Raw genomic sequence first — 72089 nt, forward strand, 5'->3', positions numbered from 1 at the left:
CGTCAAGAAGAAAGACGGATCTTTCCGAATGTGTATAGATTATCGTGAATTAAATAAGTTAACTATCAAGAATCGGTATCCACTACCGAGAATTGACGACTTATTTGATCAACTCCAAGGATCATGTGTGTACTCGAAAATTGACCTAAGATCGGGCTATCATCAATTACGTGTCAAAGAAGAAGATATACCGAAAACTGCTTTTCGGACACGCTACGGTCATTACGAATTTTTGGTTATGCCGTTTGGATTGACGAATGCGCCAGCTGTATTCATGGACCTCATGAATCGAGTTTGTAGTCCATATTTAGATAAGTTTGTTATCGTTTTCATTGATGATATTCTTATCTATTCCAAGAGTGAGCAAGAGCATGAGCAGCATGTAAGGTTGATATTAGAGTTGTTAAGAAAAGAACAGCTATATGCTAAATTTTCTAAATGTGCTTTCTGGTTGAAAGAAGTGCAATTTCTTGGCCACGTTGTTAGTAGCAAAGGAATTCAGGTTGATCCAGCAAAAATTGAAGCCATTGAAAAATGGGAGACTCCTAAGACACCAACGCAGATACGCCAATTTTTGGGTTTAGCCGGTTATTATAGAAGGTTTATTCAAGATTTTTCCCGAATAGCTAAGCCGTTGACAGCATTAACGCAAAAAGGGAAGAAATACGAATGGACCTCGGAGCAGGAGAACGCATTTCAATTACTGAAGAAGAAGTTAACTACGGCGCCTATTTTATCGTTACCTGAAGGGAACGATGATTTTGAAATATATTGTGACGCTTCGCGACAAGGTTTTGGTTGTGTTCTTATGCAACGAAAGAAAGTTATTGCATACGCATCTCGACAATTGAAGATTCACGAGCGGAATTATACGACGCATGATCTAGAACTGGGAGCAGTCGTGTTTGCGTTAAAGATATGGAGACACTACTTATATGGGGTTAGATGCACTGTGTTTACTGATCATAAAAGTCTTCAACATATTTTCGATCAGAAACAGCTGAACATGAGGCAACGTAGGTGGGTCGAGCTGATAAACGACTACGATTGTGAGATTCGCTATCATCCCGGGAAAGCGAATGTAGTGGCTGACACATTAAGTAGAAAGGAACGAGAACCAATTCGAGTACGAGCGATGAACATAAAAATTCGCATGAATCTCAACTCACAAATCAAAGAAGTTCAACGAGAAGCACTTACTAAAGAAAATATAGGAAATGAAATAATGAAGAAGTATGAGAAGCAACTCGTTATGCGGGAAGATGGAATTCGATATTTTGCAAATCGTATTTGGGTACCGAAGTTGGGTGGATTAAGGAAGTTGATATTGAACGAGGCACATAAGACAAGATATTCGATACATCCTGGAGTTGGAAAGATGTACCAAGATCTTAAGACGCATTATTGGTGGCCTAATTTGAAGACAGACGTTGCAACATATGTTGGGGAATGTTTAACTTGTTCCAAAGTTAAAGCAGAACACCAGAAGCCGTCAGGGTTACTTCAACAACCAGAAATTCCAGAATGGAAATGGGACGGTATTACCATGGATTTCATCACGAAGTTACCAAAGACTGCCTGGGGATACGACACCATTTGGGTAATTGTTGATCGTCTTACCAAATCTGCACATTTCTTGCCTATAAAGGAAACAGATAGAATGGAGAAATTATTACGATTATATATAAAGGAAATAGTTTCAAGGCATGGAATACCTATTTCCATTATATCTGATCGTGATAGTAGATTTACCTCAAAGTTCTGGCAATCACTACAGGAGGCACTAGGAACTCGTTTGGATATGAGTACCGCATATCATCCGCAAACGGACGGGCAGAGTGAAAGAACAATTCAGACTCTTGAAGACATGCTCAGGGCATGTGTGATCGATTTTGGAAACGGATGGGATAAGTATCTACCATTAGCAGAATTCTCGTATAATAATAGTTATCATGCGAGCATTAAAGCTGCACCATTCGAAGCATTGTACGGAAGGAAGTGTAGATCTCCTATCTGTTGGAATGAAGTAAGAGATCGACAATTAACTGGTCCCGAGATCATACATGAAACTACTGAAAAGATAGTACAAATCAAAGAGAGATTGAAAACAGCCCGTAGTCGCCAAAAGAGCTACGCCGATGTCCGAAGGAAACCATTAGAGTTTTAGATCGGTGACATGGTTATGCTAAAGGTGTCACCTTGGAAAGGTGTAATACGTTTCGGTAAAAGAGGTAAACTGAACCCAAGATATGTAGGCCCGTTCAAGATCATCGAACGCATTGGACCGGTAGCTTATCGACTCGAGTTACCGCAACAACTCGCCGGAGTACATAATACCTTTCACGTCTCGAACCTTAAGAAGTGTCTTGCAAAGGAAGACCTCACCATTCCTCTTGAAGAAATCCATGTCGACGAGAAACTACAATTCATCGAAGAACCAATCGAAATCATGGATCGTGAAGTTAAACGGCTCAAGCAGAGCAACATACCGATCGTTAAGGTTCGTTGGAATGCTCGAAGGGGTCCCGAGTTTACTTGGGAACGAGAGGATCAAATGAAACAAAAGTATCCACACTTGTTTCCCGATGACGCAAAATAGGTACAATTTTAAAATTTCGGGACGAAATTTATTTAACGGGTAGGTACTGTAATGACCCGCACTTTTTCGATCATTCTATATTTATAAGATTAATATTTACATAAATTAAACCTTACCAACATGACAAGCAATCCAAATTGTTGAGACTTATGTCTTCGAAAAGAGTTTTACACAACGTTTGACCGTTCAATTTGACCGATGATATCACGAACTATATAACATACGATAATTATACGTTTATGTATATATATGTATTTATATATATTTAACATGATCTAAGGATGTTTAACATCTCATTGGGTACTAATAACAATGAGTTATAAGTATATTTTGAAACTACTAACTTAAGTTTTCAAAACGATAACTATACGTAACGTTCTTCGACATAAATACTTATAACCTATAATACTTATACATGCATCGTATAGATATGTATTTTATCACTTTTAAAGGGCTTACATACATAAAACAATATAAGTATATTTACAAAAGATAGCTATATTTGAATCCTCGTTCCGTTTTCTCAAAGATTTCTACACGTATATCTAGGGTATATGTACCCGTATCATACGCAGCTTCTAGACGTATTTACTATTGGTATATACCAATAAAAATCTGCTCCTTAGCAGCCTTAAATGATTAAGAAACATGTGGAACCAACCATTTGTCAAGTAGCATGAATTATTTAGCAAGAAAACAAAGTTAGGTATCTTTTTTTTCCTTTATAACCTAAAAACGTTTTTATGCATGCACACCATTTCTTCACCCCATTTTCTCATACTTACACTCCCATTTCTCTCTCAAAATACTCTTAACTTCATACTTGATCATCTCCAAGAATTTTCCCCATCATTTAGCTTCAAAAACATCACTTAATAACCATAAGAAAACCCTTACAAAAACACTTCAAGAATCCTTCCAAGAACACAAACTTACTTCCAATCTTTCATCCAATTCCATCACCCTTTTAGTTCTAGGTTCTTACTCCTCTTTTACAGCAACCTTGTCCAAGGAACTTGAGGTAGTAACTATGTTCATAACCTTATTCGATTCATATATATATAGCTATCTTATTTTGTGGTATAAAATTTTAACAACAAGAACATAGTTTGAAAGTTTTCAAACTTGTTTGCAAACTAAATAGATCCTTCTAACTTAACTTTTAAAATACTTCAAGACCTGTAATATAACTTAATTACATGCTAATTTAACAAGGTATAAATTGGTTTTTCAAAGAACACCTTAAAAACTGTTTTTACGACGTCGGAGTGCAACCGGGGACTGTTTTGGGTTGGATAATTAAAAACCATCTTAAACTTTGAATTGGAAGTTTATCTTCTGGAAAAATGATTTTTAATATGAATATGATAACACATAAAAATTTCATGATTTAATTCAAAGTATAAGTATTTTTAGAAAAATAATCATTTAAGGTTGTTTACATAAAGGAAAATGTTTAACTTCATAAGTTTCACTAAAGTTTCACCTATGCCGTGTGATTTTGAATAGAAACCAAGGTATTTTCAGTTCATAGTCTTAAAGAGGAACTCGATCCAAGGAGATGGCAAGTTGAATCAACGAAAACGGATTTGTAACGAAGAAACTATGACCGAAACAAAATTGGTTATCCAAGACTTGTTTAACTTCGGGATTAATTGGGAAAAATTAAATAAAATCACATCTTTCTAAGATAACATGATATTTTATATATATGTACTTATAATTCAATTTTATATGGTTCAGGATCACCCATAAACAATACGAGAAGATTAATCATAAGATCCCATGTTTGTACGCAACACGTCATTTGACAACACCGGTACTTTATGTACGCAACACGTCATTTGACAACACCGGTACCGTGGGTCAAGATTAATCTCGACCAATACATATACGATGGGGTTTTATTTATTTCATTGGGGGTTTTATTTATTTCATTGCGGGTATATTAAACATCTACAAATGAACCATTAAAATTGAATTACTAACAACGAAATGCTAACTACGGACTAAGGAATTATTCAAAGTATTAAAAGTATAACAAGTATATATATGAGACGTTTGTTTAAAAAGAAAAGGTATTGATATATTATATATGGATAGGTTCGTGATATCAACCGGAAGACCAAGTCAAAAATATATATATCTTCAAGACGAACGTGAGTATATAGTCCCACTTTTAAACTCTAAATATTTCGGGATGAGAATACATGTATTTTATGTTTTACGTTATGGACACAAGTAACTGAAAAATATATTCTACGTTGAGTTGTACCACTGGCATACTTCCCTGTAGCTTGGTAACTAATATTTACAGCGGTATTGTAAACGCGAATCCTGTTGATAGATCTATCGGGCCTGACAACCCCAACCGGACTGGACGACCAGTATTCAACGGTTGCACAGTACTTCGTTTTGTGACTACACTTGGTACGGTGTAGTAAGATTTCATATTAAAGGGAATATGCGACGTGATTAAATGTTAAGTATGGTTACCAAGTGCTCAACCACTTAGAATATTTTTATTAAACTGTTTATATACGAAATCTTGTGGTCTATATATATATATTGCTGCCGGCACTAAACCTATATCTCACCAACTTTATGTTGACCTTTTAAAACATGTCTATTCTCAGGAGATAACTAAAGCTTCCGCTGCATAATGTTGAATTTGAGCAGGATCTTGCGTACGCATATTTGTGTCAAAAATAAAACTGCATACCCGAGGATCTGTGTTGTAAAATATGCTAGAAACCGTGTTGTTATCATTATATGTAAAGTTTGTAAGTCGAAGATTATCGCTAAACGATAATCATTTTTATGTTGTCCAAAGCTTGTAACAAAAATAAGAATCATGGTTTGTAATGTATAATATATGCAGTTTTTCTTTTAAAAATGTCGCATATAGAGGTCAATACCTCGCAATGAAATCATACGTTATTTAACACGTTCTTATGGTTAAGGACGGGTTATGACAATATGTGTTCAGGCTCGGGTTGTTTCGGCCATGTTGAGTTGTGATCTATCAGTTGTTTTATACGCCGATGGTGGGGTCGTAAGGACCATTTGGTTTGATCTATTGGTTGTTTTATGCACCAATGGTGGAATCGTAAGGACCATGTTGTGTGAACTATCGGTTGATTTATACACTGATGGTGGGGTCGTGAGAACCATGTTGTCGGATTAGTGATGCGATAGCCGTGCTTCGCTCACATGTTGTCACAGTTGTGACGAATTGTCGATTTTGGTACACCTTTAGATTAGCATTGCCATAGTCGTTTTGGGCGCTATCGGTTTTAACCGTTTGTTATGATGTTACGGTAGTTGCGTATGGGTCGTATTGCGCACTACAAGGGATGTTTAGTGATTGGTGTTATCCGTAAGGATTCGTCTGGTTCGATCTCCATCGTTTCGTGTTGTTGACCTTAGGTTGACTTGGTTACTTTTAGCATTGTACTCGGTAAGGATACGCTAGGGGATTGATATCTCGGTCCGAGATTGGTTGAGTTTTCCTAATGATAGGGAGTGAGCATGGTTTTAGTGCTCGGATAGTGGGTTTGATAAATCGCGGGAGATGATTTTAGTTGTTAAAGGTGATTCCTTGGGAAGAGTTGCCTAGGAAAGTCGGATTGGGACTTATGTTGAGGACCGTGGAGTGTGGTCCGTTTGGTTAAGTGACGAGGATCACGAGGACGTGATCGATTCTAAGTGGGGGAGAGTTGTAAGACCCTAATCCTGTTTCTGACTTTTTAGTTGTTCGGGAGTCCAGGATGGTGGGACGCCGTCCAGATGTTAAAGGCTGGACGCCGTCCAGAAATTGGGACGCCGTCCAGTTTGTCTGTCGGGCCAGCTGGGTTATTTTAAGATTTTTAGAGGGGCAAAATGGTATTTTCACATATGGAACGAGTTAAGGCCACAAGATCAGTTCTAGGAGCCTCATTTGCTCCACTAACACCCACACAAACACTCTCATCTTGTTCTAGTGAGAGAGTAAGAGTTTTAGAGAGAGAGAGGTGGATTTGGAGAAGAAGGAGTCGGATTCTCGCAAAAGCTCGGGTTCTAAAGTTGTTCATCTCGCTCCTAGCTACGTTGTGGTGGTATTGGTAAGCTCAAACTCCGAATTTCATTGTTTAGATTTGATATTCAATTTAGGGTTTTGAGCTAGTTTGTTGTACAACCCTTTTAGATGATGAAATGGGTTTATAGTGACTTGTTATTCTTGTCACTTGGCGGGTTTTGGGTCGGTTGACGTTTTGGCCTTGATTAGTCTTTGATTTGGAGTTTAATCACTTGGATTAGTGATTATGGAAGTGATGGAACCCTTTTTGGGTGAGTTTGGTTAACTAATTTTAAAATGGGTCAAAATTAGGGTTTTGGTGTCAAAATGAGTATGACACGTGTTTAACACTTGTGTTCGGGTTTAATTGGCGTGTTAGGACCATTTTCACTCGTGTTAGTGATTATTAGTTAGTTTGGGCGCGTTTCGTGCTTGGAAGTGCAAATGGGTCGAATTTGCACTAGGTGTCAATTGGGTTGGTTTGTAAGTCAACCCTAATTGTGTTGTTGTGTTTGTGATAATGGAATAGGTACTTTCCATTTGACGCGTGGCGGTTTATTTGGAAGCATTCATCAAGGCGACAAGGTGAGTGTTAATATCCTATATGCATATGTATGTGTAGGATGGGTGCGGGTCGGGTGAAGTGATTCTCGGCTATAGAGCTCACTTCACATATAGGTGGATTGATGGACTTGTGTATGAGTCCAATTGGCACGGTTGTGCGTTTTGGTTGACCACCTTTGACGTGGTACACATTTTGAGTGTACGTGATCACACGTGGTTGTGATGTGGATGTTATAACCCCAATGGCGAAGGGTTGATATTGTTGTGAGGTGGATAACCCCGATGTGGTGGATTTTATAATCCCGTGACTGTGGGTTGTGGTATTTGGGAAGTGAATCTCGGGTAGTGCGGATTCATGATGACTCGGGTTGTTCGGTCATCCTTTTTATGAGGTGATGGATTTCGGGTTGTGCGAATTCATTAAGGCTCGGGTAGTTCGGCCAACCTCGGTTGTTGAATTGGTAGGGAAGTGAATTTCGGGTTGTGCGAATTCACTAAGGCTCGGGTTGTTCGGCCAATGTTCGTATGATTGAGGTTAAGGGGTTAACCTTGTAGTTTGGTTACCCATTTATGTACGCGTATTTACTTATATTGTTGTAACTAATCTTGCGGTTTGACTTGGTGGTACGTTAGGTATAACATTGCTTAGTTATGCTTGGATTGCGGTATGTGGCTCGTATTTGTGTGTTAGCGATGCGCATTTCATTTTATGCATATATATGTATGTAGTATATTCTCATTCACTAAGCGTTAGCTTACCCTCTCGTTGTTTACATTTTTATAGATTGCACGGATGCGGTGGCTCGGGTAAGCGCGGGGACTAGTGGACTTGCGTAGTTGCTTTAGAAGACTTGCTTTTGGATTTGATTAGGATTGGGTAGCGTGTCCCCAATCCCATGCTCGGTCTATGTTTTTGTATAAACTAATGGGTCGAAATATTCACTTATGGTATTTTGGGTCGATGTGGGCCCGGTGTCGTAAAACTCGGTTTTTATTGTGAAAAACTCTTAGTTTAAACTATTTTAATATATTGTGAAAGTGTTTTGGTTTAAAAGTGTCGTGAAGCGGGTTTTCGCCCGCGTGAGTTCGAAAAACTGAGCAGAATGTTTTAGTACATCTGGACGCCGTCCCAGATGTCTGGACGCCGTCCCAGTCTTAAGAGCTGGACGCCGTCTAAGCTTTTGGACGCCGTCCAGATCAACTGTTTCAGAAATTTTTTTTTGTGGCACGTTTTAGGATGGTTAACGGGTTGGGTCGTTACAGAATGTTATTGAAGTAGTGTTGGGAACTGAAGCATGAGTTAGTATAATATAATGACACTTGATCAACGTGATTATATTACAGTAAGTCATGCTGAGTTTCTAATGAAAGATGATGATTCACAGACTATAACGTCATCATGTGCCATGATACACGACTCTTACATTCTATCTAATCTCCAAACATATCGAGAACATATCTTCCTGATAGTTCTATCTTTTCTTTTGGATTCTGGTAAATTAACCAATCAAGATCGTACTATTGCAATCTCTCTCTTAGAAGATTAGTTATGTTCATTCGAAACTTCATACCTACGAATTCTGGACCATTATTCGCTTGACTTAAAGTCGGGAAGAGAAAACAAATGTATGAGCTGTAAAAATAAGTAAACGAAGGGAGTGTATTTATAGTGAAATATCCGACAGAGCAATCGAAATGAATTATTGTATTTAACCAAAGAAGATCTTAATTTCCTTAATTACCGAGGAACCAAATCTTATTACGAAGATTTCCTCTAAATTCCTTGAATTCCGGAAATCAACTGTGACTACATCACCGGTTAAGACGAACCTGTATTTACTCATTTCCTTCTTTTGTGATAGCTCCACTCGTACTCTTTGAGTAATCGAATTATCTTATCCATATTACTCAACAGTAATAAAACTCTATTTATCAGCTCATATTCGTCAGGAAAACATTCTTATTGTTAACCATGGCGAACTCGATCAAATTTCGGGGACGAAATTTCTTTAACGGGTAGGTACTGTGACGACCCGGAAATTTCCGACCAAATTTAAACTTAATCTTTATTTAATTTTGACACGATAAGCAAAGTCTGTAAAGTTGAGTCTCAAAAAGTTTGAACTGTTTCATATATTCAGTTGACCTTCGACTGCTCTCGATGATTCACGAACAATTAATAGATATGTGTGTATGTATATATAAATAATAATTCGAAATAAAATTTGAAGTATTATATGTTGTTGTTATTAAAAATTAATAAAATAAAAATAGGATATTATAATAATTATTATTTAAAATATATCTCTATATATAAATAAAGTATATTAAAAATAAATATTAAATGATTTTAATACTCGTTTGATGTTTCGATTGATATTAAGTAAGTTAATTCAAAATTATGTAATTTTAAAATAAACGGTGATACGAAAATGAATTCTATAAATTTTAGGCTTATTAAAAATGTATTTAGGAACTATTTGTTAAGATTTAACACTTTTTATATTTTACCCAAAATTGAGAGGGACAATTGATTTAATTTTTATTTAATAAATTAAGGATCGAATTTTATACCATAATGACCAAAATAAATAAAGATAATTATTATAAAAATATGGAATTTTTCTAAAGATTTTTATTCGCCACTGAGTGAACAACGGGGCACGATATAATAGTCTGTTAAAACTGTCGATAGAAGATACAAATTCACATATTCGCATGTTTTGATTTTTATTATTATATCAATTATAAGATTACTTTAACGTACCATTTGATTCCTTTCCAAACCAAGACAACCCTCATTCCACTGTACCTAATTGATACTTTAAAATTTTTGTTTTCATGAGAATTAATATCTCTGATTATTACTATTAACAAGTTGGATTATTGTTTTCTTTTTCAAACTATCTCCTATATATAAACGTACATAGACATCTATATATTAGGAACCTTGATCACCATGGACACCACCTTCTTCACCACCTTCCACCGGCCACCATCTACGATCACCATCGGCTACCACCAAGAACCATCGAAACTACCTGCTATTACCATCATGTTTCTGGTCCGGATCAATAAACTAAAACCGTCACTTTTCACCATCTACACCATGTTTAATAAACCTACATCACCACTGTTAAATTTAATTCTTCTTCTCCTTCTTTTTGTTTCTCTGTCGACAAAACCAAACATCACCTTCACGACACCATTATTTTTGTCCATAACCCACACCCATCTTGACCTGTCCGTCACCACCATACACCACCCTACAATCATCATGACAACCACCATTAAAGGCTGTTGTTACGCAACTATTTTGTTATTGTACGAGACCACTACAAGCTAGCCAGGAGCTGCTGCTACTACTTGATGTCTCTTTTTCTTCTCTATCGAATGATAACTAACCACCCAGAACCATAAATAGTATTGCTATAAATAGTATTAATTATTTTGATTATCATTAATAATATTATTATTATCATGGTTATTATTACTATAATTATTTATATTAATAAGTATTATTACTATTATTATTATTATTATTATTATAAGATAATACAACTTTTATTTATTATTATTATTTTACCAAATAATAAGTAGTTACATAAAACTATAATTAATACATATAACATATAATTTAACAAGTATATCATTAATAATATATATATTCGTTCGATTACAATTATATGTGTTAATATATATATAAATGATATAGGTTCGTGAATCCGAGGCCAACCTTGCATTTGTTCAATGCCGTCATATGTATTTTTTACTACGAAATACAGTATAGTGAGTTCATTTGATTCCCTTTTACTCTTTACATATTTTGAACTGAGAATACATGAAATGCTTTTATAAATGTTTGACGCGATATGACACAAGCAAAACATTCCTCGAATGAATTATTATACAGATAGAAGTTCTGTTGATTATTATTGAATTAGGTGGACATGATGATTGCCACCAATTGATGTGAATATTTTCCCCTGATTATTATTGCTTGGTAACCTAAGAATTAGAAAACGGGTATGGCCCTAATTCACGCGAATCCTAAAGGTAGCTACCGGGTTTAACACCCCCACCCAGAATATTCACTAGACGAAAGAGCTAGTGGGCGTGGTGTTTAGTACTTCGAAGTTTATATATTATACAGACGAGATGTTCTGTTTTGGGGATATTATTGATGCGCATTATATGTTAAAGTCGGTTACCATGTTGAGCAATGAAATCAAATTGAAGGTTATGTATCGAGAGAATGATTTTTATACACAGGTTATGTGTATTATTTTTGTGCACGAGATATGTGTACGGTTATTTAAAAATCGCAAGGCAACCTACGGGGGAGAAAAGGATACGAACCTACTCTGCTAAGCATTATGAAAAATGGTTTTGTACACGAGATAGGTGTACTGTATTTAAATCTTGTGGTCTATCAAAATAATGAATTTTATTGCTTATGATAAACCTATGAACTCACCAACCTTTTGGTTGACACTTGAAAGCATGTTTATTCTCAGGTATGAAAGAAATCTTCCGCTGTGTATTTTCTCATTTATAGATATTACTTAGAGTCGTTCATGGCATATTTCAAAAGACATTGCATTCGAGTCGTTGAGTTCATCAAGATTATTGTTAAGTTAATTATAGTTGGATATATTATTGAATGGTATGCATTCCATCAACTTTCGATGTAAAGAAAGTTTGTCTTTTAAAAACGAATGCAATGTTTGTAAAATGTATCATATAGAGGTCAAATACCTCATAATGAAATCAACTATTGTGAATCGTTTATAATCGGTATGAATGGGTCCTTTCAGAATGCAGATCTGTAACAGATGTTATCAATTAACAAAGTGCCAAAATTACATCAAGGTTACAATGGTGAAGGTTCAGATAGTTTTGGTTATGTGTATGTGATCAAGGTGCGGGAGTTGGTTACAAATGTTGCAAGGGTTGAGTTCTAAGATAGGTTAATGCTATCTATATACTCTACATTACCTAACAAATCTCATCTATAAAATATGAGATAGCAATCTCCACCTAAGATGTGATTTGTTATTGATCATCTTTGTAATCTTGCACTTCGATGTCTTGCACTCCCCCCAGAATAAGCGTAGTTGTTGACTTGAATTGAAGAAACTTATTCTTTTGGAAGATTCTCTGTTGTCGGATATGAGCGATCACAATGTACAACATCTTTTGATCCAAACATTGCTTCTCCCCCTTGGTGTACGTTATATATTCAAATATATCTTTATTGAATTAAGATGGGTGTAGGAAGAGGGCCTTCTTGAAGATTTTCTTTAGCTCCTCCTTGAATGATGAATAATCTTGCTCCCTTTCAATCGTACATAGGGAGTTCGAAGTGTTGTTGGGAAGTGTTTGTGTTGGACATTTTGGGCGGGAGTTTAAGTAGCGGGTTTTTTGGTTTGATTTGTCATTGTTTTGGTGTAGGTTTTGTAGGTATGATTTTTTTGATTGATACACCGTGAATTCCACTGAGGTTTGATCACAGATCTTGGTTAAAGGGACTTTTTGAAAGAGTACTTGAATGGTTTTGAAGGTGTTTTAACAAACGGTGTTTTAGTTGCGTTGATGGATTGATTTTTTGAACTCGATTTCTGTGGTTTATGACGAAACCATCCGTATTGATCATGAAATCTGGTGAGTTCCCGATATTTTCCACAGGTAGGTTTTGATATCGGCTAAAAAGTCACGTTTTCACCCCGGTATTGAGGCCCAAAAACAATAAAGTTTCAAGCATTATCGCCAAAATACCCTCTTTGTCAAAATAAATTAAAAATTAAGTGATTACAAAGACGGTGCAAAGAGAATCAAGAGAATCGGAGCTAAAACGAAGATTCTAGAGCGAAAACGGTGAAAGACGAGAAACCAAGCTTCGACTAAGGAAATCAAGTTGCGATCCAGTGAAAACAGCAAACCAAGGCAGGCCATACGGCTTACCATATGGCCTGCCAGTAGGGAAAACGGCCTGCCATATGGCCCAGGCAAACGGCCAGGCAAAACGGACTGCTACTCCAAACGGCCTGCCATACGGCTTGCCAGCCGTATGCAGTCCAATTTCAAGTCTAGTTAAAGGGTCTTTGTCATCCATTTTTACACACACTTCAATTCACTTTTTCTCTCTCTTTCTACAATATTAGTCATACTTTCAAGGTCTTCTACTCCGTGAGGGAAACCTAGTACCCGGAGAAGAACGCCGAAGATTGTATTTGGAGCGATCTGGAGTTTGAAGTTGTCACTTTTGTATTCAGAACTCGTTTAATCTACTGGTACTTCTATCTTTGTCTTTATATAATGTCTTCCATTACTATGCTTTGTGATATTGTTGCCATGATTAGCTAGTAGTTATCATTAGTGTATGCTATGATGTAGTCAGTTATAATGCCGAAATAATATTATGGTTTGTGTATGTTGTCGAGATGCTTTTCGATTATGCTTTAAACTCAATCGCTTTTCCAACTAATAGAACGTAGTTATCGGCTCTGTTATTGGGAATTCGCGAACCCCGATTCATAGTACACTATCTGTGTCACCCATTGGTAAGAGAAGTCTATCGGATACAACGTAAGTTTGACTGAGGCACACCGGTTGTAGTAAGTCCACCAAGCCTTGGATTCCGACTGAGGACTCTTTAGTAGTGAAACATCTAACTATATCCAAACTGAAATGTCCCGTTCATATTGATTATAAACGTTCCATATTAATTGATTTCGTTGCGAGGTTTTAACCTCTATATGAGATGTTTTTCAAAGACCGCATTCATTTTTAAAACAACCATAACCATTATTTTATCAATAAAGGTTTTAAAAGCATTACGTAGATTATCAAATAATGATAATCTAAAATATACTGTTTACACATGACCATTACATAATGGTTTACAATAGAAATATATTACATCGACATATGTTTCTTGAATGCAGTTTTTACACAATATAATACAAACATGGACTCCAAATCTTGTCCTTATTTTAGTATACAACAGCGGAAGCTCTTAGTATTCACCTGAGAATAAACATGCTTTAAACGTCAACAAAAATGTTGGTGAGTTATAGGTTTAACCTATATATATCAAATCGTAACAATAGACCACAAGATTTCATATTTCAATACACATCTCATACATAGAGATAAAAATCATTCATATGGTGAACACCTGGTAACCGACATTAACAAGATGCATATATAAGAATATCCCCATCATTCCAGGACACCCTTCGGATATGATATAAATTTGGAAGTACTAAAGCATCCGGTACTTTGGATGGGGTTTGTTAGGCCCAATAGATCTATCTTTAAGATTCGCGTCAATTAGGGTGTCTGTTCCCTAATTCTTAGATTACCAGACTTAATAAAAAGGGGCATATTCGATTTCGATATTTCAACCATAGAATGTAGTTTCACGTACTTGTGTCTATTTTGTAAATCATTTATAAAACCTGCATGTATTCTCATCCCAAAAATATTAGATTTTAAAAGTGGGACTATAACTCACTTTCACAGATATTTCCTTCCTCGGAAATAAGACTTGGCCACGGATCGATTCACGAACCTATACTAATATGTACATATATATCAAAGTATGATCAAAATATAATTACAACCATTTTTATTATGTTTTAAAGATTTGAGTGTATTAAGTCAGCCGTCCTTGTTAATAACCTACAACTAGTTGTCCACAGTTAGATGTACAGAAATAAATCGATATATATTATCTTGAATCAATCTACGACCCAGTGTATACACGTCTCAGGCTAGATCACAACTCAAAGTATATATATTTTTGGAATCAACCTCAACCCTGTATAGCTAACTCCAACATTACTGCATATAGAGTGTCTATGGTTATTCCAAATAATATATATACATGGGTCGATATGATATGTCAAAACATTTGCATACGTGTCTATGGTATCCCAAGATTACATAATATATTAGAATACATGTATAATACAATATAAGTTATCTAGAATATGATTTGTATAGATTTGTTAAACATTTCCCGTAGCTAAAAAGATCAAAAATATCCAATCTTGTTTTACCCATAACTTCTTCATTTTAAATCCGTTTTGAGTGAATCAAATTGATATGGTTTCATATTGAACTCTAATTTAAGAATTCAAATAGAAAAAGGATAGGTTTATAGTCAGAAATTGAAGTTACATGTCAATTACTAAAGAGGTAGTCATCTCCGTCAAAAGAACGACATCTTGATGACCATTTTGAAAAACATACTTTCACTTTGAGTTTAACCAAGATTTTTGGATATAGTTTCATGTTCATATGAAAAATCATTTTCCCAGAAGAACAACTTTTAAATCAAAGTTTATCATAGTTTTTAATTATCCAAACCAAAACAGCCCCTGGTTTCACTACGACGGCGTATATCTGATTTTATGGTGTTCATCGTGTTTCCAGGTTTTAAATCATTAAGTTAGCATATCATATAGATATAGAACATGTGTTTAGTTGATTTTAAAAGTCAAGTTAGAAGGATTAACTTTTGTTTGCAAACAAGTTTAGAATTAACTAAACTATGTTCTAGTGATTACAAGTTTAAACCTTCGAATAAGATAGCTTTATATGTATGAATCGAATGATGTTATGAACATCATTACTACCTCAAGTTTTCTGGATAAAACTACTGGAAATGAGAAAAATGGATCTAGCTTCAAAGGATCCTTGGATGGCTTGAAAGTTCTTGAAGTAGAATCATGACACGAAAACAGTTCAAGTAAGATTTTCACTCGAAATAAGATTGTTATAGTTGTAGAAATTGAATCAAAGTTTGAATATGAATATTACCTTGAATTATAAAGATAACCTACTGTAAATAACAAAGGTTCCTTGATCTTAGATGATTACTTGGAATGGATTAGAAAGCTTGGAAGTAGACTTGCAAACTTGGAAGTATTCTTGATTTTTATGAAACTATACTTATGGATTTTATGAAGAACACTTAGAACTTGAAGATGGAACTTGAGAGAGATCAATTAGATGAAGAAAATTGAAGAATGAAAGTTTATTGTAGGTGTTTTTGGTCGTTGGTATATGGATTAGATATAAAGGATATGTAATTTTATTTTCATGTAAATAAGTCATGAATGATTACTAATATTTTTGTAATTTTATGAGATATTTCATGCTAGTTGCCAAATGATGGTTCCCACATGTGTTAGGTGACTCACATGGGCTGCTAAGAGCTGATCATTGGAGTGTATATACTAATAGTACATACATCTAAAAGCTGTGTATTGTACGAGTACGAATACAGGTGCATACGAGTAGAATTGTTGATGAAACTGAACGAGGATGTAATTGTAAGCATTTTTATTAAGTAGAAGTACTTTGATATGTGTCTTGAAGTCTTTCAAAAGTGTAATAATACATATCAAAATACAACATGTATATACATTCTAATGGAGTCGTTAAGTCTTTGTTAGTCGTTACATGTAAGTGTTGTTTTGAAACCTTTAAGTTAACGATCTCAATTAATGTTGTTAACCCAATGTTTATTATATCAAATGAGATGTTAAATTATTATGTTATCATGATATTATGATGTATTAATATCTCTTAATATGATATATACATTAGAATATCGTTACAACGATAATCGTTACATATAAGTCTCGTTTCGTAATTCTTGAGTTAGTAGTCTTGTTTTTACATATGTAGTTCATTGTTAACACACTTAATGATATATTTAAATATCATTTTATCATGTTAAATATAGTGTATCAATATCTTAATATGATACATATGTATTTAGTAGACGTTATCATAACGATAATCGTTATATATATCATTTCGAGTTTCTTAACTTAGTAATCTCATTTCATATGTATATCACACATTGTTAATATACTTAGTGAGATACTTACTCATCATAATCTCATGTCAACCATATATATATGTCTATATATACCACAACATGTAGTTTTTACAAATTTGTAATGTTCGTGAATTGCCGGTCAACTTGGGTGATCAATTGTCTATATGAAACTTATTTCATTTAATCAAGTCTTAACAAGTTTGATTACTTAACACGTTGGAAACATTTAGTCATGTAAATATCAATCTCAATTAATATATATAAACATGGAAAAGTTTGGGTCACTACACATAGTACATTGTCGGTCCTAGACCATGCTAGTGTAGTCACGAAGCATATAAACTTCGTACGTGCACGCTGAAGCACAACGGTTGTTGTAAGTTGTACCTCTGCTAAGTAAGGCCATAGAACCCAGTCAGTGCTAATTAGTACACTTCACCATAACGTGGTCTCAAGCATTGCACCCCGCTTGAGGGATTCTTAGTTAATTAAGGAACTGTTTGTTTAAACACATAAAGGATTGGACCGTTAGGATAACCGAACGTGTTCATGGAAGTCAAACCTAACTTGGCCATGGTGTTCTTTATGGTTGAACTCTTTTCAAGGGCCTAACTACCTTTTTAAACCCAATCATTAACGAAAGGATTGAAAAACATAACGTCTCTCGGATATGGCAAACTCTGTATTCTATTATGCTTAGGAAAGTTTAGACCTTTGTGGAATGTTAATATGTCACCCAATTGAGTAGCTCAATTGGATGAGCCATCTGAACGTGTATGCCTGAAGTCAGACTGCACGGGCGTCAGGGGTAAGGGACATTGTTTTCTATTCAGAATCTTCAAACCTGACGCATTACCCCGTGACACGTCTTATGACAGGGGCGTTTAGGACTAGTGTTATGAATACATGGTCACTACCTATTCATGAGCCAGCATTCCATAATCTAGGCAAAGTAACTAACAAAATCATAGTATGCACTTATTTTAACCTTATCTGAATTACAATTTTTATCACATTTACTTTACTTTATCTTATAAACTAGAAAACCCAAAATTAGGTAATAAACCACTACTCCTTCACTTTGGGATTATCTTAAGCTTTAATTATAGGTTCGATTCTACTGATATCCTACAAATACGACCCTAGGTCACACTTCCCTTACTCACCAAAATAAGGAGTAGTACGATTTATGCCCCGCTAAATATATATTTTAAAACTATTACCAACCTCCCTCTTCGATTGGCTGATTCTGACGCCTTGCGGCCTGACGACACCGCATAAATAAAACCGTCCATTTTGGTCATATCAAGAGGGAGAAGAGTTTTTGGCGTCACTACTGGGGACTTGGTATCAGACAATACTTCTTTTATCAAACATATTCGCAAGCATTTAGTGGTGTCTAAGAAAGACAATTATACACGGACTTGGTTGTTGGATTTTCCGAACAATCTCCAATTATATTGGAACCAAAAGGATCCTGCCGTTCTGTAGTCGGCCTGGCCACTTGGTTTGTAGAATAGTTCGTGCGCAGCTCTGTTATCGAAATTCCAGGGAATCAGTATCAAGAACCAAAAACTTAATTAAACTTAGGACAATTACCTTAGATTACATTAGATTACCTTAGATTACTTTAGACTATCTTAGATTGCCTTAGATTACTTTTAGACTAAATTAGGAACTTAGCTTATCTACTTAAAATTTAAAACAAAAGGGCATACTCAGTGTATGACCCAATCCCGATCTAGACCAGGGGCGTTGTTATTCGTAGCTGATCCAGACGCAATAATCTCTAAAGCACACAAAGAAGAACGAATCAGAAATCGAATGGCGTTACGCGTTACTCTAGCAGAATAAACCAAATCCTAGATTAAAGGTCGAGGAGGAACGATCAGATTCACAGAGATCCAAGGACACTCGTTTGAGTTAAAACATCATATTATACAGCTCATCCAAAATGGCTGTCAATTTCATGGATTTCCGAATGATGATGTTAATTCTCACCTTGATAAATTCATATCTCTTTCGAACTCCTACAAACAGCCAGGGATAGGACAAGATATAGTTCGGCTATACTTGTTCCCCTATTCTCTCACTCATCCTGCACAAACATGGTTTGAAGGATTGGAAAAAAATTCCATCACGCCATGGATGGAGATGGCTACTAAATTCCTAACCAAATATTTCCATCCTTTCTAAACAAACCAAGCTCAAGAATGACATCATTAACTTTAAACAAAGTCATGATGAATCTCTTTACACCGCATGGGAGCGATTCAAAACCCTGCTAAAGAAATGCCTTAATCACCAGTTAGAACGGTCAGCCCAAATCTGTACCTTCTACAATGGTCTTACGGTAAATCATAGGACGACGATCGATGCATCATCTCAAGGAAATCTGATGAACCAAATTGCAGACGAAGCATAGGAGTTGCTCGAGAACATGACAATGTATCTTCATGACTGGAGCAATGGTGAAACAACTTCATTATCTGCCCCACTGATATGTGAAATCGTACCTTAAAATCACTAGCTAAAAACTTAACAACTATCACACACTTACAGGCCACTATAACCCGATCATGCAGTAATGTATAAGTAATTGACCAGTTCGTTCCACAGAGAGTAGTTTTTACAAGATCTTAACACTAATAATTATCCAAGAATTCAGTTTAAAAGTTTTAGTTTGTATTTCAATTCACGCAATCAACGCGAAGTAAAATGAAATAAATTAACAATAAAGATAAAATAGTATCCACTTGAATGATTCGCTACTCGTATGGATTGTCCTTGTAATTATTACCGATTATTATGTTTTGAATATAGTTGTATGACTTTTTACAAAGTACTAATCAATCAAAGCTGGTAAACTCACATAAACTCACTTCAATAGATTAAACTATATTTGATAGAAACTAATGAGACTTGATTTGGACTAAATTCACATAAAGTCCTAATTATCACAACCACTTGTAACAATTTCACTATCATGCAATTCACTGGTCTTTCAGTTACCAATTAAATCAATGACACAATCACTTGAAATCACCTCTTTAATTGTCTAGATCACCTAAGTGTTGAAGCATAGATTGCATCTCAAATCTAACTTACATTAAATGATTAACAACCTATGTAATTGAATTAAGAACTAAGAACATGCATAAGAATGGATCTTTAACCAAACACAATCAATTTCAATCATCAAAACATTAAATTCATAAGATAGAACAATCCAATACTTGTAGTTTCACATTCAAGCAAACACTAAACTAATTTAGCCTAGCATATTAAAATAACAAAGAACAATCAAATAATGAAAAGCAATAGTATTCATGATTACAAGATAAACTGATGATAAAAATGAGTACCAACTGTAATGATTAACTGAATAGAAGTAAATAATGAGCAAGTCTTCAATGGTAGGGTTTAGATCTTCAAAGAACCCTTTAATTCGTAGCTGGAAAACTGCACACCCCTTTTGGGTTAAAAACCACGAGTATTTATAGTAGAACAAAAAGTCACCAGTTCGAGCCCGCATCGCGACCACGATAGCCTTATCTCGACTGGGAACCACAAACAGCATCGCGACCACGATGCATCTATCGCAACCGTGATCAACTAATTTCAAATTCTGTCAATCCCTGCCAACCTATTACGACCGGGACACCACCTATCACGGTCGTGATACCCTCCAGACTCAGTAAAACTTCATTTTCTTGCATCCAAACGTACTTTAAGCTCAAATATCACTAATACTTAGGAAGAAATCACCAAAACACTAACCAGAAGACCTCTGGAGCTATATTTATCATTTTAGCTCAATAAATAACAAAAGTCTTCACATTTCTTCGAATAAACAACAATAAAGAACCGATATCGGGATAATAAATATGTATAATTTGAGCGATATCAAATCCCCCACACTTGAACCTTGCTTGTCCTCAAACAAGTCTATCTTCAAATAAAATCAACTAATGTAGGAATAAACAAACTTGGACAAGTCTTCAGGAATTAAGAAATCAAGACATACCGATATCAAACTTTACAAGCAATAATTCAATACCACGTAGTCTTCAGCATAACAAATACAAGGATAAAGTCTTCAACAAAGCATCAAATTAACTACAATTCAAGCCTAAATCTACCCATCACAACCATTCCCCCGGTCAAAGTCAACTCCTTCTTTGAAAAGGTCATCAAAAACATCAATCATCAAATATAAAATATCATAAACTCAAGCTTTTGACCTCCTTGACTTTGACCAATTACGTAGGATTCACGGGATAGCCATCAACTCACAAAAATCAACTCAAAATATCAACAAGATATATATCATAAGCTCCAATCACCATGAAATCATAATGTAAAATCCCAAGAATGAACAAGAGTCATAAATATCATAAAAATTACCGTTCACCAAGGAATCTATCATGCATAAGGTATACGCCTTCAAAAAGTATGTTCCTCTCATCAACCCCGCTATGGCTATCGAACTTTAACCTCCATGCCCCCAAAACACCAATGATCGTTAATTCCAAAAAATAACCGTCAATTCCAGAATTTGGGTTAAGGTGGGTGCGCTAAAGCGTAGGGGACTGGTTACCCCTATCTTTATGGTCAATCTGGGCACAGGATGATCGACACTCATCTAGCTTTCTATCATAAGTCTATGGTTTCTCTCATAGTAGGGCGAATACATTGACGGAGGTTCATGGAATTAGTGGCCCACGTGGCTAATAAAGAGGTTCATCAATTCCAAAATTTGGCTCAAAAGACGGTGTGCATACAAGCCTTCCCAATTATGGGACAGCCGCGCAGGTAGTTGCACTTAAGCGACCTACCTTGGGTGTAAATTTTTTGGAGGGTCTATTGCACGAAACCTGAAAGACTTTGCTTTCAAACAATGGTCTTTTGAAACAAAGTTAACTTGTAAGACTTTACTTACAAGTTCAGAAGACTTTACTTCCTAAGAACAACATGGGAGGACTCGATTCTCCCAGAAGTGTCTAAACACTTTTAATTTATTTAAGGTCCTTGGACCCCACTTCCCATGCATCTAGCTTTTATGCTAGTTTTAAGAAAATGTAGGAAGCAGATACTACATTCCCCTATTTTAAAAGATACCATGACTTTTGGTCATGGCGTGCGTTGTCTAGGTAAACGCTAGCATGAAGTCATTGATCTTACATAAAAATACAGCACGGTTGAAGCTCAAGGCTCCTCTTCCCACAGTACGATACATCAGTGTAATATATCATGAAATGAAGTATTAACCAATGTCTGTATGAAATGATGTAGATTAGGAAGTCTCCTACACCAAGTAAGACGGACATTCGGAAGACTTGACTTCCTTTATGGATGGACTTGAATCACCCTACAATTTGGATTTTAAAATTCGGGAAGACTTTGCTTTTTTTACAAAAACTTAATCAAAAAGTCCATAAAATTTTCAAATTGGCGAAAAATGTCCACGAGGATTTATCCCCCCCCCCCCCAACTTAAGATCATGTAATTCCGTCATTTACATGAAATCAGATAATCAAAGATAAATTTGTGAGGACAATAGTGAAAAGGGAAAAGAAAAATAAAAACCCGAATTTTTAGATCCGAAGATCATGGAAAGACGGTGCACGATGGCGCTGAACTCACTGCCAGCATAAGAACATCGGCATTCACTCGAACATCAACAACACAATTTTCATCAAATGCAATAAATTGCTGAACTTAATGCCAGTCTTTGAAATTTAACAGCATGCGAAATATCATAACCTGCAAATAATCAAAAACATGCATGCAAGGATGGGGTGGTACCACCATGGTACCGAAACGCCCCATCAAAATAACCAAGTACATAGTTTAAAAAATATCAAAAACAGTTATCCAAAATAGAAATAGATAGAAATTAAAAATTGTCTTAACGACCACACATGCGCACATATGCGCCCTCACCATTAACATAAAAGCTTCTCAAAAGAACCCCTAGAAGGACCCACTTGGCCCGGGATTTTACTGATCCTGGTGTTACTGCTGAGACTGCTGGTGCTGTTGTTGCATTGCAAGCTGGTGGGCGGCTTGAGCCTGAGCAAGAGCAGAATCATGGTTGTAAGAAGGGCGAGGTGAGCCTAGGCCCCATCAATCAGTCCAACCGGGAGCAATTCGTTGAATGAAGTTCTGCGGGTCATGGCAGTAAAGATCAAAGGAATATTGACTCCACTGCATATTAGCACGAATACCTGCTTGGTTATACCAAGTCTGCTCAAAACCCTGATCAACATGCTGACGAAGTAATTGGTTCTGCTCGTCATAATACTCCTGATCAACCCTACTACGATCATCAACATACTCTCGCATACCCGTAAACTGCTCCTCAGTATGCAATCTCATACCACTAAACTAGTTTGTAATAAAATCACATGTCAAACTAGCACCGCTCGAACTACCAGCAGCCGAAGACACATCCTCCTCCTCATCTGGATCTGTCAAATTAGCTTCAGACTGAGCATGCATACCTGTATACTTACAAATCTTTTTCTTCTTTCTCACCAAAACTTTACAACCTTCATAAACCTTGGTACCAAGCGCTCTTGTACCCTCATTCTCAATCCTATCCGGCTGAATACGCCTAACATGAGAGGCGTTAACAAAAGACCAAGGAACTCAGCAATTAAAGTAACAAAAACACCACCACTTAACGGACTGTTGGGCTTCAGATTATGACCTTGCCTGCAAAGAGATTTAACGACCCCATAAGGAATGTTAACCGCTTTCTCATCCCGCAAATGACTAAGATAAAACAAATCAGCAATGCTGACTTTCTCTGTATTCTGCCATCTCTGATTAATGGTATTTGCAATAAACCGCTGGATGATACGAAGACGATTATCTTTTATCAATGTGTAGGTGCTGCTACTCGGTTTGTAACTATGCTTATGAGTCATGTTGTACCAGGCTACCTCATGCTGAAACGAATTAGTGAACCGCTTACACCTAGTAAGATAATAACCCAAAATATCAACATCCACCTCGACATATTCATAAATCGTAAGTGCATTAGCCATGTCCTTAATAGTCATGGCGCGCATTTGACCACCTAACTGAAAACTTAATAACACATCATCATAACGTATGGCAGTTGGGACAAACTTAGCAGTTGAGAAAAACTCCAAACACCACACTTTGTAGATCAGACGATCCAAGTGAAAGAACTCATACCAATCACTACAACCAATATTTTCCCCATGACCTATCCTATACTGTTGAATCAACATTTCGCGTACCTCCTCAGCTAAACCAACTTCCTAGAGAGGTTCCCAATCAGGATAACGCGTAGATATAAACTTACGGTCCTCTATTTCAGTTAACACATGATGCAAATCCTTAGGGAGCTTATGAGCCCTTCGATGAACGGGTACCATTGGCACATTTTGTGAAGAACTAGGTCTTTTCGTTCCCTACAAAAACAAGCACAAACACAAGAAACAAAATGGGAGAAAGAAAATGTTAGCGTTAGTTTAAAACCAAATAATATCCTGTAGTGACCCGAACTTTTCCATGTTTATATATATTAATTTAGATTGATATTTATATGACTAAATGTTTCCAACATGTTAAGCAATCAAACTTGTTAAGACTTTATTAAATAAAATAAGCTTCATATAGACAATTGATCACCCAAGTTGACCGGCGATTCACGAACGTTACAAAAATTGTAAAAAACTACATGTTATGGTATATATAGACATATATATATGGTTGACATAAGATTACGATGAGTAAGTATCTCACTAAATATATTAACAATGTGTGATATACATAAGAAATGAGATTACTAAGTTAAGAAACTCGAAATGATATATATAACGATTATCGTTATGATAACGTATACTAAATACATATGTATCATATTAAGATATTGAAACACTATATTTAACATGATAAAATGATATTTAAATATATCATTAAGTGTGTTAATAATGAACTACATATGTAAAAACAAGACTACTAACTCAAGAATTACGAAATGAGACTTAAATGTAACGATTATCGTTGTAACGATATTGTAATGTATGTATCATATTAAGAGATATTCATACATCATAATATCATGATAATATAATAATTTAACATCTCATTTGATATAATAAACATTGGGTTAAAAACATTAATTGAGATCGTTAACTTAAAGGTTTCAAAACAACACTTACATGTAACGACTAACGAAGACTTAACGACTCCATTAGAATGTATATACATGTTGTGTTTTGATATGTATTCTTACACTTTTGAAAGACTTCAAGACACATATCAAAGTACTTCTACTTAACAAAAATGCTTACAATTACATCCTCGTTCAGTTTCATCAACAATTCTACTCGTATGCACCCGTATTCGTACTCGTACAATACACAGCTTTTAGATGTATGTACTATTGGTATATACACTCCAATGATCAGCTCTTAGCAGCCCTTGTGAGTCACCTAACACATGTGGGAACCATCATCTGGCAACTAGCATGAAATATCTCATAAAATTAAAAAAATATTAGTAATCATTCATGACTTATTTACATGAAAACAAAATTGCATATCCTTTATATCTAATCCATATACCAACAACTAAAAACACCTACAAACACTTTTATTCTTCAATTTTCTTTATATAATTGATATCTCTCAAGTTCCATCTTCAAGTTCTAAGTGTTCTTCATAAATTCCATAAGTATAGTTTCATAAAAATCAAGAATACTACCAAGTTTGCAAGTTTACTTCCAAGCTTTCTAATCCATTCCAAGTAATCATATAAGATCAAGGAACCTTTGTTATTTACAGTAGGTTATCTGTCTAATTCAAGGTAATATTCATATTTAAACTTTGATTCAATTTCTACAACTATAACAATCTTATTTCGAGTGATAATCTTACTTGAACTGTTTTCGTGTCATGATTCTGCTTCAAGAACTTTCAAGCCATCCAAGGATCCTTTGAAGCTAGATCCATTTTTCTCATTTCTAGTAGTTTTATCCAGAAAACTTGAGGTAGTAATGATGTTCATAACATCATTCAATTCATACATATAAAGCTATCTTATTCGAAGGTTTAAACTTGTAATCACTAGAACATAGTTTAGTTAATTCTAAACTTGTTCGCAAAAAAAGTTAATCCTTCTAAATTGACTTTTAAAATCAACTAAACACATGTTCTATATCTATATGATATGCTAACTTAATGATTTAAAACCTAGAAACACGATGAACACCATAAAATCGGATATACGCCGTCGTAGTGAAACCGGGGGCTGTTTTGGTTTGGATAATTAACAACTATGATAAACTTTGATTTAAAAGTTGTTCTTCTGGAAAAATGATTTTTCATATGAACATGAAACTATATCCAAAAATCTTGGTTAAACTCAAATTGAAAGTATGTTTTTCAAAATGGTCATCAAGATGTCGTTCTTTCGACAGAAATGACTACCTCTTTAGTAATTGACATGTAACTTAAATTTCTGACTATAAACCTATTTTTTTCTGGTTGGATTCTTAAATTAAAGTTCAATATGAAACCATAGCAATTTTATTCACGCAAAACAGATTTAAAATGAAGAAGTTATGGGTAAAACAAGATTGGATATTTTTGATCTTTTTAGCTACGGGAAATGTTTAACAAATCTATACAAATCATATCCTAGCTAACTTATATTATATTATACATGTATTCTAATATATTATGTAATCTTGGGATACCATAGACACGTATGCAAATGTTTTGACATATCATATCGACCCATGTATATATATTATTTGGAACAACCATAGACACTCTATATGCAGTAATGTTGGAGTTAGCTATACATGGTTGATTCCAAAAATATATATACTTTAAGTTGTGATCTAGCCTGAGACGTGTATACACTGGGTCGTGGATTGATTCAAGATAATATATATAGATTTATTTCTATACATCTAACTGTGGACAACTATAAAAATGGTTGTAATTATATTTTGATCGTACTTTGATATATATGTACATATTTGTATAGGTTCGTGAATCGATTCGTGGCCAAGTCTTATTTCCGAGGAAGGAAATATCTGTGAAAGTGAGTTATAGTCCCACTTTTAAAATATAATATTTTTGGGATGAGAATACATGCAGGTTTTATAAATGATTTACAAAATAGACACAAGTACGTGAAACTACATTCTATGGTTGAATTATCGAAATCGAATATGTCCCTTTTTATTAAGTCTGGTAATCTAAGAATTAGGGAACAGACACCCTAATTGATGCGAATCCTAAAGATAGATCTATTAGGCCCAACAAACCCCATCCAAAGTACCGGTGCTTTAGTACTTCGAGATTTATATCATATCCGAAGGGTGTCCCGGAATGATGGGGATATTCTTATATATGCATCTTGTTAATGTCGGTTACCAGGTGTTCACCATATGAATGATTTTTATCTATATGTATGAGATGTGTATTGAAATATGAAATCTTGTGGTCTATTGTTACGATTTGATATATATAGGTTAAACCTATAACTCACCAACATTTTTGTTGACGTTTAAAGCATGTTTATTCTCAGGTGAATACTAAGAGCTTCTGCTATTGCATACTAAAATAAGGACAAGATTTGGAGTCCACGTTTGTATGATATTGTGTAAAAACTGCATTCAAGAAACATATGTCAATGTAATATATTTCTATTGTAAACCATTATGTAATGGTCGTGTGTAAACAGTATATTTTAGATTATCATTATTTGATAATCTATGTAATGTTTTTTTAAAACCATTATTGATAAAATAAAGGTTATAGTTGTTTTAAAAATGAATGCAGTCTTTGAAAAACGTCTCATATAGAGGTCAAAACCTCGCAACGAAATCAATTAATATGGAACGTTTATAATCAACATGAACGGGACATTTCATTTGGTATCCGAGCATTGGTCTTAGAGAACCAGAAAATTTGCATTAGTGTGTCTTATCGAGTTTGTTAGGACGCATTAGTGAGTCTGGACTTCGACCGTGTTTTCTTTAAAAATGATTGCTTAACATTTTTGTTGGAAACTATATATTATTAACATGTAAATATTATGTGATATATTAATCTCTTAACATGTTTGATATTGTGTGATAGATGTCTACCTCTAGCACAAATTCCATTAACTCACCTAATAATAACGTAGAGTCGAATATATATTGGCAAGATTCACAAGTTCTGGAAGAACCGAAAGAAGAGGAAACGGAACCTGAAGAAGTGGAACCAGAAGAAGAGGAACCAGAAGAAGAAGAGGTTCCGGAGGGGGGAATAGTAGGAACTACAGAAAACCGATTAAATAAAAGAAAATCCTCAACCAATGGACCAAAGTTAATAACGGTCAATGGTGTTTCCACTAAGGAAGCAAAATATTAGGAAAATTACCAATTTTCCAATGAATCGGATCCTGATGAGGATTCTGATGATGTTATAGAAATTACCCCGACCCAATTTAATGAGGCAAAAGAAAATAATAAGGGAAAAGGCATCAAAATAGAGAAATCTGATTTCGACCCCGATGAACTTTATATGTACCGTCAACACCCGTATTTTCAATATCGTGACAATAACCCCGGAACCTCTAAACCACCAGGTTTTTCTAAACCAATGTGGAAAACAACGACCCGTATTAGAGGAACATCATATATTCCTAGAAGATTAGGAAAAAGAACCAAGTCCGAAGAAGAAGAAACCAGTGATTCAGATTAGAGGGGTGTGAGCATGTTGTGTAATAAATGTATTGTAGTGTGCTTGTACTTTTATGTTATATGTAAAAATTGCTTGTATTGTTTGTTATTACGAATCTAATCCTTGTCTATTTTACAGTATAAAAACAAAATGGACGTTAAGGGTAGACAACCGAATATTTTAGAAGACCTACCAGAGGATATGATTGGGGAAATCTTGCCTAGAGTCGGTCAGAATTCATCAGCACATTTAGTTATGGCGAAATTAACTTGTCAAACATTTGAAAAACTTTCCAGAAATGCCTTAGTTTATAAAAGGCTTTCCTTTGATAGGTGAGGTATATCACATTGGGGAGACTTTAAGTTACGCCGTGTTTTCTTTAAAGCGTTAAATGCGGGGAACCCAAATGCAATTTTATGCTACGGGTTAAGAACCTATTTTGACTCAACATATCCCAACATAGGATTTCGTGAATTAGAAAGAGCTGCTAACATGCAACATAAAGAAGCATGTTATGCTTATGGGTTAGTGATGTTCGTTTCTTACCAAAGTGAGAAAAAGAACATCGGATTGCAGCTTTTAAATAAAACTTTCCCACAAGTGACGGATTCAGTAGTTGGGGTGAGAAACAAGGTTTTTAGATTATTACGGGGCTGTTGGACATTACGAAACCCTCATCCTTTTGACGACATTACAACATGCTGCCTAGCTAATGGTCATAACGGTTATTTTCCACAAGACCAAGGATGAGAAGTCGTCATAGTAAAAGCAGAATGCATGACTTGTTTCTGGACTTATGAATTACGTGTCTTTATTTTCCTTTGCTGAACAACTTGCGTATTAACTAGATTTATCTTCAAAACTGTCCTATATCATAGTGTACTATATTTCATATTATATGTAATATAGTGAAGTTGTAAGTTTGAAGAATATTTGTATGTGATATATTATTATAATCAGTTTTTCATATGGAATTGTAGTAGTTGAATTGTATATTAGCTACGAAGTATGAACTTAACGGGTAGGTAGTACCCGAATTTAAACTTATAAAACGCTAATATGAAGAAAAAGCTTTTATAAATGAGTTCATATTATGCTACGAGATACTATTGACTACTCTTAATATTATGTATGATTAAATTGTTTCATTTGACTATTGTGAAAGAAATGGCACCGACTACTCGACACACCTTGAATATGAGCGAAGAGGAATTTCTTGCCTTTCTTACTTCAAGCATAGCCGCAGTATAGGCCGCGCTACATACCAACAATAACTCTGAATCTAGCAATACAGCTAACGGTGCAAGAAATTGTGTAGGATGCTCCTACAAGGAATTCACTGCCTGCAAACCTTCAGAATTTAATGGGACCGAAGGACCAATCGGATTGAAACGATGGACCGAGAAAGTTGAATCGGTGTTTGCCATAAGTAAGTGTGCTGAAGGAGACAAAGTGAAGTACGCTACGCATACCTTCACAGGTATTGCGTTAACATGGTGGAATACCTATCTAGAGCAAGTGGGACAAGATGCTGCTTATGCGCTACCGTGGTCAGCATTCAAGCACTTGATGAACGAGAAGTACCGTCCCAGAACCGAGGTCAATAAGCTCAAGTCAGAACTTAGAGGGTTACGAACACAGGGATTCGATATTACTTCGTACGAAAGACGATTCACAGTATTGTGCCTATTGTGTCCGAGAGCGTTCGAAGATGAGGAAGAGAAGATCGACGCGTTTGTGAAAGGGTTACCGGAGAGAATCCAAGAAGATATAAGTTCACACGAGCCTGCCTCCATACAAAAGGCATGTAGAATGGCTCACAAACTGGTGAACTAGATTGAGGGAAGAATTAAAGAACAGGCGGTCGAAGAGGCCAACGTGAAGTTAGTCAAAAGAAAGTGGGAGGAAAACGGTGATAAGAGTCACCAAAACAACAACAACAACTATCTCAACAATCGCAACATCAATCGCAACTACAACTAATGGCACAACAACAACAACAACAACAACAACAACAACAACAACTACAACAATCATCCCAACAACAATAAGAACCGCAACAACAACAACAACAATCAGAAGCAGCTATGCCAAAGGTGTGAAAAGTATCACTCGGGGTTCTGCACCAAATTTTGCAACAAGTGTAAAAGAAATGGTCATAGCGCGGCGAAGTGTGAGGTCTACGGACCAGGGGTTAACAGAACGAAAGGAACAAATGGTGTCGGAACGATTAATGGCAGAGCAAGTAGTGTCGGAGCAAGTTATGCCAATGTAGTTTGTTATAAATGTGGAAAACCGGGCCACATTATTAGAAATTTCCCGAACCAGGAGAACATGAATGGACAAGGCCGCGAAAGAGTTTTCAATATTAATGCGGTAGAGGCACAGGAAGATCCGGAGCTTGTTACGGGTACGTTTCTTATTGACAATAAATCTGCTTACGTTTTATTTGATTCGAGTGCGGGTAGAAGCTATATGAGTAGAGATTTTTGTGCTAAATTAAGTTTTCCATTGACGCTATTGGATAGTAAATTTTTACTCGAATTAACAAACGGTAAATTAATTTCAGCAGATTATATATGCCGGAATCGAGAAATTAAACTGGGTAGCGAAATATTTAAGATTGATTTAATACCAGTAGAGTTAGGGAGTTTTGATGTAATAGTTGGCATGGACTAGCTGAAGGAGATGAAAGCAGAGATCGTATGTTACAAAAATGCAATTCGCATTGTACAAGAAGAAGGAGAACCCTTAATGGTGTACGGAGAAAAGGGCAACACGAAGCTACATCTTATTATTAATCTGAAGGCACAAAAACTAATAAGAAAAGGTTGCTATGCTGTTCTAGCACACGTCGAGAAAGTACAAACTGAAGAAAAGAGCATCAATGATGTTACAGTCGCAAAAGAATTTCCCGATGTATTTTCGAAAGAATTACCGAGACTACCTCCACATCGATCTGTTGAATTTCAAATAGATCTTGTACCAGGAGCTGCACCAATAGCTCGTGCTCCTTACAGACTCGCACCCAGCGAGATGAAAGAACTGCAAAGCTAACTGCAAGAACTATTAGAACGTGGTTTCATTCGACCAAGCACATCACCATGGGGAGCACCTGTTTTGTTTGTCAAGAATAAGGATGGTACATTTAGGTTGTGTAGTGACTACAGAGAGTTGAATAAACTTATCATCAAAAACCGTTATCCACTGCCGAGAATTGACGACTTATTTGATCAACTCAAGGCTCGCCGGTTTATTCAAAAATTGATTTACGTTCTGGATATCATCAAATGCGAGTAAAGGAGGATGATATTCCAAAAACTGCTTTTAGGACGCGTTATGGTCATTACTAGTTTATGGTTATGTCGTTTGGATTGACTAACGCACCAGCTGTGTTCATGGACCTTATGAACCAAGTGTGTGGGCCATATCTTGACAAGTTTGGCATTGTTTTCGTCGATGACGTACTTATTTACTCAACGAATGATCAAGACCACGAAGAACATTTGAGAAAAGTGCTAGAAGTATTGAGGAAAGAAAAACTGTACGCTAAGTTTTCAAAGTGTGCATTTTGGTTGGAAGAAGTTCAATTCCTCGGTCACATAGTGAACAAAGAAGGTATCCAGGTGGACCCGGCAAAGATCAAAACCGTTGAAAAGTGGGAAACCCCAAAAACTCCAAAGCATATACGTCAATTTTTAGGATTGGCTGGTTACTACAGAAGATTCATCCAAGATTTCTCCAAAATAGCAAAACCCTTGACTGCATTAACGCATAAAGGGAAGAAATTTGAATGGAAGGATGAACAAGAGAAGGCGTTTCAGTTATTGAAGAAAAAGCTAACTATGGCACCTATATTGTCATTGCCTGAAGGGAATGATGATTTTGTGATTTATTGTGATGCATCAAAGCAAGGTCTCGGTTGTGTATTAATGCAACGAATGAAAGTAATTGCTTATGCGTCTACACAATTGAAGATTCATGAGCAAAATTATACAACTCACGATTTGGAATTGGGTGCTGTTGTTTTTGCATTAAATACTTGGAGGCATTATTTATATGGGGTCAAAAGTATTATATATACCGACCACAAAAGTCTCCAACATATATTTAATCAGAAGCAACTGAATATCAGACAACGCAGGTGGATTGAACTGTTGAATGATTATGATTTTGAGATTCGATACCACCCGGGGTTAGGCGAATGTGGTAGCCGACGCTTTGAGTAGAAAGGACAGAGAACCTATACGGGTAAAAGCTATGAATATAATTATTCGTACTAACCTTACTACTCAAATAAAGGAGGCGCAACAGGGGGTTGTAAAAGAAGAAAAGTTGAAGAATGAGATACCCAAAGGATCAGAGAAATATCTTAATATTCGAGAAGACGGTACCCGATATAGGGCTGATAGAATTTGGGTACCAAGGTTTGGAGATGTGAGAGAAATGGTACTTAAAGAAGCACATAAAATCAGATATATTCAATACATCCTGGAGCGGGGAAGATATATAAAGATCTCAAGAAACACTTTTGGTGGCCGGGTATGAAAGCTGATATTGCTAAATATGTAGGAGAATATTTGACGTGTTCTAAGGTCAAAGCTGAACATCAGAAACCATCAGGTCTACTTCAACAACCTGAAATCCCAGAATGGAAATGGGAAAACAATACCATGGATTTCATTACTAAATTGCCAAGGACTGCAAGTGGTTATGATACTATTTGGGTAATAGTTGATCGTCTCACCAAGTTAGCACACTTCCTACCAATGATAGAAGATGACAAAATAGAGAAGTTGGCGCGATTGTATTTGAAGGAGGTTGTCTCCAGACATGGAATACCCGTCTCTATTATCTCTGATAGGGATGGTAGATTTGTTTCAAGGTTCTGGCAGACGTTGCAACAAGCATTGGAGACTCATCTAGACATGAGTACTGCCTATCATCCACAAACTGATGGGAAGAGCGAAAGGATGATACAAACGCTTGAAGACATGCTACGAACATGTGTTATTGATTTCGGAAACAGTTGGGATCGACACCTACCGTTAGCAGAATTTTTCTACAACAACATTTATCATTCTAGTATTGAGATGGCCTCGTTTGAGCCACTTTATGGTAGAAAGTGCAGGTCTTTAATTTGTTGGAATGAAGTGGGGGATAGACAGATTACGGGTCCGGAGATAATACAAGAAACTACCGAGAAAATCATCCTAATTCAACAACGATTGAAAACCGCCCAGAGTCGACAAAAGAGCTACGCGGACAGTAAAAGAAAAGATATAGAGTTTGAAATTGGAGAAATGGTCATGCTTAAGGTTTCACCTTGGAAAGGCATTGTTCGATTTGGTAAACGCGGGAAACTAAATCCAAGGTACATTGGACCATTCATGATTATAGATCGTGTCAGACCAGTAGCTTACCAACTGGAGCTACCTCAACAACTCGCGGCTGTACATAACACTTTCCATGTCTCGAATTTGAAGAAATGTTTTGCTAAAGAAGATCACTAATCCGTTGGACGAAATCCAAATCAATGAAAAACTACAATTCATTGAAGAACCCGTCGAAATAATGGATCGTGAGGTTATGAGACTTAAGTAAAACAAGATACCGATTGTTAAGGTTCGATGGAATGCTCGTAGAGGACCCGAGTTCACCTGGGAGCATGAAGATCAGATGAAGAAGAAATACCCGCATCTATTTCCAGAAGATTAGTCAACACCTTCAACAGCTTAAAATTTCGGGACAAAATTTATTTAACGGGTAGGTACTGTAGTGACCCGAACTTTTCCATGTTTATATATATTAATTGAGATTGATATTTATATGACTAAATGTTTCCAACGTGTTAAGCAATCAAACTTGTTAAGACTTGATTAAATGAAATAAGTTTCATATAGACAATTGATCACCTAAGTTGACCGGCGATTCACGAACGTTACAAAAATTGTAAAAAACTACATGTTGTGGTATATATAGACATATATATATGGTTGACATAAGATTATGATGAGTAAGTATCTCACTAAATATATTAACAATGTGTGATATATATAAGAAATGAGATTACTAAGTTAAGAAACTCGAAATGATATATATAACGATTATCGTTACGATAACGTATACTAAATACATATGTATTATATTAAGATATTGATACACTTTATTTAACATGATAAAATTATATTTAAATATATCATTAAGTGTGTTAACAATGAACTACATATGTAAAAACAAGACTACTAACTCAAGAATTACGAAACGAGACTTATATGTAACGATTATCGTTGTAACGATATTTTAATGTATGTATCATATTAAGAGATATTCATACATCATAATATCATGATAATATAATAATTTAACATCTAATTTGATATAATAAACATTGGGTTAACAACATTAATTGAGATCGTTAACCTAAAGGTTTCAAAACAACACTTACATGTAACGACTAACGAAGACTTAACGACTCCATTAGAATGTACATGTTGTGTTTTGATATGTATTCTTACACTTTTGAAAGACTTCAAGACACATATCAAAGTACTTCTACTTAACAAAAATGCTTACAATTATATCCTCGTTCAGTTTCATCAACAATTCTACTCGTATGCACCCGTATTCGTACTCGTATAATACACAGACTTTAGATGTATGTACTATTGGTATATACACTCCAATGATCAGCTCTTAGCAGCCCTTGTGAGTCACCTAACACATTTGAGAACCATCATTTGGCAACTAGCATGAAATATCTCATAAAATTACAAAAATATTAGTAATCATTCATGACTTATTTACATGAAAACAAAATTACATATCCTTTATATCTAATCCATATACCAAAGACCAAAAACACGTACAAACACTTTAAATCTTCAATTTTCTTCTTCTAATTGATCTCTCTCAAGTTCCATCTTCAAGTTCTAAGTGTTCTTCATAAATTCCATAAGTATAGTTTCATAAAAATCAAGAATACTACTAAGTTTGCAAGTATACTTCCAAGCTTTCTAATCCATTCCAAGTAATCATCTAAGATCAAGGAACCTTTGTTATTTATAGTAGGTTATCTTTATAATTCAAGGTAATATTCATATTCAAACTTTGAATCAATTTCTACAACTATAACAATCTTATTTCGAGTGAAAATCTTACTTGAACAGTTTTCGTGTCATGATTCTGCTTCAAGAACTTTCAAGCCATCCAAGGATCCTTTGAAGCTAGATCCATTTTTCTCATTTCTAGTAGTTTTATCTAGAAAACTTGAGGTAGTAATGATGTTCATAACATCATTCGATTCATACATATAAAGCTATCTTATTCGAAGGTTTAAACTTGTAATCACTAGAACATAGTTTAGTTAATTCTAAACTTGTTCGTAAACAAAAGTTAATCCTTCTAACTTGACTTTTAAAATCAACTAAACACATGTTCTATATCTATATGATATGCTAACTTAATGATTTTAAACCTGGAAACACGATGAACACCATAAAATCGGATATACGTCGTCGTAGTGAAACTGGGGGCTGTTTTGGTTTGGATAAATAAAAACTATGATAAACTTTGATTTAAAAGTTGTTCTTCTGGGAAAATGATTTTTCATATGAACATGAAACTATATCCAAAAATCTTGGTTAAACTCAAAGTGAAAGTATGTTTTTCAAAATGGTCATCAAGATGTCGTTCTTTCGACAGAAATGACTACCTCTTTAGTAATTGACATGTAACTTAAACTTCTGACTATAAACCTATATTTTTTCTGTTTGTATTCTTAAATTAGAGTTCAATATGAAATCATAGCAATTTTATTCACTCAAAACGGATTTAAAATGAAGAAGTTATGGGTAAAACAAGATTGGATATTTTTGATCTTTTTAGCTACGGAAAATGTTTAACAAATCTATACAAATCATATCCTAGCTAACTTATATTGTATTATACATGTACTCTAATATATTATGTAATCTTGGGATACCATAGACACGTATGCAAATGTTTTGACATATCATATCGACTCATGTATATATATTATTTGGAACAACCATAGACACTCTATATGCAGTAATGTTGGAGTTAGCTATACAGGGTTGAGGTTGATTCAAAAATATATATATACTTTGAGTTGTGATCTAGCCTGAGACGTGTATACACTGGGTCGTGGATTGATTCAAGATAATATATATCGATTTATTTCTGTACATCTAACTGTGGACAACTAGTTGTAGGTTACTAACGAGGACAGCTGACTTAATACACTCAAATCTTTAAAACATAATAAAAATGGTTGTAATTATATTTTGATCATACTTTGATATATATGTACATATTTGTATAGGTTCATGAATCGATCCGTGGCCAAGTCTTATTTCCGAGGAAGGAAATATCTGTGAAAGTGAGTTATAGTCCCACTTTTAAAATCTAATATTTTTGGGATGAGAATACATGCAGGTTTTATAAATGATTTACAAAATAGACACAAGTACGTGAAACTACATTCTATGGTTGAATTATCGAAATCGAATATGCCCCTTTTTATTAAGTCTGGTAATCTAAGAATTAGGAAACAGACACCCTAATTGACGATAATCCTAAAGATAGATCTATTGTGCCTAACAAACCCCATCCAAAGTACCGGATGCTTTAGTACTTCGAAATTTATATCATATCCGAAGGGTGTCCCAGAATGATGGGGATATTCTTATATATGCATCTTGTTAATGTCGGTTACCAGGTGTTCACCATATGAATGATTTTTATCTCTATGTATAGGATGTGTATTGAAATATGAAATCTTGTGGTCTATTGTTACGATTTGATATATATAGGTTAAACCTATAACTCACCAACATTTTTGTTGACGTTTAAAGCATGTTTATTCTTAGGTGAATACTAAGAGTTTCCGCTGTTGCATACTAAAATAACGACAAGATTTGGAGTCCATGTTTGTATGATATTGTGTAAAAACTGCATTCAAGAAACATATGTCGATGTAATATATTTCTATTGTAAACCATTATGTAATGGTCGTGTGTAAATAGTATATTTTAGATTATCATTATTTGATAATCTACGTAATGTTTTTTTAAAACCTTTATTGATAAAATAAAGGTTATGGTTGTTTTAAAAATGAATGCAGTCTTTGAAAAACGTCTCATATAGATGTCAAAACCTCGCAACGAAATCAATTAATATGGAACATTTATAATCAATATGAACGGAACATTTCATATCCCATCTTCCAAAATTTCTTGCATGTTTAACAAATAACCTCCATATTCAAAAACTCAATTAACAAAAACCTACATTATCATATAAACGCATAAAAATCATCGTCACATAATGCCAATATCATCTTTCATGCAATAATAGATAAAATCAATTTAACGAAAAACACATGAATTAGGCATAGTACATTGTCACAATTCAATCTCAAATCAAAGGTCAAACGGAGTCAAACTGAGTCAAACTTAGTCAACTAGTTCAAAATAACCCAAATTGACATGAACCCTAATTTTAAAATCAAGTAATCACATGATTTATGAGAACTAATAACCAACAAATTTGATAACTAGCATAACTAACACCAATTGATAACAATTAATAAACAAAATCAAAATAAAGGCCAAACTTCCACATACTCAAAACCCTAGAATCAAAACTAACAATTTAGGATCAAATAGCATATGAAATTAGATTCTAGCATGTTATACAATCATAATCCAAATCAAATTCGGCCAAAAACAAACAATCAACACCCCACACTTGATTTCAACAAAAACCATATGAACACCAATTAGAAATCAAAATTAGAAGAAATTACACATAGAAAGGATGTTAAAATCATTACCTTTATCTTAGGAGGCATGATTAATGATGGATTTGATGTTGAATTGAAGTGAAAATCGATTAGGGTTTAGTGTGGGAGCTCAAGAAATTCGACGGGTGTATGTGTGTGTGTGTGTGTTTTTGAAACCAAAACAGCAATTAAAAGAAAAAATGATTTTGAGCTGGGCCCGAATAACGGTCGCAATGGATGGTGTCGCGATCGCGATAAGCACAAACCTGGTACCAATTTTTTTCTGATTCCTGGATCGCGGTCACGATGGGTTCTATCCCTGTCACGATAGACCAATTTTCTGGTAGTCCAATCCCTGTCATTTGACCGCGGTCGCGATGGGTATTATCCCGGCCGCGATACACCTCCCAACATTTTTTTTCTTCAAAGTTTTATACTTTTTATGGTTTTTCTATTTTAAGAGTGTATGCAAAAATAAATAATAAAAAAAAACTTACAAACTTTACACATGTGTGCGATGTTTATGTTGGAGTCGCGCATTCGACTCCTTTCCCATGACTAGAAATTGTCTGGTTCCTTGACTCCGATGTTACTAGAGTCGTAACCATACTCGAATCTGTCTTTTAGGGTGGTCTTCATATTTTCGTCCCTTATCACTATCGTACATGTGTCGAAATCAACGGTTATTCTTGCCGTTGCTAAGAATCCTCGTCCCAATACTATCGGTGTTTTCTTGTCCACTGCACAATCCATAATGAAAAAGTCTTCTTCAAAGCTCACACCATGAATGTTAACGGGTACGTCTAACGCAATCCCTATCGGGTTATCAATGGTCTGATTCCCAAAATGGATGCTAGTAGTAGTGTGGACTAGCTCTCTGATCCCCAACGATTTTGCTATTTCTACCGGTGTTAACACTGGCACCTGTATCTAGTAATGTCGAGTAAAGCTTTTCACCTTGGAACCGACATAAAACTGAAAACTCGCCCGGATCCATAAGTCTTCTACGAGGCTTGAATCTGCACCGTGGTATAGGCTTAACATATTCAACCTCTTCAATCGTCCATCCATCTTCATAAACAAATGAACTTTTCATGTTCTTAATTAGCTTATCTGTGTTTTTTGTACCCCACATTTTCTCAAGAGTCTCGCGAATTTCGTCTACATCTACATCCGGTTCCTTCTTCGTTTCCAATGTCTCTTCTGCCATATTCACCCGAATAGATTCAACCCTGCTCGAATCCTCATCACTTTCATAATAACCATCCTCGAATTCCCTCTCGATTATGTACGCTGAAGGTAAATGCATATTTTCAGAGTTACAGAATCTAAAAGTACCCTTACCGCCTTCAAAAGTTATAGCTCCTACCCCCGGGTCAATTTTACCACCCACAGTTGCGATAAAACCATGACCCACTAATAAGGGAACATCCTCATCCGTCGGCATGTCGAAAATAGTGAATGCCACCTCAAGAAAAACTCCTTTAACGCTCACCATTACATCCCTAAGAAAACCATCTGCCTTGAACTTCGTATTGTTACCTAAAGTAATTACCGAGTCGGACTTTACCAATGAACAAAGTGTACAATCCACATGAAACAATCTCGTATACAATTCATAGGACATGATATTAATTGATGATCCGGAATTGGCTATTACTTTAAATTTCCTATGATCGTTGGCAAAATGAGGTAACACCCCGATAATACTCAATTCGAAAAGAACTTCACCCGGATCCTCTTCTTGGCGAAGAATCACCGGTCCACCATTCAAATTTTCTTCTGAAGACAATTCTTCATGAATTTCACCAAAACATTCATCTGAAATTACCTTAGAATCTACATCATTAGGCGCATCTTCGAATCGCCCATCATAATCTCAAGTGTCATAATCAATTACATTTCCAATTTCAACATTTCTATCGAACCATTCATCAACATTACTCTTCTTTTCACGCTTTGATTCATCGACCCGAATTGTCTTTAGTTGAAAATCTTCTTTATTCTCCAAATCAACCTCCCTTGCATTAACTAAACCTGTGACATTATATTTCAAGGATTCCTGCACATCATTCTCAACACACAAGTCTATTAAATCAAATTTAAAACAAGTAATTTCATTAGACTTAGGTCGTTTCATAGCCTTGTCCACATGATAAATCACCCTCTCGTCACCTACACCTATTGTGACGAATCGGAAATTTCTGACCAAATTTAAACTTAATCTTTATATTAATGTTGAAGTCTCAAAAACTTTGAACTAATGTTATATATTCAGTTAACCTTTGACTATTGACCGACGATTCACGAACATCTATTTGTAATTATATATATATATATATATATATATATATATATATATATATATATATATATATATATATATATATATATATATATATATATATATATATATATATATATATATATATATATATATACATATACAATAAGTTGAAATATTAATTATAAAAATTAATTATAAATAACTTGCAATGTGTATTTAAAAACTGATTTATGTATATTAAATAAAGATATATACATATATATAATTTCAAGTTATTTAGTAAACGATAGTAACATTCGATTATTGATTCGATTGATATTTAGATAAGTTAACTAAAACATTTAAGATGAACAAGTAAAACACTAATTTGCTACAGTATTGTTCGAATTGCTACAGTACCCGAAAAGCTACAGTGTTTTCGAAAACCACTATTTGTTACAGTAAAAATCATTTTGCTATAGTAAAAAACTATTTCAAAATGAAAATGTAAGTATATTTTACAAATGTTATAAAATATAATATTAACTTAGATATAAAACGTTTTGATTTAAAAATAATATTATTATATATTAAGACGTTAATTTATAAATGCAAATGACCATAACACTCAAACATACAAGTTACCTTACGAGTGAGATAGTTTTTCATTGATTTGAGTCTTGTTATTGATAAAGGTACAATACACAAAACATAAAATACTAGTTTTCTAAGCGTACGAAAATGCGTTCGAGAAACCAGAACCGGGACATAAGTCGAGTGACAACGTACGAGTCATTGGAACAAAAATTACAAATCAACTATGCACGAGAATATAATATAATATATAATTAATTAATATAAATTATATATATTATATATATATTTAAATAATATGTCGACGAACAAAGAGACAAAATCATTGTGAGCTGGACACTAGGGCCATGCGATCACATGGCCAATGCCCTTCGAAACCATGCGATCGCATGGAAGGGTTGGTGAGGCCAGGTCTATAAATAATCGATTTCTCGCGCAGTTTTTCACACTCTATCTCTCTGATCTATATTATACTCCGTAATATTTATTTAAATTATTATTATTATTATTATTATTATTATTATTATTATTATTAATATAATTAAGATTAATATTATTATTATTATTATCATTAGTATTATATATAAAATACTACGACGAAGTCATGAGCGAGTTATTTCAAACGTGTTTTTCGAGCGGGATAGAGCTAAGGAAATTATGGGTTATAGCTATGGAAGTTATGGGTATGGTTCGGGGGTATTGATCGTTAGTCAAACTAGTGTTTATCATCTCCGTTGCGTCTACGTACTTTCCTGCAATAGTTAATCTCAATATTGATACGTGAGCATTCATATCTCAACTTTTATATATTATTAGTGTATCCCTGACTAGTGCTCGAGTATATATGTTTATGCATGCTTGTATGCTTTAATTTTATCGTTAGATAGTTTATGATGAATCACGAATTTGATACATATGCTACTGATATAAAGTATATGAGATGCATGTTTTTGGAATGCTGGCGAAAAATTATTAACTTTTCATTTAGAAATTGCGTGATTTCGATGAACGGATTAAAAGATATGGTCAACTGAATTATGATTAACATTAATTGAAATTGCTTTTGAATCTGCAATTGATATTTAAACAACTTGTTTATAAGATTGATAAATTGGATTTTCAAATATTACTAATCGGGTAAATGAATTTCTATATAAGGCACGTCTCGTCTTGTTGAACAATTATCAAAGTTGATTGTCTTATCATGTTTTAAAGCTTTATAAACACTATAATCTGATTTTACAAGTATTGGAAAACTATGTAAAATAATAAAATATTTTCGATTGCCATGATAATTCAAATATAATATAGCTCCTGAAATAAATAATATTTTGAGTTTGATAAACTATAAATTCATTCAATTATTAAGACTTATATTATGTTAATAAACATGTATAGGTCTAAAGATCATATTGGGTCAGGTTGACTTTTGAGATGATTTTTGTTAACTTTTGCATGTCGGTCTCGAGCATTAGGATTGTGATACAGTATGACCCAACCCAGCTTGTTAGACATTTATTGACCAACATATGTTCTCTAGGTTGAGATCTACGATTACTTTGCATTCCGAGTTTCAGTCACATTTTGGTGAATGAATTTATGTGCTGCTAAGGTGAGTTTCATTTGCTCCCTTTTTAATTGCTTTTGCAATCTATATTTTTGGGCTGAGAATACATGCACTTTATTTTAAACGTAATGGATACAAGTACATACTAAATTCTACACCGAGTTTGAACCGAAAATCCCTTATCTTTGGTAACTAGTTACTACCGGTTATAAGAACTGGCGGGCGCGAGTAGTTGTATATGGATCCATAAGGCTTGACATCCCCGTCTGTTCCAGGTATAGAAACCCTAGCCTGAACTATAAAACAGACGTATGCTATTTGAGGTTAGTACACGTTGGTTTGCGTGTATAGTACATGTTGGTTACATGTATGTAAAACAGGGGTACTTATTATATAAACGTTAAAGCTTAGTTACCAGGGTGCTCAATTTCGTAGAATATTTTGATAAACGTTTCTGGATAAAACAACTGAAATATTGTGATCCACCTTTATATACAGATTATGTGCAACACTAAAACTATGAACTCACCAACCTTTGTGTTGACACTTTTAAGCATGTTTATTCTCAGGTTCCTAGAAGTCTTTCGCTGTTTCCTTATACGTTATACAAGCTATGTGCCTGGAGTCATACATGTTTTATTCAAGAAAACTTTGCATTCACAAAATCATCACCATGTATCTTATTTGACTGTATTGTCAACGAATGTATTATTAAGAACTATTATATACGATGATTGTCTATACGTAGAAATCATCAGACGTCGAAAATCTTGGATTTATATATTCATTTACGGTGTGCCTTTTTCAAAAGAATGCAATGTTTACAAAACGTATCATATAGAGGTAAAAACCTCACTATGAAATCAATGAATGATGTATTCATCCAAGTGGATTTGGACGGGTCATCATAGTTGGTATCAGAGCTTGAGGGCATAGGGAACCAGAATTTGCATTAGTGTGTTTAAGTGGTAATTGTTAGGATTCATTAGTGAGTCTGGACTATGATCGTATCTGTTTTTACCGAGTTTTGCTTATCATAATTGAATCTAGACACGTCTTACTGCAATTATTGCATAAATGGAAGTATAGACAAATCATATCTCCTCATATTTATCTCAGTAGACTTTGTCTGACACTTTTCCTAAATTTCCTCCGTAAATTACGGAATCTTTTTGCTATATATACGTATTCAAGGAGACGAAGATATCATTCAGTATTCAACACTCATCTCATATCGAAAACCCTTTATCCTATCATATAATATAGATTTCACACTTGATTCCTCGAACTCCTTGAGCTCCGAAAGTAGTGTGACCAGAATAGAGCAACCAATTAGCCATCATCTATCCTGGATGAATTGGGGATGGGTTCGTAATCTACTTAATCATTGGAGACAGGAAGAAGGTAATCCCTTCCATCCACCACATTCATCTCTTGGCGAAGAACCTGAAGCACTTGCCGGCGAACCTGTTCGTAATACCATTTTCTCTCTCATTTCCAGAGTATCTCGTCATGATTATATACTATCTCAAATTCTAGATCTTATTCATTCGCTCGTCCGAACCGACAATCACCCCAGCGTGATAGAAGAAGTCAACGAGCTTTGCACTCGCGTGACGGCTTTGGAGAATATGGTGCAAAGATTACAAGCAACATCAACAACACCAGTACCGCTAACAACATCCACATCGCAAGCCTCAATACCACAAGCACCAGCAGCATCACCGGCATCAACAGTACCACCATCATCAACACCAACAGTACCATTACCACCACCAACAACAACGTTCACATCATACACCTCAACATCACAATCTGTACCTCGAGCATCAATGTCATACGCCCTGTAGATACCAAGGAATACCAACAACAACAAACGATGAAGTATTAATTCATAACTTCATTGAAGAAATATTTTACGGCAATTATATAATATCTAAAGTTTTAGAGATTATATATTCTAGTCCTAATCGAAAACTATATGAGATTAATATTATGTTAACTCATTAAATCCATGATTACATCTAAAGAAAATATATATGTAGGTATATTTTCATAAAGATTGTAATTAAAAATTCTTGTGTACAAACTGTTAATGGTGAGAATATTTTACCGGGTAGGTAATACCCGAGAGATATATAAATTCACAATTAATATGTTACATTCTTCGATTCTGATTCAACAAATCATCAACTATACTCACTACCTTCACAACGAGATATATTCTTTCATAGAAATCAAAACAACCATACTCATTCAAATTCAATTACATATTCTGATTTTAACATATCAGAATCCAAGTCGAGATATAATCGATATCATCACTCTTAGATCCCTACATCTTTCATGTGACGACCCAGAAATTTTTGACCAAATTTAAACTTGGTCTATATTTGATTTCGACACAAGAAGCAAAGTCTATTTAATTGAATCTCAAAAACTTTGAACTGTTTTCATATATTCATTTGACCTTTGACTGTTCCTACGATTCAAGAACGTTTATTTGTAAATAGAAATGTATGTATTTAAATATATATATATATATATATATATATATATATATATATATATATATATATATATATATATATATATATATATATATATATATATATATATAATGGTAATTGGTAATATTACAAAATTTAGTTATTTGAATTAATTATGTAAAATAAAGTAATAGTATATGATATCATAATTTAAAATGCATCTATATATGTAAATAAAGTATATTGAATATATATATTTCATTTTTAATTTATTTAGTAAACAATAGTAGCACTCATTTATCATTCAATTGATAGTAAACCAGTTAAAAATAAACTTATGTGATTTTAAAATAAACGGTGATCAAAAAAATGAGTTTTATAAATTATAGGCTTATTAATAATACAATTAGAAGTTATTTGATAAATTTTAAAACTTTTTATATTTTACGTAGGGTTGGGAGTGAATAATTAATGTAATATTTATTTAATAGTTAATGACCAAATTTTATACCATAATGACCTAAATAAATAAAGATACATAATTTAAAATTTTGGGATTTTTCAGAAGACTTTTATTTGCCACTGAGTAAACAACGGGCACGAAATCCAATCCGTGATAGAAATAGTAGATGGCGGCTAACCTATCCCACATTTTTATTTCATTAATATCAAAATTATTATTATATATTTTTCTGTTGAACTTACACCCGTGAATCAAGATATGATATTATTGAGTGTGTTGTTTTCCTCACAAATTGACATATATATATTATATATAACATACGTACAACTATCAACATACTCACTAACCACTACATTTATTTGTTTCTATTTAATCCCACTATCAATATAAATATATTTATTCATATCCTTGATCACTACTTTTGACTTCAAAAAAAAAAAAATTCTAAAACTCTAGATACATATATATTACACGTACTATATGGATATATATCACCCATCACCTCTTTAACTCATAACCTACCATATCCTTTTTCTATTTTTAATTTCGTTTACCAGCCTAAACATATGAGAATACATTCATCTCCTTCACCTTAATGATCTTCAAACACCACCACTGTCTAGCTACCACCACTTCATCACCGGTTAACCACAACCACCCTCCACCACCCTTACACCGCTATCCTACATCATAAACAACCATCAATGATTTGTTGTTGTTCACCATCGACCAAGACCATCACCACAAACCACCACAGTTTAGTTAGCTGCTACTACCATCGAACGGGCTACTGTTTCCTCGCATTCCCTTTCTGTTTCATTCGAAAAACTACCACCACATGATCAACTATAACTAACGCTACGCTTGTTCTTTTTCTGTTTTCCTGTTTACTACCACCATCTAAGATCAATCACCAACACCACCTTTCACTCTGCATCTCTCTTTCCCTCTCTTCTTCTTGTACCACCTTTAACCACCACCTTTAATTTAAGTTGTTTTCTGTTCTGACCACAAAATAATCACAACAAACCATCAGACTACGATAAGAAACTGAATCTCATATTTAGCCAACTACATCAAAATCATATTTTAGCTGCGTGCTTATTGTTTTCTTTCTTCTCAATCAGACCTAGGACAAACCACGTTGAAGTTGTTGCTCTAATCGAAGATTACAGCCTATTATTTACTGCTTGTTGTTTACTGATTATCCTGGGTTGTTGCTAAACGGCCAAATCCAAAACATCACTAAACTTATCTTGTTTCTTGTCTCCTTCGTGAATCTAGCTCGAACTAAACCACCTGCAACCATGTTTTCATTTCAAGTCGTGAAAACACCCGTCGATCATCATCACTTTCGTAACCACCTATACACCTGTAAAACTTATGTTTCTTACTGTTCGATCATTCTAATTACGAATGTTATTGGCTTATGATGATGAAAACGAACACGTAGATTCACACATAAAATCATCATCTAGATCATTGTAATTACTATTGTTTGTATTTTGTTTTTCTGGTTTCATCGTCATCATCTTCTCCGGTTCACAACCACCATAAACCCAACCCTAACACCACCAATATCAACCTTCGCTAATTATGTATTTCTGTTTTAATTCTATCTGAAGGAAAACCACAAGAGAGTAACTTGCCACCTTTAAAAAATATTCAAATCAGGATCAGAATAAGAGGCCTATTCATCATTTCCATATATAGATTCAAATGAAAGCAATATCTCCAGCTCACAAACGGCTAGTATTCATCCAGAATACTTAGGCTCCTTACCATATTTAGGACCATGTAACAATATAAATAGATGTACTTTTCATATTGTAAAAACCAATTCAAAAGCATTATCAATATACAATCAATAATACGATCAGTTTATAAGTTCAATATGGCATCAGAGCAAAAGTTGCAGGATCTTTGATCAATACACGCGTTTTGTAACTCAATCATTTGCCAGAATTTTTTTTCTTTTTTGAGTGGTTACAATGTCAGAATCTGACAACAGCCATACTCATAGCAGTGAAATTAGTGAATTAACTAGCCAATTGGCAAAATTAATTCAAGCAAAGGACAACTAGTTGTAGGTTATTAACGAGGACAGCTGACTTAATACACTCAAATATTTAAAACATAATAAAAATGGTTGTAATTATATTTTGATCATACTTTGATATATATGTACATATTTGTATAGGTTCGTGAATCGATTCGTGGCCAAGTCTTATTTCCGAGGAAGGAAATATCTGTGAAAGTGAGTTATAGTCCCACTTTTAAAATCTAATATTTTTGGGATGAGAATATATGCAGGTTTTATAAATGATTTACAAAATAGACACAAGTACATGAAACTACATTCTATGGTTGAATTATTGAAATTGAATATGCCCCTTTTTATTAAGTCTGGTAATCTAAGAATTAGGGAACATACACCCTAATTAACGCGAATCCTAAAGATAGATCTATTGGGCCTAACAAATCCCATCCAAAGTACTGGATGCTTTAGTACTTCAAAATTTATATCATATCCGAAGGGTGTCCCGGAATGGTGGGGATATTCTTATATATGCATCTTGTTAATGTCGTTTACCAGGTGTTCACCATATGAATGATTTTTATCTCTATGTATGGGATGTGTATTGAAATATGAAATCTTGTGGTCTATTGTTACGATTTGATATATATAGGTTAAACCTATAACTCACCAACATTTTTGTTGACGTTTAAAGCATGTTTATTCTCAGGTGAATACTAAGAGCTTTCGCTGTTGCATACTAAAATAAGGACAAGATTTGGAGTCCATGTTTGTATGATATTGAGCAAAAACTGCATTCAAGAAACATATGTCGATGTAATATATTTCTATTGTAAACCATTATGTAATGGTCATGTTTAACAGTATATTTTAGATTATCATTATTTGATAATCTACGTAATGCTTTTAAAACCTTTATTGATAAAATAAAGGTTATGGTTGTTTTAAAAATGAATACAGTCTTTGAAAAACGTCTCATATAGAGGTCAAAACCTCGCAACGAAATCAATTAATATGGAACGTTTATAATCAATATGAACGGGACATTTCAGTTGGTATCCGAGCGTTGGTCTTAGAGAACCAAAAAATTTGCATTAGTGTGTCTTATCGAGTTTGTTAGGATGCATTAGTGAGTCTGGACTTCGACCGTGTTTTCTTTAAAAATGATTGCTTAACATTTTTGTTGGAAACTATATATTATTAACATGTAAATATTATGTGATATATTAATCTCTTAACATGTTTGATATTGTGTGATAGATGTATACCTCTAGCACAAATCCCATTGACTCACCTAATAATAACGAAGATTCGAATATATATTGGCAAGATTCACAAGTTCCCGAAGAACCGGAAGAAGAGTTAACGGAACCGGAAGAAGAAGAGGTTCCGGAGGGGGGAATAGTAGGAACCATAGAAAACCGGTCAAATAAAAGAAAATCCTCAACCAATGGACCAAAGTTAATAACGGTCAATGGTGTTTCCGCTAAGGAAGCAAAATATTGGGAAGATTACCAATTTTCTGATGAATCAGATCCTGATGAGGATTCTGATGATGTTATAGAAATTACCCCGACCCAATTTAATGAGGCAAAAGAAAATAATAAGGTAAAAGCATCAAAATAGAGAAATCTGATTTCGACCCCGATGAACTTTATATGTACCGTCAACACCCGTATTTTCAATATCGTGACAATAACCCGGGAACCTCTAAACCACCAGGTTTTTCTAAACCAATGTGGAAAATGACGACTCATATTAGAGGAACATCATATATCCCTAGAAGATTAGGAAAAAGAACCAAGTTCGAAGAAGAAGAAACCAGTGATTCAGATTAGAGGGGTGTGAGCATGTTATGTAATAAATGTATTGTAGTGTGCTTGTACTTTTATGTTCTATATAAAAATTGCTTGTATTGTTTGTTATTAAGAATCTAATCCTTGTCTATTTTACAGTATAAAAACAAAATGGACGTTAAGGGTAGACAACCGAATATTTTAGAAGACCTACCAGAGGATATGATTGAGAAAATCTTGTCTAGAGTCGGTCAGAATTCATCAGCACATTTAGTTATGGCGAAATTAACTTGTCAAACATTTGAAAGACTTTTCAGAAATGCCTTAGTTTATAAAAGGCTTTCCTTTGATAGGTGGGGTATATCACATTGGAGAGACTTTAAGTTACGCCGTGTTTTTTTTAAAGCGTTAAATGCGGGGAACCCAAATGCAATTTTACGCTACGGGTTAAGAACCTATTTTGACTCAACATATCCCAACATAGGATTTCGTGAATTAGAAAGAGCTTCTAACATGCAACATAAAGAAGCATGTTATGCTTACGGGTTAGTGATGTTTGCTTCTTACCAAAGCGAGAAAAAGAACATCGGATTGCAGCTTTTAAATAAAACTTTCCCACAAGTGACGGATTCAGTAGTTGGGGTGAGAAACAAGGTTTTTAGATTATTACAGGGCTGTTGTACATTACGAAACTCTCGTCCTTTTGACAACATTACAACATGCTGCCTAGCCAATGGTCATAACGGTTATTTTCTGTAGTGACCCGAACTTTTCTATGTTTATATATATATTAAATGAAATTGTTATTTGCATGATTAAGTTTTTCCAACATATTAAGCAATCAAACTTGTTAAGACTTGATTAATTGAAATAGGTTTCATATAGACAATTGACCACCCAAGTTGACCGGTGATTCACGAACGTTAAAACTTGTAAAAACTATATGATGACATATATATGGTTATATATATAGTTAACATGATATTATGATAAGTAAACATATCATTAAGTATATTAATAATGAACTACATATGTAAAAAAAAGACTACTAACTTAATGATTTTGAAACCAGACATATATGTAACGATTATCGTTGTAACGACATTTAATGTATATATATCATATTAAGAGATATTCGTATATCAGAATATCATGATAATATAATAATTTAAAATCTCATTTGATATTATAAACATTAGGTTAACAACATTTAACAAGATCGTTAACCTAAAGGTTTCAAAACAACACTTACATGTAACGACTAACGATGACTTAACGACTCAGTTAAAATGTATATACATGTAGTGTTTTAATATGTATTCATACACTTTTGAAAGACTTCAAGACACTTATCAAAATACTTCTACTTAACAAAAATGCTTACAATTACATCCTCGTTCAGTTTCATCAACAATTCTACTCGTATGCACCCATATTCGTACTCGTACAATACACAGCTTTTAGATGTATGTACTATTGGTATATACACTCCAATGATCAGCTCTTAGCAGCCCATGTGAGTCACCTAACATATGTGGGAACCATTATTTGGCAACTAGCATGAAATATCTCATAAAATTACAAAAATATGAGTAATCATTCATGACTTATTTACATGAAAACAAAATTACATATCCTTTATATCAAATCCATACATCAACGACCAAAAACACCTACAAACACTTTCATTCTTCAATTTTTTCATCTAATTGATCTCTCTCAAGTTCTATCTTCAAGTTCTAAGTGTTCTTCATAAATTCTACAAGTTCTAGTTTCATAAAATCAAGAATACTTCCAAGTTTGCTAGCTTACTTCCAATCTTGTAGAGTAATCATCCAACCTCAAGAAATCTTTCTTATTTATAGTAAGATATCTTTCTAATACAAGGTAATACTCATATTCAAACTTTGATTCAATTTCTATAACTATAACAATCTTATTTCGAGTGAAAATCTTACTTGAACTGTTTTCGTGTCATGATTCTGCTTCAGGAACTTTCAAGCCATCCAAGGATCCTTTGAAGCTAGATCCATTTTTCTCATTTCCAGTAGCTTTATCCATAAAACTTGAGGTATTAATTATGTTCATAACATCATTCGATTCATACATATAAAGCTATCTTATTCGAAGGTTTAAACTTGTAATCACTAGAACATAGTTTAGTTAATTCTAAACTTGTTCGCAAACAAAAGTTAATCCTTCTAACTTGACTTTTAAAATCAACTAAACACATGTTATATATCTATATGATATTCTAACTTAATGATTTAAAACCTGGTAAACTTTGATTTAAAGTTAATCCTTCTAACTTGGTTGTTTTGGGTTAGTTAATTAAAAACTATGATAAACTTTGATTTAAAAGTTGTTCTTCTGGGAAAATGATTTTCCTTATGAACATGAAACTATATCCAAAAATCATGGTTAAACTCAAAGTGGAAGTATGTTGTCTAAAATGGTCATCTAGACGTCATTCTTTCGACTGAAATGACAACCTTTACAAAAATGACTTGTAACTTATATTTCCGACTATAAACCTATACATTTTCTGTTTAGATTCATAAAATAGAGTTCAATATGAAACCATAGCAATTTGATTCACTCAAAACGGATTTAAAATGAAGAAGTTATGGGTAAAAAAAGATTGGATAATTTTTCTTGTTGTAGCAACGTGAAAATTGGTAACAAATCTATATTAATCATATCCTACATAACTTATATTGTATTATACATGTATTCTAATATATTATGTAATCTTGAGATACCATAGACACGTATGCAAATGTTTTGACATATCATATCGACCCATGTGTATATATTATTTGGAACAACCATAGACACTCTATATGTAGTAATGTGGGAGTTAGCTATACAGGGTTGAGGTTGATTCCAAAAATATATATACTTTGAGTTGTGATCTAGCCTGAGACGTGTATACACTGGGTCGTGGATTGATTCAAGATAATATATATCAATTTTTTTCTGTACATCTAACGTTGAACAACTAGTTGTAGGTTACTAACGAGGACAGCTGACTTAATAAACTTAAAACATCAAAATGTATTAAAAGTGTTGTAAATATATTTTGAATATACTTTGATATATATGTACATATTTGTTATAGGTTCGTGAATCAACCAGTGGCCAAGTCTTACTTTCCGACGAAGTAAAAATCTGTGAAAGTGAGTTATAGTCCCACTTTTAAAATCTAATATTTTTGGGATGAGAATACATGCAGGTTTTATAAATGATTTACAAAATAGACACAAGTACGTGAAACTACATTCTATGGTTGAATTATCGAAATCGAATATGCCCCTTTTTATTAAGTCTGGTAATCTAAGAATTAGGGAACAGACACCCTAATTGACGCGAATCCTAAAGATAGATCTATTGGGCCTAACAAACCCCATCCAAAGTACTGGATGCTTTAGTACTTCGAAATATATATCATATCCGAAGGGTGTCCCGGAATGATGGGGATATTCTTATATATGCATCTTGTTAATGTTGGTTACCAGGTGTTCACCATATGAATGATTTTTATCTCTATGTATGGGATGTATATTGAAATATGAAATCTTGTGGTCTATTTTTACGATTTGATATATATAGGTTAAACCTATAACTCACCAACATTTTTGTTGACGTTTAAAGCATGTTTATTCTCAGGTGAATATTAAGAGCTTCCGCTGTTGCATACTAAAATAAGGACAAGATTTAGAGTCCATGTTTGTATGATATTATGTAAAAACTGCATTCAAGAAACATATGTCGATGTAATATATTTCTATTGTAAACCATTATGTAATGGTTGTGTGTAAACAGTATATTTTAGATTATCGTTATTTGATAATCTACGTAATGCTTTTGAAACCTTTATTGATAAAATAAAGGTTATGGTTGTTTTAAAAATGAATGCAGTCTTTGAAAAACGTCTCATATAGAGGTCAAAACCTCGCAATGAAATCAATTAATATGGAACGTTTATAATCAATATGAACGGGACATTTCAGTTGGTATCCGAGTGTTGGTCTTAGAGAACCAGAATTTTGCATTAGTGTGTCATATCGAGTTTGTTAGGATGTATTAGTGAGTCTGGACTTCGACCGTGTTTACTTGAAAAATGATTGCTTAACAAATTTTGTTGGAAACTATATATTTTTAACATGTGAATATTATGTGATATATTAATCTCTTAACGCGTTTGACATTATGTGATAGATGTCTACCTCTAGAACAAGTCCCATTGACTCACCTAATAATAATGAAGAGTCAAATGTAAATTGGAATGATTCGTGGACTGATTCACAAGTTCCCGAAGAGGAACCGGAAGAAGAGTCGGAACCGGAAGAAGAATCGAAACCGGAAGAAGAATCGGAACTGGAAGAAGAAATAGAACCAGTGGGGGAAATAATAAAACGGTTAAGTAGAAGAAAATCCTCAACCAACCGACCAAAGTTAATTATGGTCAATGGTGTTTCCGCCAAGGAAGCAAAGTATTGGGAGGATTACCAATTCTTCGATGAATCGGATCCCGACAAGGATTCCGATGATGTTATAGAAATTACCCTAACACAATTTAATAAGGCAAAAGAGAACAATAAGGGGCATAAAAATAGAGAAATTTGATTCCAAACCTAATGAACTTTATATGTATCATCAACACCCGTATTTCTTAAGTTGTGACAATAACCCGGGAACCTCTAAACCACCAGGTTTTTCTAAACCAATGTGGAAAACGACGGCTCGTATTAGGGGAACATCATATATCCCTAGAAACTTGGCAAAACGAACCAAAACCGAAGAAGAAGAAGAAACGAGCGAGTTGGAATAAGATAGTTGTATTCGTGTGGTATAATATATGTAATATAGTGTGCTTATGCTTTATGATATATGTAAAAATTGCTTGTATTAATAAGTATTTTTTTTTATGAATCTAACTCTTGTCTATTTTACAGTATAAAAACACAAAATGGATAGACAACCCAATATTTTAAGAGACCTACCCGGAGACATGATTGATGAAATCTTGTCTAGAGTCGGTCAGAATTCCTCGGCACAACTATTTAAGGCGAGATCAGTTTGTATGACATTTAAAGAACGTTCCAAGAATGCCTTGATTTATAAAAGGCTTTCGTTCAAAAGATGGGGGATATCACATTGGGAAATCCATAAGTTACGATGTGTTTACTTTGACGCATATATTGCGGGGAACCCAAATGCTATTTTACGCAACGGGTTAAGAAATTATTTTGACTCAATATATCCGAATATAGGACTTCGTGATTTAGAAAAAGCGGCTAACATGCAACATAAAGAAGCATGTTATGCTTATGGGTTAGTAATGTTCGCTTCTCACCAAAGTGAGAACAAGAACATCGGGCTACAACTATTAAACAAAATGTTCCCACAAGTGACGGAGTCGGTAATTGGGGTAAGAAATGAGGTTTTTAGGTTATTACAAGACTGTTGGTCATTACGTAACCTTCATCCTTTTGACGACGTTACAACACATTGTATTACTATCGGTCACAATGGTTATGTTCCACAAAACCAAGGATGGAAAGTGGTATTAGTAAAACCAGAATGCATGACTTGTTTCTGGACGTATGAATTACGTGTCTTTATTGTCTTTGCTGAACGCCTTATTTATTAACTAGAATTATCTTTGCAACTACTTTGTATCAAAGTTTTATGTGCTATATTTCATGCTATATGTAAAAAAAAAAAGCGGTATTGTAAGTTATTGTATAAAGGTTTGAATATGATATATATATATATATATATATTTTTGTGATTAGTTTTTCATATAGAATTGTAGTAGTTGAAATGGTATGTTAGCTACTAAGTATGAACTTAACGGGTAGGTACTACCCGAATTAAAGAGTATAAAACGCTAATATGAAGAAAGAGCTTTTATAAATAAGTTCATATTACGATACGAAATACTATTGACTACTCTTGATATTCTATATGATTAACTCGTTTCATTTGACTATTTTGAAGGAAATGGCACCGACTACTCGACACACCTTGAATATGAGCGAAGAGGAATTTCGTGCCTTTCTTGCTTCAAACATAGCCGCAGTACAGGCTGCGCTACATACCAACAATAACCTTAGATCTAGCAGTACAAGAAATCGTGTAGGATGCACCTACAAAGAATTCACTTCCTGCAAACCTTTGGAATTTGATGGAACCGAAGGACCGATCGGATTGAAACGGTGGACCGAGAAGGTCGAATCGGTGTTTGCCATAAGTAAGTGTACTGAAGAGGACAAAGTGAAGTACGCTACGCATACCTTCACAGGTTCTGTGTTAACATGGTGGAATACCTATCTAGAGCAAGTGGGACAAGATGATGCTTACACACTACCGTGGTCAGCATTCAAGCACTTGATGAACGAGAAGTACCGTCCCAGAACCGAGGTCAATAAGCTCAAGATAGAACTTAGAGGGTTACGAACCCAAGGATTTGATATTACCACGTACGAAAGACGATTCACAGAATTATGCCTATTGTGTCTAGGAGCGTTCGAAGATGAGGAAGAGAAGATCGACGCGTTTGTGAAAGGATTACCGGAAAGAATCCAAGAAGATATAAGTTCACACGAGCCCGCCTCCATACAGCATGCATGTAGAATGGCTCATAAACTAGTGAACCAGAATGAAGAAAGAATTAAAGAGCAGACTGCTGAAGAGGCCAATGTGAAGCAAGTTTAAAGAAAGTGGGAGGAAAACGGTGATAAGAATCACCATTACAACAACAACAGCAATTACAAAAATAATCGCAACAACTATCTCAACAATCGCAACATCAATCGCAACTACAACAAACGGCCCAACAACAACAACAACAACAACAACAACTACTACAACAATCATCCCAACAACAATAATAACCGCAACAACAACAACAATCAGAAGCAGCTATGCCAAAGGTGTGAAAAGTATCACTCGGGGTTCTGCACCAAATTTTGCAACAAGTGTAAAAGAAATGGTCATAGCGCGGCAAAGTGTGAGGTCTACGGACCAGGGGTTAACAGAACGAAAGGAACAAATGGTGTCGGAATGAGTAATGGCGAAGCAAGTAGTGTCGGAGCAAGTTATGCCAATGTAGTTTGTTATAAATGTGGAAAACCAGGCCACATTATTAGAAATTGCCCGAACCAGGAGAACACGAATGGACAAGGACACGGAAGAGTTTTTAATATTAATGCGGCAGAGGCACAGGAAGACCCGGAGCTTGTTACGGGTATGTTTCTTATTGACAATGAATCTGCTTACGTTTTATTTGATTCGGGTGCGGATAGAAGCTATATGAGTAGAGATTTTTGTGCTAAATTAAGCTGTCCATTGACGCCTTTGGATAGTAAATTTTTACTCGAATTAGCAAATGGTAAATTAATTTCAGCAGATAATATATGTCGAAATCGAGAAATTAAAATGGTTAGCGAAACATTTAAGATTGACTTGATACCAGTAGAGTTAGGGAGTTTTGATGTGATAATTGGTATGGACTGGTTGAAAGAAGTGAAAGCAGAGATCGTTTGTTACAAAAATGCAATTCGCATTATACGAGAAAAAGGAAAACCCTTAATAGTGTACGGAGAAAAGGGCAACACGAAGCTACATCTTATTAGTAATTTGAAGGCACAAAAACTAATAAGAAAAGGTTGCTATGCTGTTCTAGCACACGTCGAGAAAGTACAAACTGAAGAAAAGAGCATCAATGATGTTCCCATCGCAAAAGAATTTCACGATGTATTTTCGAAAGAATTACCGGGATTACCCCCACATCGATCTGTTGAATTTCAAATAGATCTTGTACCAGGAGCTGCACCAATAGCTCGTGCTCCTTACAGACTCGCACCCAGCGAGATGAAAGAACTGCAAAGCCAATTACAAGAACTTTTAGAGCGTGGTTTCATTCGACCAAGCACATCACCGTTGGGAGCTCCTGTTTTGTTTGTCAAGCAGAAAGATGGTACATTCAGGTTGTGTATCGACTACCGAGAGTTGAAAAAACTTACCATCAAGAACCGCTACCCACTACCGAGAATAGACGACTTATTTGATCAACTACAAGGCTCGTCTATTTATTCAAAGATTGACTTACGTTCCGGGCATCATCAAATGCGGGTGAAAGAAGATGATATTCCAAAGACTGCTTTCAGAACACGTTACGGTCATTACGAGTTTATGGTCATGCCGTTTGGTTTAACTAATGCACCAGCTGTGTTCATGGACCTTATGAACCGAGTGTGTGGGCCATACCTTGACAAGTTTGTCATTGTTTTCATTGATGACATACTTATTTACTCAAAGAATGACCAAGAACACAGTGAACATTTGAGAAAGGTGTTAGAAGTATTGAGGAAGGAAGAATTGTACGCTAAGTTTTCAAAGTGTGCATTTTGGTTGGAAGAAGTTCAATTCCTCGGTCACATAGTGAACAAAGAAGGTATTAAGGTAGATCCGGCAAAGATAGAAACTGTTGAAAAGTGGGAAACCCCGAAAATTCCGAAACACATACGCCAGTTTTTAGGACTAGCTGGTTACTACAGAAGGTTCATCCAAGACTTTTCCAGAATAGCAAAACCCTTGACTGCATTAACGCATTAAGGGAAAAAATTTAAATGGAAGGATGAACAAGAGAAAGCGTTTCAGTTATTGAAGAAAAAGCTAACTACGGCACCTATATTGTCATTGCCTGAAGGGAATGATGATTTGTGATTTATTGTGACGCATCAAAGCAAGGTCTCGGTTGTGTATTAATGCAACAAATGAAGGTGATTGCTTATGCGTCTAGACAATTGAAGATTCACGAACAAAATTATACGACGCATGATTTGGAATTAGGCGCGGTTGTTTTTGCATTAAAGACTTGGAGGCACTACTTATACGGGGTCAAAAGTATTATATATATACCGACCACAAAAGTCTTCAACACATATTTAATCAGAAACAACTGAATATGAGGCAGCGTAGGTGGATTGAATTGTTGAATGATTACGACTTTGAGATTCGTTACCACCCGGGAAAGGCAAATGTGGTAGCCGACGCCTTGAGCAGGAAGGACAGAGAACCCATTCGAGTAAAATATATGAATATAATGATTCACAATAACCTTACTACTCAAATAAAGGAGGCACAACAAGGAGTTTTAAAAGAGGGAAATTTAAAGGATGAAATACCCAAAGGATCGGAGAAGCATCTTAATATTCGGGAAGACGGAACCCGGTATAGGGTTGAAAGGATTTGGGTACCAAAATTTGGAGATATGAGAGAAATGGTACTTAGAGAAGCTCATAAAACCAGATACTCAATACATCCTGGAACGGGGAAGATGTACAAGGATCTCAAGAAACATTTTTGGTGGCCGGGTATGAAAGCTGATGTTGCTAAATACGTAGGAGAATGTTTGACGTATTCTAAGGTCAAAGCTGAGCATCAGAAACCATCAGGTCTACTTCAACAACCTGAAATCCCGGAATGGAAATGGGAAAACATTACCATGGATTTCATCACTAAATTGCCAAGGACTGCAAGTGGTTTTGATACTATTTGGGTAATAGTTGATCGTCTCACCAAATCAGCACACTTCCTGCCAATAAGAGAAGATGATAAGATGGAGAAGTTAGCACGACTGTATTTGAAGGAAGTCGTCTCCAGACATGGAATACCAATCTCTATTATCTCTGATAGGGATGGCAGATTTATTTCAAGATTATGGCAGACATTACAGAAAGCATTAGGAACTCGTCTAGACATGAGTACTGCCTATCATCCACAAACTGATGGGCAGAGCGAAAGGACGATACAAACGCTTGAAGACATGCTACGAGCATGTGTTATTGATTTTAGAAACAGTTGGGATCGACATCTACCGTTAGCAGAATTTTCCTACAACAACAGCTACCATTCAAGCATTGAGATGGCGCCGTTTGAAGCACTTTATGGTAGAAAGTGCAGGTCTCCGATTTGTTGGAGTGAAGTGGGGGATAGACAGATTACGGATCCGGAGATAATATAAGAAACTACCGAGAAGATCATCCAAATTCAACAACGGTTGAAAACCGTCCAAAGTCGACAAAAGAGCTATGCTGACATTAAAAGAAAAGATATAGAATTTGAAATTGGAGAGATGGTTATGCTTAAAGTTGCACCTTGGAAAGGTGTTGTTCGATTTGGTAAACGAGGCAAATTAAATCCAAGGTATATCGGACCATTCAAGATTATTGATCGTGTCGGACCAGTAGCTTACCGACTTGAGTTACCTCAACAACTCGCGGCTGTACATAACACTTTCCACGTCTCGAATTTGAAGAAATGTTTTGCTAAAGAAGATCTCACTATTCCGTTAGATGAAATCCAAATCAACGAAAAACTTCAATTCATCGAAGAACCCGTCGAAATAATGGATCGTGAGGTTAAAAGACTTAAGCAAAACAAGATACCAATTGTCAAGGTTCGATGGAATGCTCGTAGAGGACCCGAGTTCACCTGGGAACGAGAAGATCAGATAAAGAAGAAATACCCGCATTTATTTCCAGAAGATACGTTAACACCTCCAACTGCTTAAAATTTCGGGACCAAATTTATTTAACTGGTAGGTACTGTAGTGACCCGAACTTTTCCATGTTTATATATATATTAAATGAAATTGTTATTTACATGATTAAGTGTTTCCAACATATTAAGCAATCAAACTTGTTAAGACTTGATTAATTGAAATAGGTTTCATATAGACAATTAACCACCCAAGTTGACCGGTGATTCACGAACGTTAAAACTTGTAAAAACTATATGATGACATATATATGGTTATATATATAGTTAACATGATATTATGATAAGTAAACATATTATTAAGTATATTAATAATGAACTACATATGTAAAAACAAGACTACTAACTTAATGATTTTGAAACGAGACATATATGTAACGATTATCGTTGTAACGACATTTAATGTATATATATCATATTAAGAGATATTCGTACATCATAATATCATGATAATATAATAATTTAAAATCTCATTTGATATTATAAACATTGGGTTAACAACATTTAACAAGATCGTTAACCTAAAGGTTTCAAAACAACACTTACATGTAACGACTAACGATGACTTAACGACTCAGTTAAAATGTATATACATGTAGTGTTTTAATATGTATTCATACACCTTTGAAAGACTTCAAGACACTTATCAAAATACTTCTACTTAACAAAAATTCTTACAATTACATCCTCGTTCAGTTTCATCAACAATTCTACTCGTATGCACCCGTATTCGTACTCGTACAATACATAGCTTTTAGATGTATGTACTATTGGTATATATACTCCAATGATTAGCTCTTAGCAGCCCATGTGAGTCACCTAACATATGTGGGAACCATCATTTGGCAACTAGCATGAAATATCTCATAAAATTACAAAAATATGCGTAATCATTCATGACTTATTTACATGAAAACAAAATTACATATCTTTTATATCTAATCCATACATCAACGACCAAAAACACCTACAAACATTTTCATTCTTCAATTTTCTTCATCTAATTGATCTCTCTCAAGTTCTATCTTCAAGTTCTAAGTGTTCTTCATAAATTCTACAAGTTCTAGTTTCATAAAATCAAGAATACTTCCAAGTTTGCTAGCTTACTTCCAATCTTGTGGAGTGATCATCCAACCTCAAGAAATCTTTCTTATTTACAGTAAGATATCTTTCTAATATAAGGTAATACTCATATTCAAACTTTGATTCAATTTCTATAACTATAACAATCTTATTTCGAGTAAAAATCTTACTTGAACTGTTTTCGTGTCATGATTCTGCTTCAAGAACTTTCAAGCCATCCAAGGATCCTTTGAAGCTAGATCCATTTTTCTAATTTCCAGTAGCTTTATCCAGAAAACTTGAGGAAGTAATGATGTTCATAACATCATTCGATTCATACATATAAAGCTATCTTATTCGAAGGTTTAAACTTGTAATCACTAGAACATAGTTTAGTTAATTTTAAACTTGTTCGCAAACAAAAGTTAATCCTTCTAAATTGACTTTTAAAATCAACTAAACACATGTTATATATCTATATGATATGCTAACTTAATGATTTAAAACCTGGAAACACGAAAAACACCGTAAAACCGGATTTACGCCGTCGTAGTAACACCGCGGGCTGTTTTGGGTTAGTTAATTAAAAACTATGATAAACTTTGATTTAAAAGTTTTTCTTCTGGGAAAATGATTTTTATTATGAACATGAAACTATATCCAAAATCATGGTTAAACTCAAAGTGGAAGTATGTTTTCTAAAATGGTCATCTAGACGTCGTTCTTTCGACTGAAATGACTACCTTTACAAAAATGACTTGTAACTTATATTTCTGACTATAAACCTATACTTTTTCTGTTTAGATTCATAAAATAGAGTTCAATATGAAACCATATCAATTTGATTCACTCAAAACGGATTTAAAATGAAGAAGTTATGGGTAAAACAAGATTGGATAATTTTTCTTGTTGTAGCAACGTGAAAATTGGTAACAAATCTATATTAATCATATCCTAGCTAACTTATATTGTATTATACATGTATTCTAATATATTATGTAATCTTTGGATACCATAGACACGTATGCAAATGTTTTGACATATCATATCGACCCATGTGTATATATTATTTGGAACAACCATAGACACTCTATATGCAGTAATGTGGGAGTTAGCTATACAGGGTTGAGGTTGATTCCAAAAATATATATACTTTGAGTTGTGATCTAGCCTGAGACGTGTATACACTGGGTCATGGATTGATTCAAGATAATATATATTGAAACACCCCAACCCTACTCCGTACGATAAATTTTTTTTTTTTAAAATGATACACATTTACGCGCCAATTAAATATGTAAACCATTCCACACGCTTCATTAAAAACATACTACGAGTTTAATGTTTACAAAAAGGCACAAAGGCCATTAACGAATATTTAGAAGTTTAACCAACTACAAATGACAGTTTATATCCAAACGACCCCTTGAGCATGGTTTGGGACTAAACTACCCAAAACGTAGGTCAACTTCCAAAAGCTTCATCGTAACATCAACAAGGACACCTAGTGCCCAATAACCCCCTTGCCCTTGTCCACACCTGCATCTAAAAAGATAAACAACGAGAGGGGTAAGCTAATGCTTAGTGAGTGCAACAATTATACGTTTACATATACAACCTACTTACTTGCAATCACTTACGCATTCACCGAATACATGCTAGCATTGTAAGTATTCATAACATCACAAGTTTAACACTAAACCTTCCACCATACGAGCTAGCATAACAATAGCATATAGTTTAAACAATATAATATGCTACAATCCACACACACAACCATGGTTAACCAAATGAACGAGGGAACGGTGTTTAAAAACCGTCGGAGTTCATAACAATCATTAGTGCACTTAACACTTCGTACACTAACCCCACGGGTGGCATCTTAACACGACGATACTTCACCCCGAGTGGTACCTTAACACTTCGGCACTTCACCCCGAGTGGTGTCTTAGCACATCGACACTTCACTCTTTACATCTCTCGGAGTGGAATCTTAACACATCGATACTTCACTCCCGAGTGGTGTCTTAACACATCGACACTTCACTCGCCACGTGAGGAGTGGTGTCTTAACACGCATATAATTATTCCACTCACCTTAACACTTCGGTGATGATTATGCACTTCCAAGCTTCAAAGCGAAGTACCTAATACATAAGTACACATTACATTACACAACTAGTGGAATTAACCACATTGCACCTACTTGAGCTTTTAATGAACCCACTCGCATTAAATGACTCAAACACTCCACAACCGCCCCTTTAATGGCCAAGACTCGACTTTAATCACTAAAGCTAGTGAATTAAAGTATAGTAACTTCAACTAGCACCAACTTAGGGTAATTCATACCCAATTCACCCAAACTAGGTCAACATTATTCTTTTTGACCCATTTTAACTCTTACACTACCAAACTTGTCAAACATGACCTATTTACCATTTCAACAACATTTTAACAAGTGTTTAATGCTTGACAACACCATTAACACCTACAAACTCCATTTCATTAGACCAAACCCTAGCTTATGGTTATTAGGGTTCCATAACAACAACATAACCCAAATTCGCCCATTTTACCCTCAAATGGGTCAAACAAGTCTCTAGTAACCAAAACCCTAGCCCTTAATCAATTAAAACTCAAAACTTAGAGTTAGAACTTACCGAGACTATCAACGCGTAGCTAGAGATACAAAGAACAACTTTAATTCTTGCTCCAAAGATCAACCCTCAATTCTTCACTCTCAAATCTCACTTTTAATCTAAATTGGTGTTGAGTTTTGGGAGAGAAAATAGAAAGAAAAGGGAAAAGAAATTAAATGAAATGGATGAGTGGTTGGGATTTAATGCTCCCATCAGATTTATACGCCAAATTACTAATTTTCCCCTTGAAGTCATTTAATTTGAGTTAAAACCGGCACCAGTCTGGCAGATATGTCGCGGCGCGGCTCAAATCGTCGCGGCGCGATGAACAAAGGGAAAATCACCCCTTCTTAACCCAGGTTCTGTCCCTGGTTTGCTCGATATGCCGCGGCGCGGACCCGTATGCCGCGGCGCGGCCTAAGTATGTACCTTAAGTATGTACCAAAACAAATGTACCTTAAGTACGAGTTACAAATGTACAAACGATTAAGTATGTACCTTTCTATACGTACGGGAAAAACGGGATGTTACAACTCTCCTCCACTTGAATCGGAGCGTGTCCTCGCGATCCAAGCCGCATGACAAGCCGGAAGATAAACCAAAACAAACTCTTCGGATTCCCACGTAAACTCGGAACCCTTTCGATGTCGCCATTGCACCTTGATATTTCTAATTTCCTTGTTCCGCAACATCTTAACCTTCTCATCAAGGATTGCAACCGGTTCTTACGCATACTCTAGCTTGTTATTCAACGTAATCTCATCTAAAGGCACCCAAGTCGAGTCATCCGCAAGACACTTACGAAGATGGGAAACATGAAATGTGTTATGAATTCCCGCAAGTTCTTCGGGTAACTCTAGTCGATAAGCAACCTCACCAACACGTGCCAAAACCTTGAAAGGACCAATAAACCGAGGAGCTAACTTTCCTCGTTTTCGAAACCGGATAACACCCTTCCATGGAGAAACCTTAAGCATCACCATGTCACCTTCTTGAAACTCTATCGTTTTCCTACCTTTATCGGCATAAGACTTTTGTCTATCTTGCGCCGCTTTAAGTCGAGCCCGAATCATCTCAATTTTACTATTTGTCTCCAAAACCAAATCGAAACTTCCGATTTCTTATTGACCCACTTCTCCCCAACAAATGGGAGTTCGACACCTATGCCCATAGAGCATCTCATAAGGTGGCATTCCAATACTAGTGTGGTAACTATTGTTGTATGAGAATTCCACCAAGGGTAAGTGCTCATCCCAACTTTCACCAAAGTCAATAATACACGCCCTTAACATATCCTCTAACGTTTGGTTCGTACGCTCAGTTTGACCATCTGTTTGAGGATGATACGTCGTGCTCATTTTCAATTGAGTACCCATATCTTCATGAAACTTGTTCCAAAACCGGGACGTAAAACGAGTATCTTGATCCGAAACAATAGATGTAGGAACCCCATGTCTCGATATCACCTCCTTGATAAACAACTTGGATAAAGTCTCCGATGATATCGTTTCCCGTAAGGGAAGAAACAAAGCACTTTTCGTCAATCGATCAACTATCACCCAAATCGCATCATATTGGGTTCTAACCGTCTTCGGTAACTTAGTAATGAAGTCCATGGTAATGTGCTCCCATTTCCATTTCGGGACTTCCAAGGGTTGTAACTTACCGTACGGATTTTGGTGTTCGGCTTTAGCTTGCAAACATGTGACGCATTGTTCAACATACTTAACCATATCACGCTTCATACCGGGCCACCAATAATCTTTCTTCAAGTCATAGTACATCTTTGTTGCACCTGGATGAATGGAGTACTTTGACTTATGTGCTTCATCAAGTAGCACTTGTTGGTTACCACCCATCTTAGGTACCCACACTCTTCCTTGAAACGACAACAAACCACGCGAGCCCATAGCAATGAACTCCGTTTGCCCCACAATCTGCTCTTCGTGCTTGTTGTGGACATACGCTTCTATTTGAACCTCACCAAGCTTTACAAGGAAATCGTTAGTAATAATCATGATAACGATCCTACTCGTATCGCCGGATGTTGACTCTTTCGACTCAAGGCGTCCGCGACCACGTTCGCCTTTCCCGGATGGTAAAGTATCTCACAATCATAATCCTTTACCACATCCATCCACCTACGTTGACGATAATTCAAATCTCGTTGAGTAAAGAGATGTTTCAAACTCTTATGGTCCGAATAAATCGTACACTTGACACCATACAAGTAGTGGCGCCAAATTTTCAACGCATGAACCACCGCCGCCAATTCAAGATCATGTGTCGGGTATCTCTTTTCGTGTTCCTTTAATTGTCGAGAGGCATAAGCGATGACCTTACCTCTTTGCATCAAAACACACCTGATCCCATTTAAAGAAGCATCACAATAAACCATCATGTCTTCTACCCCTTCCGGCAACACTAACACCGGAGCTTGACACAATTTCTCTTTTAACAATTGAAAAGCGATTTCTTGCTCGTTCTCCCAATTGAATCTTACGTTTTCCTCGTCAATTTAGTCAAAGGAGAAGCAATCTTAGAAAAGTCTTGGATGAACCGACGATAATAACCGGCCAATCCGAGAAAGCTTCGGATTTCCGTAGGCGTAGTCGGTTGTCCCCAACTCTTCACCGTTTCTATCTTCCTCGGGTCTACTTGAATTCCTTCTTGATTCACAATATGGCCAAGGAATTGAACGTCCCTTAGCCAAAATTCATATTTGGAGAATTTTGCACACAACTTCTCCTTCCGCAATGTCTTCAACACTTCACGCAAATGGTGCTCATGTTCCTTCATACTCTTTGAATAAACAAGTATGTCGTCGATGAACACAATTACCGACTTGTCCAACATAGGTTGGCACACCCGGTTCATAAGATCCATGAATGCCGCCGGTGCATTCGTAAGACCAAAAGGCATAACTACAAACTCATAATGCACGTAACGCGTTCAAAAAGCCGTTTTCTCTATGTCTTCCTCACGGACTCGCACTTGATGATAGCCAGACCGTAAGTCAATCTTAGAAAAATACGTTGCACCTTGGAGTTGGTCAAACAAATCGTCAATCCTAGGTAATGGATAGCGATTCTTGATCGTTACTTTGTTCAACTCCCGATAATCGATGCACATCCCCATACTTCCATCTTTCCTTTTCACAAACAAGACCGGAGCACCCCATGGCGAGGAGCTCGGTCGAATGAAACCATTTTCAAGCAACTCTTAGGTTTGATTTAACAATTCTTGCATTTCCGTCGGCACTAAACGATAAGGAGTTTTAGCAATGGGAGTAGCTCCCGGAACCAACTCAATGCGAAATTATACTTGTCTTTCCGCCGGAACACCCGGTAACTCATCCGGAAAAACGTCTTCAAACTCATTAACCACCAGAATTTTACGAATGGGTGGTGGCTCATCACGAGTATCAACCACATGAGCGAGATAACATACACCACCACTCTTGAGAAAACATCGTGCCCGAGCATAAGTGCATAATGGTACGAGTCTTCTTCGTTTATCACCATAAATAATCAACTCTCCCCTTCTTGGGGTTCTCACACGAATGAACATATCATGGCATGCAATATCGGCTCTATAATGATCGAGCCAATCCATGCCAACAACAATATCAAACTCACCCAAAGTCATCGGAATGAGATCGATTTTAAACGTTTCGGTACCAAACACAACATTACAATCTTTACACACATCAACCCCTAGCACCGTCTTACCATCCGCTATTTCAACTTCTACCGGATGACTTAACTTAGCTAGTGGTTTGTTAAGCTTAGACACAAATCGAGGCGATACAAAAGACAAATTAGCACCGCTATCAAATAATATCTTTGTCGGATTAGAATTAACCATGAAAGTACCTGAGACAACTTCATTGGAATGCCTGGCCTCATCATTGGTCATCAAATAATTCCGCCCCTTAGTCGTGCCCGCCGCCCTTTCTAACCTCTGAACATGATCACCCCGCAAGTCAGGACACTCCGGCCTCTTATGCCCTTCTTTACCGCAATTAAAACAAGTGAGCTTGGTTGTGGTTGATTGCTTCGGGCACTCACGAGCCATGTACCCCCTTTGCCCACAATTGTAGCAAGCATAAGTAAAATCACCGGAAGCACCCTTCTTAACACTTCCAACACTCTCGGAGCCCTTCTTGTGCTTCTTGTTATAAAAGTTCGAGTGACTAATAGCTTCGAACTTCTTTTTGCCGAAGGTAAAGCCACTCTTTCTCAAGATGAGCGACTCAAACCCTTTGGCCATATCAAACAACTCATCAAAACTCTTCACCACGTTCACACTAATCTTTTCTTGATAATTGTCATTCAAGATTCGGTAAAAGTCTTCCTTCAACATCTTATCATTCCCGACATACTCCGGGCAAAATTGAGTTTTTGACAAGTAAACGGATTTAAGAGTATTCAAATCCATCGACCCTTGCCTCAAGGAACGCAACTCGTCCTTAAGCCTAGTGAGATCGGCCGAAGTTCGGTACTCTTGAAAGAACTCCGTTTTGAACTCATCCCAAGTAAAATCCATGCATTGTTCCTCGCCATAAACTTGGATTTTAGCATCCCACCATAGCTTAGCATCACCCCTTAACATGCTACTACCATACCTCGCCTTTTTATCAAGAGGGCATTCACAAGTTCGAAAAGCCCCCTCCATATCGGAGATCCACCGGGCACTCTTTAATGGGTCTCTTTCGCCCTCAAAAGTAGGAGGTTGAGCATCTTTAAAATTCTTATAGAAAAAGTCTCGTCTCCCGACATTGTCCCTTTGAAGGACAATTTTAATTTGCTCCTTTACTACGTTGACTAATTGCTCGTCAATCGTATCTAGAAACATTTTCTTAACATCTTCAAGGAAAGACGCATGATGACTTTTCAAAATGGCCTCGACTTTAGCCGTGAATTCGGGGTCCTCACTAGTGCCCCCATTTTCGGTGTCGTGTCCGTTTCTCATCTTCATTCTATAAAACGGAAAAGATTTAAACGACGAAACAAAACAAAAGGACATAACACGTATGCATATACGTATACCCCACACTACTCCATCTTACTCAACAATCGTCGTACATTACTTGTTTGACATGATTTGCACCCGTAACCAATGGTAGCTAATCATTGTTGCGCGAACACGTCGCATTAACTTGCTAGTACAACGTCCATCTCGCTTGATGATTGCTAAACACAACACATATCAATTAGCACGAGGTTAATTCACATAAACCAAAGTACTAACCATTCCCGATTAGACCCAAAGTCCTACAAGTCCCGCATAAAAGCGCATGCACAATAAAGTCTAAGTCTAGGCACCTATCTCAAGTCGCCTAAATCCCTTAGACCATGCTCTGATACCACTTGAAACAACCCAACCCGTACTCCGTAAGATAATTTTCTTTTTTTTAAATGATACACATTTACGCGCCAATTAAATATGTAAACCATTCCACACGCTTCATTAAAAACATACTACGAGTTTAATGTTTACAAAAAGACACAAAGGCCATTAACGAATATGTTACAAGTTTGACCAACTACAAATGACAGTTTATATCCAAACGACCCCTTGAGCATGGTTTGGTACTAAACTACCCAAAACGTAGGTCAACTTCCAAAAGCTTCATCGTAACATCAACAAGGACACCTAGTGCCCAATAACCCCCTTTCCCTTGTCCACACCTGCATCTAAAAAGATAAACAACGAGAGGGGTAAGCTAATGCTTAGTGAGTGCAACAATTATACGTTTACATATACAACCTACTTACTTGCAATCACTTACGCATTCACCGAATACATGCTAGCATTATAAGTATTCATACCATCACAAGTATAACACTAAACCTTCCACCATACTAGCTAGCATAACAATAGCATATAGTTTAAACAATATAATATGCTACAATCCACACACACAACCATGGTTAACCAAACGAACGAGGGAACGGTGTTTAAAAACCGTCGGAGTTCATAACAACCATTAGTGCACTTAACACTTCGTACACTAACCCCACGGGTGGCATCTTAACACACCGATACTTCACCCCGAGTGGTGCCTTAACACTTCGGCACTTCACCCCGAGTGGTGTCTTAGCACATCGACACATCACTCGTTACATCTCTCGGAGTGGCATCTTAACACATCGATAATTCACTCCTGAGTGGTGTCTTAACACATCGACACTTCACTCGCCACGTGAGGAGTGGTGTCTTAACACGTCGACACTTCACAACTCAACTACACAAATAAATACATCATATATGCATACATATAATTATTCCACTCACCTTAACACTTCGGTGATGATTATGCACTTCCGAGCTTCAAAGCCAAGTACCTAATACATAAGTACACATTACATTACACAACTAGTGGAATTAACCACATTGCACCTACTTGAGCTTTTAATGACCCAACTCGCATTAAATGACTCAAACACACCACAACCGCCCCTTTAATGGCCAAGACTCGACTTTAATCACTAAAGCTAGTGAATTAAAGTATAGTAACTTCAACTAGCACCAACTTAGGGTAATTCATACCTAATTCACCCAAACTAGGTCAACATTATTCTTTTTGACCCATTTTAACTCTTACACTACCAAACTTGTCAAACATGACCTATTTACCATTTCAACAACATTTTAACAAGTGTTTAATGCTTGACAACACCATTAACACCTACAAACTCCATTTCATTAGACCAAACCCTAGCTTATGGTTATTAGGGTTCCATAACAACAACATAACCCAAATTCTCCCATTTTACCCTCAAATGGGTCAAACAAGTCTCTAGTAACCAAAACCCTAGCCCTTAATCAATTAAAACTCAAAACTTAGAGTTAGAACTTACCGATACTATCAACGCGTAGCTAGAGATACAAGGAACAACTTTAATTCTTGCTCCAAAGATCAACCCTCAATCCTTCACTCTCAAATCTCACTTTTAATCTAAATGGGTGTTGAGTTTTGGGAGAGAAAATAAAGAGAAAAGGGAAAAGAAATTAAATGAAATGGATGAGTGGTTGGGATTTAATGCTCCCATCAGATTTATACGCCAAATTACTAATTTGCCCCTTGAAGTCATTTAATTTGAGTTAAAACCGGCACCAGTCTGGCAGATATGTCGCGGCGCGGCTCAAATCGTCGCGGCGTGACGAACAAAGGGAAAATCACCCCTTCTTAACCCAGGTTCTGTCCCTGGTTTGCTCGATATATAGCGGCGCGGACCCGTATGTCGCGGCGCGGCCTAAGGCACCATCTGGCCATCTCGACAACTTTAAACACAAAAATCGTTTTACACACATTCAAGTCGTTCAAGCTTCCAATACACGTCTAAACATCGTATCTAAGCCACACAAGACTTAACGCTAACCAAACTCATATACAAACTTATATACGCACACATTAACAAGTACATACATACATATATATATATATATATATATATATATATATATATATATATATATATATATATATATATATATATATATATATATATATATATATATATACACAATTACGCCTAAACGACGAGTTACAAATGTACAAATGATTAAGTATGTACCTTTCGATACGTACGGGAAAAAGGGGATGTTACATATATATCAATTTTTTTTCTGTACATCTAACGTTGGAAAACTAGTTGTAGGTTACTAACGAGGACAGCTGACTTAATAAACTTAAAACATCAAAATGTATTAAAAGTGTTGTAAATATATTTTGAATATACTTTGATATATATGTACATATTTGTTATAGGTTCGTGAATCGACCAGTGGCCAAGTCTTACTTCCCAACGAAGTAAAAATCTGTGAAAGTGAGTTATAGTCCAACTTTGAAAATGTAATATTTTTGGGATGAGAATACATGCAGGTTTTATAAATGATTTACAAAATAGACACAAGTACGTGAAACTACATTCTATGGTTGAATTATCGAAATCGAATATGCCCCTTTTTATTAAGTCTGGTAATC

The sequence above is a fragment of the Rutidosis leptorrhynchoides genome, chromosome 1, assembly GCF_046630445.1.
Source record: "Rutidosis leptorrhynchoides isolate AG116_Rl617_1_P2 chromosome 1, CSIRO_AGI_Rlap_v1, whole genome shotgun sequence".
In the NCBI taxonomy this organism is placed as follows: Eukaryota; Viridiplantae; Streptophyta; class Magnoliopsida; order Asterales; family Asteraceae; genus Rutidosis; species Rutidosis leptorrhynchoides.